The sequence below is a fragment of the Dama dama genome, chromosome 12, assembly GCF_033118175.1.
Source record: "Dama dama isolate Ldn47 chromosome 12, ASM3311817v1, whole genome shotgun sequence".
NCBI lineage: Eukaryota > Metazoa > Chordata > Mammalia > Artiodactyla > Cervidae > Dama > Dama dama.
The window spans coordinates 77995776-78067864 of NC_083692.1; the positions used below are offsets into that span (position 1 = coordinate 77995776).

At 40.2% G+C, this 72089-nt stretch overlaps 5 gene segments (V, D, J or C); all 5 read left to right on the top strand.

Moving 5' to 3' along the window:
- Positions 1 to 845: 845 nt before the first annotated feature.
- LOC133067384 (T cell receptor alpha variable 26-1-like) lies at positions 846 to 2450 on the top strand. The segment is given in 2 exon segments: positions 846 to 983; positions 1758 to 2450. Coding segments are annotated over 2 exon segments (417 nt in total).
- Positions 2451 to 18677: 16227 nt separating this feature from the next.
- Positions 18678 to 36716, top strand: LOC133067034 (T cell receptor delta variable 1-like). The segment is given in 3 exon segments: positions 18678 to 18752; positions 18961 to 19307; positions 36507 to 36716. Coding segments are annotated over 3 exon segments (606 nt in total).
- A 9160-nt stretch (positions 36717 to 45876) lies between these two features.
- Positions 45877 to 47193, top strand: LOC133067035 (T cell receptor alpha variable 14/delta variable 4-like). The segment is given in 2 exon segments: positions 45877 to 45982; positions 46697 to 47193. Coding segments are annotated over 2 exon segments (546 nt in total).
- Positions 47194 to 54323: 7130 nt separating this feature from the next.
- On the top strand, positions 54324 to 54870 carry LOC133067036 (T cell receptor alpha variable 9-2-like). The segment is given in 2 exon segments: positions 54324 to 54412; positions 54536 to 54870. Coding segments are annotated over 2 exon segments (381 nt in total).
- Positions 54871 to 59131: 4261 nt separating this feature from the next.
- LOC133067385 (T cell receptor alpha variable 22-like) lies at positions 59132 to 60100 on the top strand. The segment is given in 2 exon segments: positions 59132 to 59268; positions 59463 to 60100. Coding segments are annotated over 2 exon segments (561 nt in total).
- The last annotated feature ends 11989 nt before the right edge of the window (positions 60101 to 72089 follow it).

A 72089-nucleotide genomic window follows, 5' to 3' on the forward strand; every position in this document is an offset into this window, starting at 1 on the left:
CTTGTTGAACGTGTGTGGTCAAGGATTCAGGTTAACCCAATAGCCTAAGCCCTTTCCAAGTACCTTCCTAACACACATTCCCATTTCCCTGCTCTGATTATCCCTTTCCTTTTCTATTCCTGATACCTCTTTTTCCCTCCTCCAACTTTTTCTACCATTCCCACCCACCTCTATGCCGCCTCCACTTTTTTCCTCATCATTTCTGTCAATTCCTCTGCCTTAGCATCCTTGCTACACAACATCCACAAGCATCGGCATAGGGAACATGAGGATTAAGGACCGCTGTTCAAGGAGGAGGCGAACACCATCTATGTCAATCAGTTAGTTTATTAAGAACAAATGCACAGAAAATGTCTACCTAGTTGGCAATAGATGCAAGATTCCAAGAACCCTTAGAAGAGTTGCTGCAAGTTCTAGGATATGTAGCTTTTTGTCTCAATGTTATTAATTTTTCCTGTCTTCCAGAGCACATCACTGCCTACTTTTGAATCTCCCATTAATTTTCTGGAATGTGGATGGAAATTTTCATCATTTTACAACACAGAGCTCAGTACATTTTTCTGGGATTAAACATTGTGTTCCTCAAGCTTCATGGAGCATCATCCAGTCTCCTAAGAAACAAATGAAAGACCAATAACTGTGCAGACACGTCATTGTGATCGGTGTTCCTTTTCCAGAGCCAGACTTTAAACTTCATAGGTGATCTCACTGTGAGCTGAGGATGTTTCACCATCTTTTAGGGACATGACTAAAACTGGGGAGGAAGACATAGATAAGGAGCTGCTTGATCATTGGCTGAAAAAGTCCTGACAACACAGCAGTATCTGCGCTGGTTGTACGTTTTTACTGACAGCTGTTGCTTCTGTTCTCTGGAACCTCTTCAAGCAAAGGATCAAACACAAGTCTGAGCTCTGAGCCCATGGTCCTAGCTTGTCCTTGAAGTATGAGATTGGAGACTGGAGTAAGCGTGTTTCTGACCTTGGGTAAGTGCTCTGTGTCTACAAGGGGTGACTTGAGGGCAAAGGGCCACAAAGAGTCACTTACTCTCCACTCCCCTCCTTGTGCTATAATCAGCATCACAGTGATGGGACTGAGAAATGATCTGTGGGTTTGCTAAAGAGGACCGTCTTCTACATGACAGGTTAAATCATAGCCACGATACCAGAAGAGTCCTTTCAGTAAGCAGGTTGTAAGGATTCTCTGGGTTTATTAAGCCAAGGATCCATGGGACAAAGCCTATGGAATCTCTGATTCTTGCCATGTATCTTTGGTCTCTATAATTTTGTTGTTGTCCAGTTGCTAAGTCATATCCAACTTTTTACGACCAAGTGGACTTCAGTATGCCAGGCTCCTCTGTCCTCTACTCTCTCGGAGTATGCTCAAATTCATGTCCATTGAGATGGTGATGCTGTTTAACCATCTCATCCTCTGATGCCCCCTTCTCCTTTTGCCTTCACTCTTTCCCAGAATCAGGGTATTTTCCAATGAGTCAGCTTTTCTCATCAGGTGGACAAAATATTGGAGCTTCAATTTCAGCATCAGTCTCTCCAGTGAATATTTAGGGTTCATTTCCTTTAGGATAACTGGTTTCATTTCCTTGCAGTCCTATAATGAACATCAACAATATTTTTACAGGACATAAGTAGAAACACTGGAGTAGGGGTTAGGGCCAAACATTTATAGGAGGCTTATCCCTTTGATCCATAGAATTACACTGATTTGTGCTCTGGAGTTAACTTGATTTCTTAACCCCCCAGGGACTGTGATTGATGCTAAGATCACTCAGCCCAGCTCCATGGATTGTCCTGAAGGAGAGGATGTGAGCCTGCCTTGTAACCACTCTACAGTTGGTGGAAATGACTATATACATTGGTATCGGCAAAATCCCAATCAGAGTCCACAGTATGTCATTCATGGCTTACGAGGCACAGGGAACAGCCTGGCCTCTCTGACCATAGCTTCAGACAGAAAGTCCAGCACCTTGGTCCTGCCCCAGGTCACCCTGAGAGACAACGCTGTGTACTACTGCATCCTGAGCGGGGCACATGGGGACAGACGGGGCTGTACCTGTGCAGTATCTCTGGTGGGAAGAAGGGGGGACACAGTGGGGGAGCAGTCACGAGAGCAAATCTAGAGTCATCTGGAAGGAGAGTCAGAGAGCAGTAAGAGATGAGCAAAATGATGGGAAGGAAACAGGGAGAAGATGCATAAAGAAAAGGACAAGGAAGAAGTGCTTCATTGATTGATGTGGCTGAGACGAATTATGGGTATACTAAGAATCCTAATTGCAACATAGAAATAAAGTGAGAAGCATTAGCAATTTTTCACGGTTCTTTCTCATGTCAATAAAACGTTAGTTCCAGTGTGTTAGTCTTAACCTAAACATGAGAAAAATACAAATAATTATTGTTCCAAAGACTTCTTTCATGTCCGACTCTTTGCCAACTCAAGAACTGTAGCCCTCCAGGCTTCTCTGTCCATGGGATTTTCTAGGCAAGAATACTGGGGTGGGTTACCATTTCCTTCTCCAGAAGATCTTCCCAATCCAGGGATCAAATCTGGTCTCCTTTGTCTCCTGCGTAAGGTGGATTCTTTACCACTGCGCCACCTGGGAAGTGGTCCAATTTATTCTTTATAACGCCTATGTAGTACTCTGAAATGTTCTATTATTAACTACTTTTCCATTAATAAGTATTTGTTTCTATTATTGTGCTATCATAAGAAGTGTTGTCTTTATACAGCTTTGGAGATTGACTTTTGTATATGTGGAGACATGTCTATTGTAATGGAATTTCTGAAACTGGAATGGCTGTTTGCAAAACAAGGTGCATTTAAAATTTTTTTGATAAAGTGACAACTTTCCATTCAAGTGGTATAAACAATTATACTTCAACCAACAGGGAGTGGGAAGGTGCAGTTTGCATCTTCTAAAAATTGAGAATTATCAGCCTCTTTCATTTTAGCAATCCAAATGTACTTTATCTATAGCATTTTACTGATCCCTAGTGCTTTTGAGCAATTTTTTTCTCTGTGTATTGGCACTCTTTCATTCAACCTTGGTCACATGCTTATTGCTATCTTTTGACCATTTTTTCCATTAGATTAGTTTTATTTTTATTTGCTAGAATTATTTTGATATCTTACTTGATAATTAAACTTTTATATTTGTTAGTATATTTTATTCTAACATACTACCATTTATTTTTTAAATGATGTTTTCTTTAGTTCTCATACTGTCAAATCTATCAAAAATTTCTTTTTGGCTTTAAAATCAGTGTCTTTTTAGAAAGGCCTAAGTGTATCTTTTAATCCTCATTACCATTTAGTGAGTTATTCTGAGACCTGTGCCACCTATTAGAAAGCTAAGCCTCAAAGAGATTTTAAAAGTTGCCTATCATCAGTTTTAATATGTCTTAGTCCAGCTGTTACATTTATTTTTAAATCTGCTAATGTCAAGCTCCAAAATCTTGGCATGTGTTGCTCAATGTGGCCTCGCTGGGAGTAATAGTAAGAAGAAAGCCCCAAAGTAATAAGTCAACTGGAAAGTCAGTAGAATGAATCACAATATCCACCGCAGAAGGTGAAACATTTCAGGGCAAAATGTCAAGTGTTAGAATAAAAATCATATGCTGTGACTTGAGAAAAGCAATAATCCTTAATCTGTAAAGAAACATGCTAGTCCTCTAAACTAGGACTATGTGTTACTGATTGTAGCAAGATTCTGAAACATCCTTAGCTCCTTATTAGCCACACGTTTTCCCCAGGTGAAAAGATTTAGAGGAAATTAGAGCACAAGGCAGGAAAATAATAGAGAGGTATTCTGGTCCTTGATGTGAGCAGCATCACTAACATAATATTCTTGGATCATCAAAAAAACAGAAATCTATCCTCCTGTGTAGATGTGTACCTAAATGTAAATTGCTGTGTTTATCAGGCTTTGGAAATTGCTTTGATTTGTGAGTTAGAGATAAAAGAACAGGTACTTGTACTGAAGTCCTGGAAAGTGCAATGAGAGGTGCTGTAGCACTTTCCAAATACCAGCATATCTCTCCAGTCACTTTTTCACTCATTTCTTCCTCTTCACAGACTTTGAGCTCACTTTCCTTTTCCTGACTTCACTATTCCTGAAGCATATCTTTTTGTTCCTTTTGCTTATTGAAGTATTCTCAGTCATCAGCCCAGTACCCAATATATAGTAGGTGTTCAATAAATATTTATTGAGTAAAGAAATATTCATGACTGATGATACTAATAATTACTAGGGGTGCAATAAAATATTGAAAGGGTGAGTTAGAGCTTCTATAAAAATAGAAGAGAGAGTCAACCTCACACAGATTTCATAATGAAGACAGGGTTACATTTGAAAAATACTTATTTATTCATAAACCCATTAATCCTTTCCTTCTATTTCCGTTTCTTTTCCTTTCTCCCTCGCTCTCTCTTTTCCTTCTTTCCTCTCTTTACTCCTTTTTCCTATCATTATTAGTGAAATAGGTCATGTGAAACTTTAGTTTATTCCAATACAAAATTCTTTCTTCCATTAAAATTCCCAGTGTGTTGTGTTTCTCATAAAGTGGTTGGCACCAGATATTTTGAAAAATTAAAATTGTGTTTAACTAGAGTCCCCTGCAAAGAGGCAGAGAATTCTCCTGATTTTAGAAAAATGGATGCAAAAAACTAGGTATTTAGCTTTCAACTGGTATTCTCATTCAATTCATCTTTCATAACTATAAGTCAACAAAGGTGTTAAAAGTCCATGTGGTATTTCAGCAAACCCATGCCCATAGGAAGCACAGTGCTTGCCAACCCAAAAGTGGTGAACAGATTTTAAAAAGCCTTTTTTGATTTCTAATTTTTCATCTCTGTTCAGAAATAATCCTTTCCAAAATAAATAAATAAATAAATAAAGTGCCATTTTAATACCAGATGTGTCCTGCTTTAAAACATTCTACTGAATTTATCTTTAGAAATTATAGAATTAATGAGTACTGTTTAATAGAACTGTCATTAGTTCTATCACTAATTCTACCAATAGAGATTCACCATGAGTATATGATCTCACAAGAAAATTAATAGGAGTTAGTAACTTGGAGCTCCATACTGTGTCTTAACTGCTTTTCCCTACAGCTAATACATCAGTAAATTGAATCAGGAAAGATTGTTGGCAGTGCACACTGAGGATTCTAATGTTTCACAAATTCTACCTGTTTGCACATCTAAGGGACTCAATCTAAAGTTAGAAGAATATCTAATTTGTTTGTTACACCAGAATTGCATAACACTGGCAACATACTAAGTGATGTCTAAATTAACAATAACAAGTGTATACACAATACAGAACATAGAGAAGAAAGTATCCTGGGCACAAAGAGGATGAGAAAACTTCAGAAAATAATTCATTTTAGTAGTTAGAATGAAAGTTTAGAAAACTACATCACCCATGCAATAAATACATGATAACTATGAAAGGTAAAGAAAAATTTTAAAAATAGAAGAAAACCTGAAATAAAGGAGAATGATATGACCAGATGGAGAGGGTGACAAAGTAAAATTTTGTGATAAAATTAATACTGGAAAGATATTACATTAAAAATTGGAAAACATTTCCACCCATGTGCCAAGGATAAAGGATTTATAAATAGCAGTCAGAATGCAGATCTGAATGTAAGAATAATGCATGAAGTTAATAGAAAAAATTCAGAACTTGTTCATTACTTTGTGTTAGATACACATTTCTTAAACAGGACACAAGAGTCACTAAGCATCAAAACTAATCTATATTCAGATATACATTCATTTTTTGTCACTTTTCTGTACAGCAAAGATGGGCACAATATTGTAAATCAACTACCCTTCATTAAAAAACTGATCTATATTAAAATTATTCCAAGAGTTAAAAGGATAACTAGAAAACCTATTAAAGGATAACTAGTAAATATATGTACAATATTAGTATCTTATCAAATGTAATATTGATTATCAAAAATAATATATTATCAAACATTATCTATCACATATATCATCAAAGGGATCATTTTGATTTAAAAATATCTCTTTCAAATCAACAAGAAAGCAAGCAAATTGATAGAAAAGACCAAAGTCTGAAGTAGGTTTTTGACAACAGAAGATATTCAGATAGTCACTAAACATGTCATTCCTATAGGATACATAAGCTGACATAGCTAATTTACACTGGCAGAAATCAGAATACTGTTATATGTGGGGCAATATCATAAAGAGAGCACTGTAGGGCTGGTAAAGCTCTGTTTCTTGATCTGAGTGCTGGTTAAAAGAGTGTTGGTTGTGTGAAAATTTACCAGGCTGTACCCTTATATTACATTTTCTTATATGACTATAATACTCCAATAAAAACTAAAATGATACATGATGACCTCCTACTAATTATAAGGTAACAATGAACTAAAACTGAAATTTCAGGTGCTTTCATTCTAGTCTTCCTTTTCTGCTCCTGAAATATTTAAGTTAGAACAGATTTGTGAAACAAGCATGACTTCTGACCAGGGTTAAGCCTTCTCTTAATAGACCATAGATGAGAAATGTGTTATTGGTCTTTTTCATCTCTCCGGGATACAAATGTGACTTTTGACCTTTGGTATGTAGTATCAGGACTCCCCTGGTGGCTCAGTGGTAAAGAATCCGCCTGCAATGCAGGAGCCGCAGGAGTCTCAGGTTCGATCCCTGGGTCGGGAAAATCCCCTGGAGAGGGCACGGCAACCCACTCCAGTATTCTTGCCTGGAGAATCCCATGGACAGAGAAGCCTGGCAGGCTACAGTCCATGGACTCAGAAAGAGTCCATAGAGTCACCTCATGACTGAAGTGACTTAGCACGCATGCACTCATGTATTAGCAAGGTACTAACCCATTGATGGGGTCGCAAAGAGTCGGAAACGACTGAGCGACTAACTGAACTGAACTGAACCCATTGACATTTGGCATTATTAGGAAAAGTAGATAAGTTTAGTGAATAGAAAAGGGTGATAAATCACTCAGGATGTTTACATCTTACTGATTAGAACAGAGTTCAAGCTGATCTCAAGCTATGAAAGTCTGGGTAAGGCATGCATTTTTGTCTTGAAACATTGCTGAAAAACAGAACATAGAGATTCTGGTAAGGATGAAGAAGTAAATCTACTTGTAGGCAATGAACAGTACCTGCCATAGTCTTTCACCTAAACATTAAGGTGAAGGTAAAAGTCCCTCAGTCATGTCCGACTCTTTGAGACCCCGTGGGCTATACAGTTCATGGAATTCTCTGGGTCAGAATACTGAAATGGGTAGTCTTTCCCTTCTCCAGAAGATCTTCCCAACCCAGGTTTCAAACTCAGGTCTCCCGCATTGCAGGAGGATTCTTTACCAGCTGAGCCACATGGAAAGCCCAAGAACACTGGAGTGGGTAGTCCGTCCCTTCGCCAGCGGATCTTCCCGACCCAGGAATTGAACTGGTGTCTCCTGCATTGCAGGTGGATTTGTTGCCAATTGAGCTACCAGGGAAGCATTTAAGGGCTCTTGAAACACTGTGGCACTCTGTGCAGTCAATGAGATTTGTTAGCCAACAACTTTATCCTTAACATTATCTCAGAATCTAGTGTGTGGTTCCCGTCTGCTGTAAAAACAGAAAATGGAGTTCATCTTATCTTTGGATTCCAAAGGCTGGTGAAATGGAAGAGAGAGGGGAACACTTATAAAGGAGCTTTGGAATGATTATCTTTACACTCCATGTTAGTTAAGGAAGCAATAGCCTCTGTGAATATTCCTTCCACATGGCCTTAACTAAAAACTGACCATTTATAATACCTTTCTCTCTCCTGAGGTTGCTCCTAATTCTTTCTCATCTAAAACACTCCCAATTTAATGATGGGAACAGCATTCTCTTCACAACAACACCTGTGCAAAAATAGACTCTTGTCTTTGCTTTCAGTCTCAAACAGAGCCCTCAATCATGGACAGTCCAGGAAGGAGTGATTTCCATTCAGAACTGTACTTATGAGAAGAGTGAATTTGACTACTTCCCATGGTATCAGCAATACCCTGGTAAAGGCCCTGCATTCTTGATAGCCATACATTTGGTTGTGAATAAAAAGGAAGACTCACAGTTTTCCTCAGTACAGTGCCGAGCAGCTCTCACTGCACATCACAGCTTCCCAGCCTGGAGACTCAGCACCTACTTCTGCAGCGAGTGCCGAGTGCTCCCCGGGCACCTGCAGCCTGGACCCAGACACACCCTGTTGTGTAGATTAAATACACACACACACACACACACACACACAATTTGTTTGTGCATAAGAAGGCTTAGTATATTTAAGAAAATTGAAATTATACAGAATGTATTATTTGATCAGTAGTGAAATTGACTTAGAAAATCAATAGCAAAAAGATATCTTTAGAAACTCCCAAATATTTGGAATTTAGGCATTAAGTTTTAATGTAACCTATAGGTTAAATAAATAATTACTTGGTTGTTTGAAAGTATTTGGAAAGAAAATATAGTGAGAACATATATATATACATATTATGAGATACAGGTAATATCTCATAATAGATTCTGGTAAAGAATCTGTCTGCAATGCGGGAGACCTGGGTTCAATCCCTAGATTGGGAAGATCCCCTGGAGAAGGGAAAGGCTACCCGTTCCAGTACTCTGTCCTCGAGAATTCCATGAACTGTATAGGCCATGGGGTCTCAAAGAGTCACACACGATTAAGCTACTTCCACTTTCAATTTCATAGGTAATATTTTACATAGGAAGAGTTCATCTTTTTAAATACTTATATTTCTAAAGAAAAATTCTGCAAAACAATTATCTAGGCTTTCAACAAAAAAAGATAGAAGAACAAATTACAGCTAATATAAACTGAAATAAGAAAATAATAAAAATGTCAAGTTGGTAAAACAGAAGGAAAATGATAGAAATACCCACGAGATACAAAGTTAAGTATGCTAAAATGATTAATAAACCATATATTCCTAGACAGAATTAGCATGGTAAAAAAAGAGAAAACACAAATTAGAAATATAAAGAATGAAAAAGTAAAATATTGTCCAGATGTTACAATGTTAAAAAGATAGAGTCCCTCTGCTGTCAACCTGAAACTATCACAGCATTGTGAATTGGCTATACTCCAATACAAGATAAAAAGTTCAATAAAAATGAATAAAAAGGGAAAATAAAAAATTATTAACAAGATAATGCTACTGACTCATCCCAAGTGGGGATTTGGGAAAGTGGAGAAATTTGATTTTTTTGGCAAGGGTGCAATGACAATTCAATGCAGTAATGATAGTCATATGAACAAATGATTTAGGGACAATTGGATATTTCTAGGCAAATTAGTGAATCTTGGCCTAAATCTCACACCTTATACAATAATTTGAGGAGAATCTCAAAATGGACTGTATATCCAAGTGTAAAATCTAAAACTCTAAATCTTTTTGAAAAAAAAAATCTTCAGGACCAAATGTTAGACAAAATGATTTTTGTCATGACGTTAAAGCACAATTAATAAAAAATAAAATATTTCATCAAAAGTAAAAATGCTTGCTCTGTGAAAGATACTATTAAGAAAATGTAAAGGACAAACCACAGAATGACAGGAAATATTTTCACAATGTATTTTCATCAAAGGATGGTATTCAGAAAACAATGAACTCTCTAATCTCAGTAGGAAGAAAACAAGTAGTCCAAATGGAAAATGGTTCATCCAAACACATTATGGAAGAGCTATGTGTTAGGGAAATAAGCATATAAACAGATGTTCAACATCATTAACCATCAAGGAAATGCAAATTAAAGCCACAATGAGATACCATTCCAAATCTTGCTTAATGGCTAAGATGAAAATTACTCAGGATAACCAAGTTCTGGCAACGATGTAGAGAAGCTGGACCACTCACACATTGCTGGTGGGTAAATGGTGCAGTCATTCTGGAAGACAGTTAGCAGTTCCACATAAACTTAAATATTCACTCACCGTACAGCTCAGCAATCACACTCTTTTATGGGCATTTGAGTTTCTTACTTAGTAATTTCCAGGTATATGAAGCTGATCAATTACCTGGTCCTGTGCTCATTTTGCAGATTTCCAAATAACCCACCAGTTTAATATCATATTGGGCTTCTGTGATGGTCAGATGGTAAAGAATCTGCCCACAATGCAGGAGAGCTGTGTCTGATTCCTGGGTCAGGAAGATCCCCTGGAGAAGGGAATGGCTACCATTCCAGTATTCTTGCCTGGATAACTCCATGGGCAGAGGAGCCTGGTGGGCTGTAGTCCATGGGATCACAAAGAGTTGGACATGACTTAGTGACTGAATAACAATAACATATATATGTATGTGTGTATATATATATACACATATGTATATATATACACATACAATTAGATTGCTTCCTGCTCATCTTTGGATAATGAGGACCCATTCGAAATTGTAAAGATAAAATTTTATATTCAGAATTACAACGCAATGTACAATTTTTCCCTGAGTTACTTCTAGTTTTCTCATCTACCCTTTTCTGCCGCATACTCTAGATGTACATCAGCCACTTTAAAATAAAACAATTTATACTGATATTAAACTCTTTCTTTAATCTGAATCTTTGCAGATGCTGTCCTCTTTGGTCAGAATGGTTTGTCCCAAGTACTTGTTCAAAACACATATATGTACTCAACCTTTACAGCCCAGTTCAAGCAACATTATTTCTTATGTGAAATCTTAGAGGATAATATTGCTAACTTTTAATTATAAATATTCTTGGATCTAGTCCCCTCTTAAGATGGTTTGACAGGAATATTTGCTACTGAGGGCAATCTTATATTTATATTCATTCAAACTGTTTCCTACGAGGCATGAAGAGATTCCTTTTAGTCCACAAACCAAAGCATGGTCAGGTTCCTTTCTTTTCATTTAGCAAATATCTCCTTCACAGCACAAGACCCGGAGATAGGCTACAGCAAATGCAATGGTGTGAGTTGGGAAAGCGAGGCCTTCTCTAGGGGGTGACTGTTCTGTCTTGGTTTACATCCTTCTGTGTAAACTGCGGCAGGGCTCCTGATCTGCATGAAGACCAGGGAACTTTTAAAGCATCCCCAAGTGCTGCTCTAGACCCCTTGCTCTTTTAGGGTGGAGGTGGAGCCTTTAGCAACATAGCATTGCTAGATTTGTCTTCATTTGGAAGTTCAAATCTAACATGCCTGAAAAGGAAAAGTTATCCCAGGGATGTGCATTTCAAAGAACTTTGTTAACTCATGGGCTTTTCCTTTTCCATTGCATCCTAAACCTGCTTCTCTTTCTGTTTCTATATATAAAGTAATTCAGATTCAGATTTACTTTTGACTTTAAAGAAGTTTTGAGATTTCTACTGTTTGTATAATTTCATGGCAACACTTCAAAGACATTAAGGATCCTATAGTGGGTTGGAGGGTGGGTCCCAAAAGATACATTCACATCCTAACCCATGGAAACTGTGAATGTGATCTTATTTAACAAAGAACCTTTTCAAATGGAATTAAGCAAAGGATATCAAAATCCAATCGTATTGGATTATCTTGGTGGGGCCTCAATCCAGTGACAAGTGTCCTTTTAAGAGACACACAGGTGAGAAGGCCTCATGAGGTCTTTTTGATGGAGGAGGAGACTGGAGGTGTACAGTCACTAGCAAAGGAGCACCTGGAACCACCAGAAGCCAGAAGAGGTGAGGAATCAGTCTTTCCTAGAACATTTGGAAGGAGTATGTTCCTGCTGACACCTTATCGTCAGACTTCTGCCCTCCAGGTTGCAGGGAACCGATTCTTGTTTTTTGGAGCCATTGAATTTGTGATGATTTGTTATGGGAGAACTAGGGCTACTGGGGCTAACACAGTTTTCAAAAGGTAGCATTTCTAAATAGCTACAAGCAACTCCTGACTGTTTACATTCATGGAAGGGCACTTTTAAATTGCTCTTTGGGACATTTGCATTCAAATTCTCACATATGCAAACATATATATTTATTTATCATTCAGCAAATATTTGAGTAACCACTGTTTACCAGGTATTACTGGATCAGCAGTTTTTGATCCAGTCACAGAGGGGCAGCATCTGCAAACATAGACATTCCATGGGGAAGATGGGTGGATAATAAGGTGGTAAATCTGATTGGCTGTCTCAAATTGCAGTCACTCCTTTCTATTTTCTTTCGAGAAGGCAGTATAGACCAGGTTTCTATAGGTCTGGAAGAAGCTGACACAAGGGAAACCCTTTCAGGAGCAGGCAGATGCAGCAACTCTTTCTGAAGAGGAAGAAAAGGGAGATGCTACTGTTAGCACCAGTGTTGATCTTATGGATGCAAACATCACCTGAGTTTGGGGTTTCCCTGATTGCTCCCAGAAAATTCAGCACAGAGGAATCTTATCTGCAGGCAACTATAGGAGGGGGGATTTTCTGACTGAGAGCAGGATGTTGAGAAAAACATAAAAACTAAAACGTGGGAGGTAGAGGGAGTTATTGAGAGAGACATGGAAAGAAGGAGAAAATACACAAGAAGAATGAGAGAGACCATGACAGCTGAGAGAATAAACATCTAATCAGACTTTCTCTGTTACTTCTCACTGCTTTTCTGAACAGAAATGAATGGACAACAGATAAAGCATTTTCCTGAATTCTTGCTTCTGCAAGAAGGAGAGAACTTCACCACATACTGCAATTCCTCAAGCACATTTTACAGTTTACAGTGGTATAAGCAGAGCCCTGGGGGAAGTCCTGTCCTCTTGATGATATTAGCTGAGGGTGGAGAAGTGAAGATGGAGCAGAGACGGACAGATCGGTATGGAGAGTCCAGACAGCACAGCTCCCTGCACCTCGCCGCTGCCCAGCTCTCAGATGTAGGAACCTACTTCTGGGCAAGGGGACAGTGCTCTGGAAGCACCTGCTGTCTGTCCCCAAACCTCACTGTGGGCTCCGGGGTCGCTCCTCCTCATCTTTCCTCAGAGCAGGGGCCAGAGAAAGCTGAAGTCATGATGTCTATGAAGAAATTGAAGTTTTAATTAAAAAAATCCCCAGAGTCAGTGTCACTGAAGAATTCTGTCAAATATTGAATTATACACAATTTCTTGCAGACAATAGAAAGAAAATAATTCTTCACTCATTTTATGAGGCTAATATTACCCTGATACCCAAATCAGACAAAGACCATTAAGAACCAAAAACTACAGGGAAATATCTTTTATCTTGAAGATAGACACAACATTTCTGAAAATATTTTAGCAAGTTAAATTCATTGATATATAAAATGAATAATATACTGAGCACAAATGTAATTTCTTTCAAGGGTGCAAGACACTTTAATATTGAAAATCAATGGATGGAATTCACCATATTAACACGATAGAAAAGAAAAATCATATCATCATATTAACCTAGTCAGAAAAAAAGGATTTGCAAAAAATCAGTAGTCAGTTATGTTGAAAACTCTGAGCAACACAAGAATAGTGGGGAATCTACTCAATAACTAATGGTATTCTTACTAGTAAAAGACTATGATTTTCTCTAATAAAGAGAACAAAACCAGACAGAGTGTCCATTCTTGTCACTCCTTCTGTACAGTGCTAGATATTGGAGCCAGTGCAATAAAGAAAGTAGATGTAACAATCTTATAGAGTTGAAAGAAAAAGTGAAACTGCCACTATTTGCTGGTAACATGATCATCTATGTAGAAAATCCAAAGAATACACCCCTAAAATTATATTAGGGAAATCCAAATTAAAATTACAAAGAGAAACCACTTCACATCTATCACAAGGGCCAAAATTAAAATTACTGACAATATCAAGTTCTGGCAAGGAAGCAGAGAAGTTGGATCACTCATTCATTGCTGGTGGGTGAATGGCCCAGTCATTCTAGAAAACAATCCACGAGTTTCACATAAACTTAAATATTCACTTACTGAACAACCCAGAAATCACACTCCTGGGTATTTCTGCTTGAGAAATGAAAACTTTATGTTCACACAAAAATATGTACATTAGTACTGGAAATTAATCAGTGATCTTCACTGAATGAACAGATAAATATCCTGTAGTGCATTCACACAATGAAATACTATTTATACATCTTTCTCAACTTCAATAGGGTTATTTTGCAATAAATCATTTTAAGTTGAAACAATAGTAAGTCAAAAGTTCATTTAATATGGGAAGGAAACCTAAAAAAGAGTGGAGATAAATGTATACATGTATAACTGATTCTCTTTGCTGTACTGCAGAAACTGGCATTGTAAAGAAACTTTACTTCAATAAAAATAAATTAAAATTAAAAAATAAAAGAAAATCCATCTAATATTTTTAACCTAGCTTCCCTTGAAAATGAAAGTCACTCAGTCGTGTCTGACTCTCTGTGACCCCATGGACTGTCCATGGAATTCTCAAGGCCAGACTACTGGAGTGGGCAGCCTTTCCCTTCTCCAGGGCATCTTCCCAATCCAGGGATCGAACACAGATCTCCTGCATTGCAGGCGGATTCTTTACCAGCTGAGTCACAAGGGAAATCCAAGAATACTGGAGTGGGTAGCCTATCCCTTCTCCAGAGGAACTTTCCAACCCAGGAATCAAACCAGGGTCTCCTGCATTGCAGCAAATTCTTTACCAACTCAGCTATCAGGGAAGCAATAGCTTCCCTTAAATGTAGCCAACAATTACATTAGCCTACAGTTGGAAAAAATTGTCTAACACAGTCTATTTTATACTAAAATTATGAAAATCTTATGAATGTGTTGAGTACTGTACTAAAAGTGAAAATCAAAATGGTTATATGGGTATGAAATGGCTGTAAATGTGTCGGTTGTTTACACTCATGATTTTGAGGCTGGCCAGGAGCTCAGCTCACTGCTGCTGCCCAGAATCACCAGGAAATATCACACTGCATGTTGCTAGCCCAGGAAAAGATAAAATTTCAGTATTCCAAGTATGGTTTCTACTGAATGCATACCACTTTTTCACTACTGTAAAGTCAAAAATCCTAAATTGAATTACCCTAATTAAGTTGGGGACAGTCTGTAGTGATTAAAAGGAAAAGATTATTGACATATGCAATAGTCTAGATGGATCTCAGGATGTTATGCTGAGTAAAAAATAATCAATCTCAGAGACTACATGGTGTATGGTTACACTTACTGGATTATTATGATTGTATAAATAGTGTGATTCTACTTACACAACATTCTCAACAGGACAAAATACAGAGATGAAAGGAGATCAGTAGTGACCTGGACTGTAAAGAATTGCAGGCCTCAGGAGTGTGTGCAAAGAGGATTTCTTTAGAGAGATGGAAAAATTCTATGTTGTAGAATGGTGGTAACAGGAGCCTATACATTTGATAAAGTTTCACAGAGCTATGCATCAAAACCAGAGTGCGTATAAAACTGAGGTATCAGATCATAATCTGTATTTTAATAAAATTTTAGCAATATCAATTTCCTGGTATGTACATGTAATTATTATATTAGCATATATATTTTAGAATATCAAGCTGCTCCCCAGGCTGTTGTGGGCCTTTGTGGTCTCTTCTGCCTAGTTACAAATAATTGGAAACCAAGGCATCAGCAGTTTTCAAGGATTGCAGCGGTGGGGATGGTTGGCAAAACAACCTAAAGTTCTTTAAGGGGATAGAATGGTTCTGTATCTTAATTTTAGTGGTAGTAATAAGAATTTACAGATGTGATCAACTTCACAACTATGCATAAGAAAGTGGATATAAAAACATGTGATAAATATAATATATTGATACATATATGTATTATCTTGGTGTTCCCCAGACTGCTCTGGGCATTTGTGGTCTCCCCTGCTTCCTTGTAAATAATTAGAAACCAGGACATCAGCTGCCTGTCACTCAGAGTTCAAATGGGACAGAAGAAGAGATGGTTCAACCTCATATAAACTCTCCTCCCTGCATCACTCATTAATGAGTTCTTGTGACCTTAAATTCTAAGAACTGGCACTGTTTTGGAGACTGTGTCTATACGTCCTTTTCTACTTGTTTGTTTGCTTTTGGTTCTTTTAAATTAATTCATCTATTAAAATGATGAAACCAAGTGGAAGATTGAGAGATACATACTTCATGATCATGCACAGTATACAAAACTTCAATCATCAAGTTCTGTGGTATTGACACATACTAAGTGTTTGAACAGGACTGGAAAAGGTCAGTTTTCATTCCAGTCCCAAGAAGGGCAATACCAAAGATTGTTCAAATTATTATGTGGTTGTGCTCATTTCACATGCTAGTAAGATTATGCTTAAAATCCTTCAACTAGCCTTCAGCAGGATGGGAACCAAGAACTTCCAGATGTACAAACTGGGTTTCAAGGAGGCAGAGGAGCCAGAGATCAAATTGCCAACATTCATGGGATCATGGAGAAAGCAAAGGAATTCCAGAACAACATCTACTTCTGCTTCATTGACTACACTAAAAACTTTGTGTGGATAACAACAAACTGGAAAATTCTTAAGGAGATGAAAATACCAACCCACCTTACTTGTCTCCTGAGAAACCTGTATGCAGGTCAAGAGTAACAGTTAGAACCAGACATGGAACAACCAACTGGTTCCAAATTGGAAAAGGAGTACTTCAAGGCTGTATTGCCAGTCCTCTTATTTAACTTATATGCAGAGTATAACATGCGAAATGCCTGGCTGGATGAATCACAAGCTGGAATCAAGATTGCTGGGAGAAATATCAAAAACCTCAGATATACAGATGATACCACTCTAATGGGAGAAAGTGAAGAGGAACTTAAGGGCCTCTTGATGAGTATGAAAGAGAAGAATGAAAAAACTGGATTGAAACTCGACATTCAAAAATCTAAGATCATGGCATCTGGTCCCATCACTTTATGGCAAATAGAAGGGGAAAAAGTAGAAGTAGTGACAGATTTAATTTTCGTGGGCTCCAAAATCCCTATGGATGGTGACTGAAGCCATGAAATTAAAAGATGCTTGCTCCTTGGGAGAGAAGATATGACAAACCTGCAGGTGAGCTAAGTTGTTTCAGTCGTGTCCGGCTCTGCATCCCTGTGAACCGTAGCCCTCCAAGTGCCTCTGTTCATGAGATTTCCCAGGGAAGAATATGGAGTGGGTTGCCATGCCCTCCTCCAGGTGATCTTCCTGACCCAGGGATCAAACCCACATCTCTTATGTCTCCTGCATTTGCAGGCAGGTTCTTAAACACCTGTGCCTCCTGGGAAGCTTAAGATGGCATATTAAAAAGCAGACACATCACTTTGCCAACAAAGGTCTGTATCATCAAAGCTATGATTTTTCCAATTGTCATGTGTGGTGTGAGAGTTGGACCATAAATAAGGTTGAATGCTGAACAAGTGATGCTTTTGAATTGTGGTGCTGGAGAAAGCTCTTGAGAGTCCCTTGGACTGCAAGGAGAACAAACCAGTCAGTCCTAATTGAAATCCATTTTGAATATTCACCTGAAGGACTGATGCTGAAGCTGAAGCTCCAATACTTTGGCCACCTGATGTGAAGATCTGACTCTTTGGAAAAACCTTGATACTGGGAAAGATTGAAGTCTAAAGGAGAAAGGAGCAGCAGAGGATGAGGTGGATAGATAGCATCAATGACTCAATGGACATGAATTAGAGCAACTTTGGGAGATATTGAAGTACAGTGTAGCCTGGGGTGCTGCAGTCCATGGGGTCACAAAGTTTGGTTGTGATTTAGTGACTGAACAACAACAAAAAAGTGTTTAAAATGTGTAGATACCAAGTTTTGTAGGAGAACATTACAGCATTATGTCACAGAAAGATCTGGTGTACTTATTTTGAATTTATTTTACAAACAGAAAAATAATGAGCCACTAACAAGGGAGACTGAACTCGTTGGACCAATGACATAGAAAATGTGACATCAGGACAATTCCAGGACACATGGTCTAATAAATGCAATTCTGCTTGGGGAGGGGACAGGACCAAATATCCTGGTCTTCCTCAAAGTCTAATAAATAAGACTCAATTCCAAATTTCAAAAGAACATTTTATTCCTGTATAATTTCATTCAAAATTTAAAACTGAATAGACTCTGAAAGTCAGATGGACTGATTATTTTTTGTCATTTTATGGTGAAGTAATTTTCTTTACTGAAAAACATAAATAGAGTCACAAAACTCAATACAAAGACAGAGATACATTAATGATTTTGAATAAAATTTCCATTCACCAAGAAGCCTAAGATCTGCAAATTTTTAAAAGAGTCATTAGGTTCTGGATGGAGAAAAGTATAGGCTAAATGAATGTCCTGTTAGTAGATTACCGAAAGTTACATAGGCTATAGTAAATTGTATCTTAAACAGGATGGCAAAACTATTTTGCTGAATAATTATCAACGTATGTCAACTTGTCTAATATTCAGTTCTCCTCAGCTCAAATTTTAATACTGATTGCTTTTTTCATGCCTTCTTTCAGGATCTGCCTAATTTAACAACCTGGAAAAGACAATCAGACAAAGTAAAGGTCTGTGGTGAGCCAGACTTTTTCCCATGCATGCACAGACCACGTGGTCTATGAACATGACAAACCTCACTTCCTGTCGGGGGGAGTCACACAGGTACCGGGTAGTATGTATATGTACTGCCAGGCACTCAAAGACACTGAACTCTCAGCTTGAGGCAGAACTGAGCACATTTGTGCAGGGGAATCCATGCCTCATGCCGCTCTCCAGTCTGCTCTGGGTGTTCCTGGCCTTCACCTTCTCTGGTAGGGATGCTTCCAAACGTGGGTGCGAGTATCCAGGGTGAAAGGACTGCACACAGGCACGTGGTGCTTCACAGGGACTTGGGGAAGAAAGGAAAGATGGAGAAAAGCAAGAACCTTATGATTGCAATTTTTAGTCTTTGGGTCCTAAATAACTCCTACACTATTTTATCCACTGCTTCATCTTTGTTTTCTTATTTTTTCCCCACAGGATCTGCTGTGGCCCAGAAAGTTACTCAATACCAGCCAGATGTATCCAGACAAGTGGGGCAGTCAGTCACCCTGAACTGTCGGTATGAAACAAGTTGGACCGCTTACTACCTTTTTTGGTACAAACAACTTCCCAGTGGACAGATGACTTACCTTCTTCATCAGTATTCAGAAAGCAGTAATGCAAGGAATGGCCGCTACTCTGTAAACTTTAAGAAAGCAGACAAATCCATCAGCCTCACCATTTCAGCCTTACAACTGGAAGACTCTGCAAAGTACTTCTGTGCTCTTTCTGAACTCACAGTGCTTGAAGTAATAGGAAAAGCTGTACAAAAACCCCAGAGCTTAGTAAGAGAGAGCCCCCCTGCTGCAAGACCCCAGCTGAAATGCACACCCACAGACCCCAGACAAGAAATGATAGTCCTGTGGTTACTTAAGTTGTGGTCTGGATCAGAAGATTTAGTTCTAGTTAAAGGCACCTTCTACGTTATTTGGAAACAGGTGTCCAGAGTAACTTTCTATTAATATATTTGCTTGAATTTTTGACTTTAAATCAACTGTACAAAACATGTGTAAAGTTGTCTAAGTTTGAAAACTTGCCCCATAATACTTTAAACTGGCAGCTTTACTTCATCACAAACCTGTGTCTAGTTGTGTGGAATCACCATCAAAACCATTTCCTTAGTCACTCCCTCTTAGACTTTGTGTCAGGGCACAATCAAAAAAGCAGACCATGGGTGATGTAGAATAAGAGATGAGTTCTAGGGATTAGAACTCAGGCAATGGCTAGAGCTGGTGGACGAGTCTGTACAAAGCTGTTATCTTCATATCTGCTGTTGAGCCTGAATTCACTTTAAGTCAGCTCAGAGTAACATTGATGCTTTTGAACTGTAGTATTGGAGAAGACTCTTGAGAGTCCCTTGGACTGCAAGGAGATTCAACCAGTCCATCCTAAAGGAAATCAGTCCTGAATATTCATTGGAAGGACTGATGCTGAAGCTGAAACTTCAATACTTTGGCCACATAATGCGAAGATCTGACTCATTGGAAAAGACCGTGAAGCTGGGAAAGGTTGAAGGTGGGAGGAGAAGGGGACGAAAGAGGATGAGATGGTTGGATGGCATCACTGACTCAATGGACATGAGTTTGAGTAAGCTCCGGGAGTTGGTGATGGACAGGAAAGCCTGGCATACTGCAGTCCATAGCGTCGAAAAGAGTCAGACACAACTGAGCAACTGAACTGAACAAAACTGAACTGAGGTTAACATTTGTAAAGCAAAGTCTGATGGGGACAAAAGCATGGACAAACTGTGACAAACAAAGTCATAGTTGAACTATGAGGACAACTGGAACCCACAAAGACTTGTCTGTCCCTCACCTCCTTCAGTCTCACAATAGTGGGTGACTTTGAAGAGAAGTGGGTATCATTTGCCATCTTGCTACATGCATACTTGGCCCAAGACAAAGAAGATGAGGAGGACATTTAACGGGAAGTGGAGGAGTTGTGAGTCAACAATAAGTTGAGCTAGTTCAGCAACAGCAATGTGTAGAAAAAGCATTTGCCAAAATCCAATAGTCAGTCTTTAGATCCATAACCTCTTTATTTATGTCCTCTCTAATTTCTTTCATTCATTTAGGTCCTCTCTAGTTTCTAACTCTAAGAAACACAGGAATAATAGAGAAGTTCCTCAATAGCTCTTAGCATGTTTACTGGTAAAGGACTATACTTTTCCCTAAGGAAGGGAACAAAGGGAGAATATCCACTTTAATCACTCTCCTTCAGCACAGTGCTGGACGTTGTAGTCAGTGCAGTAAAGCAAATAAATATATAAACAATCTTTTAAGCCAGAAAGGCAGTCAAATGACCACTATTTTCTATCTATGTAGAAAATCCCAAAGAATATACCCTCCAAAACTCCTACAACTCTTAAGTGGGTTCAGAAAGTCTCAGGATATATAAGGTAAACACACAAAATAAAAAGCATTTTTATATATTATCAGTAAACATGTGGATGCCTAAATTAAAAATATAATACTGTTTACAATGGCTCAAGAAAGGCCCTAAATCCTTAGGCATAAATCTAAGAAAATAAGTACAGAAATTATACACAGAAAGCTACAAAACACTGGTACTTCCAAAAAATAAAAATTGCCAAGTATTCTAGCTATTATCCTAGAAAGACCAACCTTCCCCCAGTGGAGCTGCATAGGCACCTTTAGAGAAAATAAATTGATGGCACATGTATTATGGCATGTCTTTTTGGACTTGATTTTGTTTATTGACTATTTTATCTTCATACCAACAGACCATTCTATCTTAATTACTTCATACACGTTTTGAAATCTGGAAATGCAAGTCATGTTTTCCATGTCTTATTCAAGGCTTATTCTGGGTCTTTGCACTTTCACGTAAATTATAGAACAGCTTCTAACACAAGAGACTGAGGTAATTTGATTGGGATTGTGTTGAATTTATGAATTCATTTAGGACAATTGACATCTTAACACATGGAGTCTTTAGATCCATAACCTCTTTATTTATGTCCTCTCTAATTTCTTTCATTCATTTAGGTCCTCTCTAGTTTCTTTCGTTAGTGTTAAGATTTTTGTAGAGGACTTGTATTGTTGCTGCTGTTTAGTCTCTGTCGTGTCCAACTCGTCGCAACCCCGTGGACTGTAGCCCGCCAGGCTCCTCTGTCCACGGGATTTCCCGGTCAGGAATACTGGAGTGGGTTGCCCCTCCCCTCTCCAGGAGATCTTCCCAATGCAGGGGTATTTTCTACATGTACAAACGTATGCTGTGTAAATAAAAATAGTCCACCTGGTTGGCAGGTGGACTGTTTACCACTGAGCCACCTGGGAAGCAAGCCTACTTATAACAATTTTATCTTTTATTTCATATAGCTTTTTTTACCTTAATTGACCTAAATGCCCAGCATCAAATCCAGAGCTAGGACTAATTGGGTTAAGAAAATGCAAATACAGGGAATTAGTTATGCCCTGAAATAGCCAGAACAGAGCTAGATACCTGTCAATATGAGAACAGATTTAGTTCAACAGCCAAATAAATGGTACCAACCTCTTGTTTGGGGTTTTGAAAACACTATTTCATTGAGCAGCCTTAGGAAATGGTGTTTCCTGACATTAGTGTCTGTAGGTGGCAAGGACTGGTCACCACTGAGTACCAGGCCATGATTTATGTTAGTTACCCCAGACCTCAGAAGTGAGGACATTTCTCATCTCCTTAAAATGCTATGTGATTTTTATCTCTCAAATCAAAATTATTCTAGAGTTACTGGAGAGGAATCAAGAAGAGGTCTTGCATACCTTATATTACACTTGTTCCCCAGCGTTTGATAAATGACATTTTAATTGCATTTTCTAATGCTTTTGCTAGAATCTAGAAATAAAATTGATTTTTGTGTTTGGTGACTGTATCAATGCACTAATAGGTTCTAGTTCTTAAACAGCTTGTTTAGAGGTACTTTGTATTTTGTACATGTATAAACTTGTAAATCTGTAAATTAAAATAGTTTTGCTTCTCCTTTTATTTTTTTTATTTTTTGCTTCTTCTTTTAAAACTTAATATATCTTATTTCCTTTCCTGTTTTGATCACAGGCCCTCCATTAGGACAGTGAATAGAAGTACATGTCTTGTTTGTGATCCTGTAGGGAATAATATTGACTTCGATATTTTCACTGATACCCTTTATTAGATTTGGGAATTACTCTTTTATTTTTGGATTGTTGGGAGTATTCATCATGCAGAGACATTAGCCTTTCATCAAGTTCTCTTGATTTTTTAAAATTAAATTAAGTACATTATTTTGGTTTTCATCAAGCAAAGAAGGATAACATCATCTCATATGGTCAAGATATAATCTTCTAATATTAAAAATTCTGAAAAGAGCCAATAGGCTAAAAATCTTATTTTTAAATTCTTCATATTTTGGTTTTCATTTTTGCAGTTTTCAGTATTATTTAAAATGCCACTTTGAAGTGTGACATCAAATCTTCTAAAAAATAAAGTTAAAGAAGCCAAAAAGCAAAAACTTTTTGTTTTCTGTCTTTTGGTTATATAATAAAATAATATACTCCTACATACTTTAAGTGAATTCATTTTTAGTTGTTCCTATATTTTCAGTAGTAGAGGGTGTTGACTTGTGTGTGTGTGATCTGCCACAGAACAGACTACCAAAGAATATTTATGAATATTTGTTAAATGTTTATATGGGAATAATATTTATACCCATATCAGTTTAATTTTCCTCCATCCTAGACTTGGGATGTTTGTTATCTGTTATTGAATTTTGTCCATGAATATAACCCTCTATTTATCCAGTTGGAGTCTTTTGTTTAACTTGACTTCCATAGTATTGGAAGATTGCTTTTAGAATAATTTCAAGAGTTGTTCAGTATAACTTCTTTCACTAAGTTCATGAATAACAACTCATCTACTCATTCAGAAAACAGATAACTCTTGAGTGCTTTACCTGTACCAACCTCTCTCTATAAACATTGAATAAACTTTAAATATGGGGAGACAAAAGACAAAAGGAAAACTACAAAGAAGCCAGCAACAGAGGATCATAATGGGGGTGTGACAAAGAAAGGAGCCAGAAAGAATGAAAACAATTTGTGGAGTGGCATAGAACTAAGAAAACACAGGTGGATACAGAGGTCATACAACTAAGATGTATGTATCTCAGTCGTGTCCAACTCCTGGAACACCATGGACTGTAGCCCACCAGGCTCTTCTGTTCATGGGTTTACCCAGGCAAGAATACTGGAGTGGGTTCAGTTCAGTTCAGTTCGGTTGCTCAGTCATGTCTGACTCTTTGTGACCCCATGAACTGCAGCACACCAGGCCGCCCTGTCGATCACCAACTACTAGAGTCTACCCAAACCCATGTCCATTGTGTCGGTGATGCCATCCAACCATCTCATCCTCTGTGGTCCCCTTCTCCTCCTTCCCTCAATTTTTCCCAGCATCAGGGTCTATTCAAATGAGTCAGCTCTTCCCATTAGGTGGCCAAATTATTGGAGTTTCAGCTTCAACATCAGTCCTTCCAATAAACACCCAGGACTGATCTCCTTTAGGATGGATTGGTTGGATCTCCTTGCAGTCCAAGGGACTCTCAAGTGTCTTCTCCAACACCACAGTTCAAAAGCATCAATTCTTTGGCACTCAGCTTTCTTTATAGTCCAACACTCATATCCATACATGACCACTGGAAAAACCATAGCCTTGACTAGACAGATCTTTGTTGGCAAAGTAATGTCTCTGCTTTTTAATATGCTGCCTAGGTTGGTAGTAACTTTCCTTCCAAGGAGTAAGCGTCTTTAATTTCATGGCGGCAATCACCATCTGCAGTGATTTTGGAGCCCAGAAAGTGAGCCACTGTTTCCACTGTTTCCCCATCTATTTGTCATGAAGTGATGGGAGCAGATTCCATGATCTTAGTTTTCTGAATGTTGAGCTTTAAGCCAACTTTTTCACTCTCCTCTTTCACTTTCATCAAGAAGTTCTTTAGTTCTTCACTTTTTGCCATAAGGTTAGTGTCATCTGCTTATCTGAGGTTATTGATATTTCTCCCAGCAATCTTGATTCCAGCTTGTGCTTCCTCCAGCCCAGCGTTTCTCATGATGTACTCTGCATATAAGTTAAATAAGCAGGGTGACAATATATAGCCTGACATACTCTTTTTCCTATTTGGGACCAGTCTGTTGTTCCATGTCCAGTTCTAACTATTGCTTCCTGACTTTCATACAGGTTTCTCAAGAGGCAGGTCAGGTGTCTGGTATTCCCATCTCTTTCAGAATTTTCCACAGTTTATTGTGATCCACAGTCAAAGGCTTTGGCATAGTCAACAAAGCAGACATAGATATTTTTCTGGAACTCTCTTGCTTTTTTGATGACCTAATCAAATCCCTTATGACTGAAAGGTTGTTGCTGAACGATAAGACGCCAGAATTCTTGGCCTCCGGAGGAGACGAATTCAATCCGGGGCCAGAGACGAGGCTGGATCACTCAGAGCTTTTGTGTAATAAAATTTTATTAAAGTATAAAAGAGATAGAGAAAGCTTCTGACATAGGCATCAGAAGGGGGCAGAAAGAGTACCCCCCTGCTAGTCTTTAGCTGTATGTTATATAGCCACTCGCAGTCTGTTAATGAAAAGAAAGGAATGTCATAAAATTTAGAATGGCACCAGATAATTCATCTCTGGCCATAAACGATTGACTTGAATCTTGTAGAAGGGCAGATTACCAAACAAATATTTTCATTTACATAGATTAGGGGAACAATATCTGAGTATAGTTTGAGCCATTTTGGCGGAACTTAGAGTCTGGGGTAAATGCATAGCACATTAACATAGCTTAAGACAAACATTTCCATAAGAAAAAAAATGTATTGGTTAACTCAAAGTTTGAGAATATTTAGCTTCAGGTGAAACCAGGCGTCATGGCAACACAGCATTTTAAGAGAAATCTCCTTTTAAAATTGTATAAAGAAGAAAAAAATATCACTGGTTTGTTTCCTCCTGCTGCTTGAGAGAGAAAAATGTCTGGCACTTGCAGCCTATTTCCTCCGTTTGGAGACCCCTGGCCTTCCTGCCTGTTACCCTCTCATTCTCCCCTTTTCTTTTAGGAAAATTATGTTGCCTAGGGAAAAGGGGCGTCGTTCCCATTCCATAACTGCTTCTGAGCTGACAAGGGGCATTGTCCCTAAATTGGTGAGGCAACATATTCTCCTAATCCTCATAGTGAGGATGTCTGATCCAGGGGCCCCAAATAGTAGTCGGAAGAAGCTGCAGTGATAGCAGGAGTTTGAGCAACCATTTGTAACTTAAAAGCTTTCATGCGACTGGAAACAAATCCAGTTACACAGTTACAGATGCAGGGAGCAAACAGCAAAAACAAAACAATCAGAATTATTGTAATTAAGATAGTTTTCCACCATGGGGAACTAGTTAACATCCCCCAAAGTGAGGCAATTGAGGCTTCAGGAGTATCCATGGCCCCAGTCATCTTGTTCATATGTTTAGTAAAATGAGTAACATTAGTGCTCATATCAGGTATATATGTGCAGCGTTGAGTATGAATGATGGCACGAGTTCCTCCTTGTGCAGCTGTCAGAATATCTAAAGCCAATCTGTTTTGTAAAACCACCTTTCTAATTTGTGCTTGTTCAGCATTAAGAGCTGAAATAGCTTTTTGAGAATCTTGTAATGCCTGTTGAGTAAAATTAGTCAAAGCACCCACTCGTATCATAACATCTGTAGTTCCCAAAGAGGGGACAAACAGTGCAGCCAAATAATCGTACCAGTGAAATACAGACCTTGCCCACCGAGTTTTAAGGTGGGGTAAATTAGCAGGCTTCTCCAGAAGCTCTGAAAATATAAAGCCAGGAGTAAAGGCTAGACCCAGGGTGCCTCTCCCTATCTAGCCAGGGGGAAGCCAAGCCCATAGGTAAGAGCCACATATCCAATAAGTCCCATTTGGAGCAAGCCAGCGTGACTGAGATATCCAGTCCCAATTAGTGTCTGGCCAGACAAAGGGAGATCCTGAACTGGGGTTGGGAAACACGGGAATGGTTACATTACATATTTCCTGAGGCAAAAAATCCCAATTGTTTCCAATCATTGTAATTAAGTTGTTGGTTAACTTTGGGGGATGGCTCTGTTTGTTCCCAGCATATAGGGGCAGTAGATATTAGATGTCCTTTTTCAGGAGTTAGCCATATAACCTCATCCCATATTTGATAAACATCAGGTAAAAAACCCTCAGACCTAGACATATTTGTCTTATATGTAGCAAAATAGTCATTAAACTGAGACAATGTATAATCAAAATAAAAAGTCACGTTATGTCCATAGTTAAAATACAAAGTGTTGCACCAGTTCATTTTAGGATTGCTGGATGTCATCAGATGAAGAAGAGGCATCACATATGATTGTTGTTGAAGATATTCACAGACTTGGAGAAAGTCTTTTTCTTGAAATGGAAATGTCCACCATGGGAAACCTTCCACTGATGAAGAGGGGAGTGCTCCGCAGACCCAGCAGTTAGACCGATTGTGGAAGATTGTGGAATGCACCGTAGGAGTGAGCCCAGGACAGGACGGCATTGTCTTGAGGATCAAACGGCAGACTCAGGATTTTTGGAGTCAGCAGAAGTAGGCTCACATAGATTATCAGGCCCATCTGAAACATACAAAGTCAGAGCATAGAAAGTAAAGCCATAAAATGACATCACTTAGTTCTGGCCAGGGTGTCACCTCTTAACTCGGTTGATTCATGTACCCATGAATCAATTCCTGGGACTTTGACAGCTGTGGGAGAAGAAAGAATAACCTGGTAAGGGCCTTCCCAGAGGGGCTCCAGGCATGGGCCCCCAGACCCCAATGTTTTTATGAGGACCTCGGTTCCTGGCTCAAGCAGAAGCTTGAGCAGGCTCAAATAGAGGCTTGTTGGATTCAGAAGCTGGGTCAGGAGTTGTCTCCAGGAGTTCTGTTAATGCCTGTTGAAAAGCTGAGAGCTGAGTTACATAATTAGTTAACTCCAAGGCTTCAGGATCTATAACAATGTCTGTGCGTCAGAAAGGCCTTCCATAAATACATTCAAAGGGGGACAGTCCCTCCTTTTTTGGGGCAGTTCGAGCCCTCGTTAAAGCTGTGGGTAGGACTTTAATCCAGTTGTCCTGTGTTTCTTGAGTTAATTTGCGCAGATGTCTTTCGATAATGTCATTAGCTTTTCCAACCTTTCCTGAGGATTGGGACCGCCACAAACAGTGTAAGTGATATTCTATTCCTAGAGCTTTAGATACCCCCTGAGTTACAGCAGCTTTAAAGGTGGAGCCACTGTCACTCTGAAGGCTCTGTGGCAGCCCAAATCTGAGGATGATTTCATGGAAAACCTTTATAACCACCTTAGCTTGTTCACTATGACAGGGGAAAGCCTCAATCCATCCAGTAAAAGTATCCACTCAAACTTGTAAGCAAGAATATCCATTAGCTATTGGCATATGAATAAAATCAATTTCCCAGTCCTCTCCAGGATACTTTCCACTTCGTTGTAATCTAGATTTTGCTAGCTTTTCAGTCTGTGGGTTATTTTTCTGACAAACCTCACACTGTTTGATAATGTTCTGTAAAGTTTTCAGTACATTTTTACCTTCAAACAAATGAGAAGCCATCTGGTAAGTACTTTCTACACCCAAATGAAAACTCTGATGCAAACCCTTAAGAATTTTCCACTGAGCATTTTCAGGAATTATTAATCGTCCATCCTCGGACTGTAACCATCCTTTATTAGTAATCTTTGCTTCTCTTTTCTCATATCTTTCTAATTCTTCCTCAGCATATTGTGGTTTTTCCTGTTCCACAGGACCTGTCTAGATCAAAGGCGTCTGTAGGGAGGGGGTTTTGTAAAATGCCACTTTTTTGGCTTGAGAGTCAGCTAACAGGTTACTGGAGGCTACTTTACTCCCATCCCTGCTGTGCCCTTTGCAATGCATAACCGCTACTTCTTTAGGACAATAGATAGCAGTTAAAAGTCTCTCGATCTCTCTGAAATGCTTAATAGGTTCTCCTGTTGCTGTTTTAAACTGTCTTTCTCTCCATATTGCAGCATGAGCATGTAAAGTCAAATAAGCATACTTAGAATCAGTGTAGATATTTACTCGCTACCCTTTGCTTAACTCTAGAGCTTGGGTCAGAGCCATAAGCTCCGCTAACTGGGCACTGGTTCCCTGGGGGAGAGATTTTGCTTCTAAAACCTGTTCAGCAGTCACCATGGGGTAACCTACTTTAAGCTTTCCGTCCCGAACCAAAGAACTGCCATCTGTAAATATTTCCATGTCAGGATTGTCTAATGGGGTATCCATTAGATCCTCCCGAGCTGCATAGTTTAAAGTTAAGAATTGGGAACAATCGTGATCAGATGTTTCATTTTCCTTTTCAGGAAGGAAAGTGGCAGGATTTAAATTTCCACAAATTTTAAGCTCAGTTACTGGTCCTTCTGACTACAATGACTGATATTTAAGAAGTCTACTGCCTGTTATCCAAATATTAACCTTAGAATTTAAGATTCCACTCACATCATGAGAAGTCAGTACAGTAAGGTTTCGTCCATTAATTATTTTTAAAGCTTCGGGTGCTAATAAAGCCGTGACCCCAATTACTCTTAGGCAGTGGGGTCATTCACGTGCAATTACACCTAATTCTCTGCTTAGATAAGCAATGGGTTGCTGGTGAGGCCCTCGGGGTTGTGTCAAAACTCCCAAGGCCATGCCTTTTCTTTCAGTGACAAACAAGTTGAATTCTGACCCTGTGGGCAAACTCAAAGCAGGAGCTTGCAGGAGAGCAGTCTGAAGAACCTTAAAAGCCTTTTGAGTATCTGGAGACCAAATCAGTTTGTCGGCTTGGGCCTGCTGAGTTTCAGCTATAAGTTTATATAAAGGCCGGGCAAGTTCCCCATAGCCCGGAATCCAAATAAGACAGTAGCCTGTGATTCCCCCAAATCCTGTCAATTGTCTTAAAGTCATAGGTAGGGGACGATTTAGTATAGGTTTAATTCTCTCAGGGCCTATGGCCCTAGTCCCTTCTGATATGATCAGGCCCAGATATCTAACACATTGTTGACAAAGCTGAGCCTTCTCTCTTGATGCCTTGTAACTGCAGCCTGCCAGAAAGTTTAAGAAATCTTCTGAAGCTCGTGAACAAGCTTCCTCTGTCTCAGCACAGAGCAAAATATCATCTACATACTGTAACACTACTGCTTCAGCGCTATTAAAGTTTTGTAGATCCCGTGCCCAAATAAGTGAGGACTGTCACGAAATCCCTGGGGCAAAACTGTCCAGGTTAACTGAGGAGCTGACTGCGTGGGGTCTTCAAAGGCAAATAAAAATTGACTTTCCTCCACCAAAGGCACTGAATAGAAGGCATCTTTTAAATCAGTTACTGAAAAATATTTGGCTCCTTCAGGAATTTCAGACAATAGAGTATAAGGATTAGGCACCACAGGGTATAAAGGAACCACAGCCTCATTTATTATTCATAAATCTTGAACTAGTCTCCATTTACCATTTGATTTCTTTATACCCAAAATAGGAGTGTTGCATGGACTGTTACAGGGAATTAATAGGCCCTGCTCCTTTAAATTCTCAATGATGGGTTTTAACCCTTCCTTAACCTCAGGTCTCAGTGGATAGTGCTTCTTATGTGGAAATAGGTGCGGGTCTTGGAGCTTGACAACTACAGGAATAGCATTTTGTGCTCGACCCACAGACTTTCTATTAGCCCATACTCTAGGATTTACATTTTGTTCAACTAAAGAGAGAGAATGGGAGGGCTCCATATTCATGAAAACAGAGGCATGGACCTTGCTCAGTATATCCCTCCCCAAAAGGGGTGAGGGTAGTTCTGGCACAATCAGAAACTCGTGGGAAAATAGCACAGAATCCCAGTTGCAAGATAGAGAATAACTGAAATAAGACCTTTTGGCTCATCCAGATAGTCCCATTATGGAAGCGGATCAGGAAAAAAGTGGGCCAGGGGATTCAGTAAGCACGGAGTAAGTTGCCCCAGTATCTAAAAGGAAGTTGACGGATTGGCCTCCCACCGTTATCAATACCCAGGGTTCCTCAGGTGTAATTAGGACGAGAGCTTGTGTGGGGACCCCCGGGCACCTTTGGTCCTGATCGTCTTGAAAGTCAGACCCCTGAGACCTACGCCTTGGGGAGGGGCAGTATCTCCTCCAATGTGGTCCCTTGCAGACCGGACATGGAGCTGGGGGCGGCTTAGATGCCTGAGGGCAATCCCGCTTGAGATGCCCCTCCTTTCCACAGCAATAGCAAGCCCATCCCTTTTCACCTGGGTCCCTCTGGGCATTTTTCTCAGGCTGTTTAAGAATGGTTTTCATAGCCATTGCGAGGGCTTCTGCCTTTTCCTTTGTCTTTCTCTGCCTTTCTTTCTTTTCCTCTTATTCCCTACCATAATAGACTGTCTGAGCCAGTTGTAACAGATTATCTAAAGACTGATTTGGTTCATACGCCCATTTTGATAACTTACAGTGAATATCTGGAGCCGACTGAGTGAGAAATCTATCCTTTAAGATCACTTTTCCCTCTTCACTTTCAGGATCAATCTCAGTGAATCTGTGAAGGGCTTCTCTCAGTCTATCTAGGAATTTACCAGGAGCTTCCTTCTCCTCCTGTTCTATGTCTGCCAGTTTGCCATAGTTTAAAGGCTTAGAATGCACCTGCCTGAGTCCTTCAAGAATACATCTGACAAAATGACTCTGATCCCATCCTCCTTTAGCAGTGTTATAGTCTCAGTCTGGTTCTGTAGCTGGGACCGCCTGACTCCCAGTGGGTATCACATAGGAAGACCAGGTGTGTCTTCTTTAAGCCCTGGGGCTCAAATCTATCCCAGTTTTTTTTAGGATACAGTTCAAAGGCGTGAGGCTGGAATTGTTAGCTCCCATCTGTAAGAGAAAAAAAGCGACCAGCGCCATTTTTTTCTACTGGAGGCGTCCCTCCTTGCTCTAGATGGGGGTGTAAACAGACTTTACACCAAAAGCTTTTCCTTCCCGGTCGGACTTAGTCTGTCTCTTACCGACGCAGGCGTCACACTCGTCCCTCCCGGTTCTACCACCGAGACGGGGTGGGGATGCACCAGGGGTAGACCTGATGGCATCCCTGACTGACGTCCGGCTCTTCACCTGGCTTGCCTCTGATGCCACCCGGGGTGCAATCAGAGTAACCTTCCAGAATGCCTCCCAAGCTAAGACCACTGGGGGTAAACTTTCGTCACCCGAGTGCCTGTGCACGACCCTGAGTGTATTCCTGACCGCAATAAGACCTGCACGAACTTTAAACTGAGATGTTCCTTCGAAGCGTCACCACACCAGTATAAGAGCCTCTTCTGGTCCACTAAGAGCCAGTGTTACCAAAAGAAAAAAACCTTTAACCTAAGAGATGCTCTTGGAGTTAGAGCTCCATCTAGCTTTCGAACTTTCGATGCCTAGCGAGGCTAGGTGCTTCCTGACTTCCAATCCAAGTTTGAGACCTAGGCCACCTAGTACACAGTAGCAACATAGATTACAAGTCCCTTGAAAACTTATGATCTGATAGGTTAGGTTAGTACTTCTAATTCCCAAAGAGTTATGAAATAGTCAGAGACCAAAAAGTTTGACCGAGAAAGGAGAGTTTGGTCCACATGCTTTGCCCATTTCTGATCGGTTCCCAAAGGAGACATTGGTTGCCTCTTGGCACTCGCAGGTCGGTATAAACCCCCGACAGGTTTCTGCCATAAGCCTTTTGAGGTCGCAGTGGAACCGCAGAGCAGGGCTCCTCACTTGCTTCGCGCAGGGCGTTTCATTCATTCACACAAGCACACCGTAGAGTTAGTAAAGTACAGCAGAATACGTGTTCGCTAGGAGAACAAAGAACTAGAGCTCCAAGCATCCTTACCTTGTCCTGAAGAATCCCGGATGAGCCCCCAAGATGAAAGGTTGTTGCTGAACGATAAGACGCCAGAATTCTTGGCCTCCAGAGGAAACGAATTCAATCCGGAACCAGAGACGAGGCTGGATCGCTCCGAGCTTTTGTGTAATAAAGTTTTATTAAAGTATAAAGGAGATAGAGAAAGCTTCTGACATAGGCATCAGAAGGGGGCGGGAAGAGTACCCCCCTCCTAGTCTTTAGCTGTAAGTTATATAGTCACTCGCAATCTGTTAATGAAAAGAAAGGAATGTCTTAGAATTTAGAATGGCACCAGATAATTCACCCCTGGCCATAAAACGATTGACTTGAATCTTGTAGAAGGGCAGATTACCAATAAATAGTTTCTTTACATAGATTAGGGGAACAATATCTGAGTAAGTAGGTTAGGCCAATTTGGAGTGGGGTAAATTAACATATTTTAAGACAAACATTTCCATAAAAAAAGAAATGTATTGGTTAACTCAAGGTTTGAGAGTAGTTAGCTTCAGGTGAAACCAGGTGTCATGGCAACACAGCATTTTAAGAGAAACCTCCTTTTAAATTTGTATAGAGAAGAAAAAAATATCACTGGTTTGTTTCCTCCTGCCCCTTAAGAGAGATAAAAATGTCTGGCACTTGCAGCCTATTTTCTCCATTTGGAGCCCCCTGGCCTTCCTGCCTGTTATCCTCTCATACATTCTTACTGGCCTTAAAATATTTTTTTTTTAAGCATGGATAACAACTTTCTGCATCCGTGCATTCTATACTTATTTTTTCAACTCAATGTCATCAAACCTGTATTGTTTCCCCCCTTTATATCAGAATAAAAGTTTTTAGCTGCTTTTCCTGAATTCCTTTCTAGCATAATTTTGAGGCGGGTTCTGACAATGCGATTTGGAAGGCGAAGGAGAAAGGAAGAAATGTGTGAGGCCAGCCAGTATCTGAGTCTGCTTTTCCTACTTAATCGGAATCTGGGAAACCAGTCACACGTTGACTTTGGACTCATGGAACTCCCTGATCTGAAACTGTGGAGAGTCAACTCTCTGAAAGAACCTGAGCTAAGCTCCCATATGTGTCTAGGGACCAATGACTCCAGGGGCTTTACTGACTGTTTCCTTCTCCAGAACTTTATCCTGAGAGCCCTCAGGATTTTTGGTTTCTTTTAATTTTTTTTTAAATAAAATTGTTAGGTAGTTAGAACAGGGAAAAAGAGTTCAAAATGGTGGTGGCTAAAAGACCTGGAAGAGGAAAGCCCACGAACATAGAACAAAGGAAGGTCTGAGGACCGGAGTGAGAACCTCAGGTAAAACAAACAACGCTCCTGCCTAAGCCCAATTTGCATAGGACAGGCTCAGGGGGAACAAAAAAACATATAAAAAGAGGAGCCAAAGCCCTCTTCTCTCTCTCTCTCTCTCCCTCTCTCTCTCCCTCTCCCACACAATGGGGTGCTCTTCTCTTCCTGTGTTTGGATCGAAGTGCCCTCATACCTCAAAGATGGATTTTCCTGCTATCATCTAAATAAATAGAGCTGTAACACTGAGCTGTAACAGTGATTTATTTAAGAGCTATAACACGGTCTGTCCTCCGAGAGCTGTGACCCGCCAAGGGGCTTTAATGTCCGTCACTCCAAATCTTTGTTGTGATGAGACAAAGAACCAAGGAGCATACACTCGCCTTTATGAACATTCATAAAAGGCCAGCTTAAAAAAAAGTAAGCTAAAGAAGACTTCTTTTTACTGCTGGTACTTGACAGAGAAGGATCCTTTAACACAACTTGTAGAGTCATGGGCTTCCCAGGTGGCACTAGTGGTAAAGAACCAACCTGCCAGTGCAGAAGACATAAGAGACGTGGATTCAATCCCTGGGTCAGGAAGATCCTCTAGAAGAGGATATGGCAATGCACTCCAATATTCTTGCCTGGAGGATCCCATGGACAGAGAAGCCTGGTGGGCTACAGTCTATAGGGTCACAAAGAGTCCGACAAAACTGAAGTGACTTAGTCATGGAAACATTTTTCCATTCTGAGCCCAGAGCTTTCTCCCTGAACCTTGGCAACTATCTTTGTCTAGACATCGATCACAAAAGAAATTTTGTTGGACGGTTTTCAAGAAAATCTCTAAAGGAGCTTTCAAAATTACAAATTCACAAGTCTCAATTCTGGAAAATATGATTCATGAAATTTGTGGTGCATCCAGAATTTGTAATTTTAAATCATGCACATATTGATTTTATCATCAGCTGTTGTATAAATATCAATTTATAAGTCTTTAATGATTTGAAAAGCTGGGAAAATCAGTCCTAACTCAAGCTCCAGGCTTTTGACAGAAATTCACATCTTTGGGGCTCCAGACACGGAGGAGGAAAATTATGTGGTTAAAGTTTGGCATCAAAATGTTGGTATAACATTTTGCTTATTACTTATTACCTTAAGTAATAAAAGGTGTATTTGAGATTAGATATCTACTGAGGGTATTGTTGGTAGGATTTAGTAAGATTAGTATTTGTTGCTCAGACAGTAAAGAATCTGCCTGCAATGTGGGAGACACAGGTTCCCTAGGTTGGGAAGATCCCCTGCAGAAGGGAATGGCAACCCACTCTGGTATTCTTGCCTGGAGAATTCCATGGACAGACGAGTCTGGCAGACTACAGTCAATGGGTTCACAAAGAATCAGATACGACTAAATGACTAATACTCAGCCAGCTTGAAACTGTGAGAGAATAAGATATTCATATCAGAACATCAAGTAGAATTTCATAAATTCAATTATGGTGTTTCTTTCTGAACTAGGATTCATATTTTCATTTTCAAATGGTTTTTATATTCAGAAATATATGACTATTAGTAAGATATGTGACTTTTCCTCCTTAAAAGCTTTTATTAAAAGATAGAATTCCTTACAATTGATATAATTTAGGACTAGTCCCTCATAGCTCAGTTGGTAAAGAATCTGCCTGTAAAGCAGGAGATCTGGGTTTGATTCCTGGGTCAGAAAGATCCCCTGGAGAAGGAAATGGCAAATCACTCCAGTATTCTTGCCTGGAGAGTCCCATGGGCATAGGAGCCTTGCAGGCTACAGTTCATGGGGTTGCAAGAGTTGGATAAGACTTAGCGACTAAACCAACCAACCAAGGAAACAGTGCATTTCAAAAAGTAGTGATTCCTCAAAGATTGTTTGTTCATCATTTTTGTTTAATTGGACAGATATTTTGTGATGTAATAATCTGAGTTTACTGCTCTACATATTAGGGTACAGTGTTGAAAAGAAGAATCAGTAATGACTTGATTTTTTATTACTTCTTCTAAGTTCAATACCAAATACTTTTCTGGTATTTGATGAATTATGGCTAGCTCACACTGAATACATGAGGATGTAAAGGACTGTTTCAACATGCTCAAGGAAATTGGTATCTTTTCAGTTACAGACATACCCTAGGGATGTTCTGTTAAAGGACTTCTGTCAGGTAGAGACCTAACAACAAAATAGACCTAAGAGGTTAGAGCAACTTGGTCAGATTTCCAAGTGCCATCCGAAGACTGGTATATGTCTCAAAAATAAAGCTGGGGATGAGAACATGTTCAGGAGACTAGGTCACAAGCATCCCATTCCTCTCTCTGTCCACAAAGGGTGCAGCTTCCTGACACCAACACATTTCCTGTGTGAAATGCAGGCTTCGACTTGTCACTTCACTGTGATTTCAACCTTTCTTCCTCTTAAAAGAAGAAGTGTCAGGTGTCACCTCTTTATTCGGGTAACACTCCAGAGATGAGCTCCTCTCCAGGTTTAGTGACTGTGATACTCCTAGTGCTTGGTAAGTAAAATGCCTCTTAAAACATGGATTTTTCCTTCTATTATGTCAGCAAAATCTTTAACCATAATTTTATCCCACAAAAATATGCCCCAGGTGACACAAAATTTTTATTTATAATTTGCCCAGGACAAACCCATGGAAACTCAGTGACCCAGATGGATGGCCAAGTGTCTCTTTCAGAAGGGACTTCTGTGACTATAAACTGCACTTATTCAACCTCTGGGTACCCTACTCTTTTCTGGTATGTCCAGTATCCCGGAGAAGGTCCACAGCTCCTCCTGAAAGCCACGAAGGCCAACGAAAAGGGAAGCCACAAAGGTTTTGAAGCCACATACAATACAGAAACCACCTCCTTTCACTTGGAGAAAGCCTCAGTCCAAGAGTCAGACTCGGCTGTGTACTACTGTGCTCTGAGGGACACAGTGACGGAAACTGCAGGGGGAGCTGAGCACAAACTCTGAGCAGCAGCGGGGCCTGGATGCTGAGTGTCTCTGACCCCCTCTGGTCCCAGCAGAGTTTATGGTGGTTTGTCGCTCAGTCTCTGGTTGATACAAACATCATACCAACGTCTAGAGCATAAGAATAAGAAGTAAACACTCCCCTGTGTGAGCGCTGAGTCACTTCAGTCATATCCGACTCTTTGGGACCCCATGGGCTGTAGCCCGCCGGGCTCCTCTGTCTGTGGAATTCTTCAGGCAAGAATACTGGAGTGGGTTGCCATACCCTCCTCCAGGGCATCTTCCCGACCCAAGGATTGAACCTGGGTCTGCTGCATTGCAGGCGGATTCTTTACCACTGCATCACTGGGAAACGTTCCCTTTACCCAACCTCTTATTAGTGAAGTTAAAAACTGTCTGACACCAAAGGCTCCCTATCAAAGACCAAAGTAATTTCAAGGTTAAACCACATAAACAATGCAACAGTCCCTTGCTCATCCTTGCAGTCAAATCCATGCCCCGCAGGTTGTTCCAGGCCAACTTGATGGGTTTTGCTTTACTGAGTTTTATCATACTTTTAGTATACAATATACTTTTAGAGAGCCAGAGTGCACCAGAGAAGGTGTCATTTGCATAGTGTCTTCCTGACAGAGCATGCAGGAGAAGTAATAGGAGAGCTACAGCCTCCAAAAACCATGACTCTGTAAAAACCTTTATATTTAGATTGAAGTAGAGCTGACACACAGCGTTGTGCAGTGTCAGGTGCACAGCAGAGTCACCGTCCTGTGCACGAGTGTAGTGTGTGACACACGAGGTGTGTGGGTTCTTTCCAGATTCTCCCTTATAGGTTACTGCAAAATATTGAGTATTTTGTCATAATCTTGAAACTGTGAGATATAAGGAAGTAAGAGAAGGTGGTGTATTGAAAAGAATAATAGAGCAATCAATCTCTGTATTGCCCTGCAAATATACTGCTGGTCTTTGCAAATATTGGTGCAATCCTGTTTAATTAACACCTATTTATTGGCAAACCAGGAGTACTTTTGCTGTTTGGGAGAAAGTTTTAAGCACAGAAGTGAACAACATATGTTTTCTGGTTCTGCAGTGGCTATTATGATAAGAATGACTAAAATATTATTGCCCTTGAAATGCCTGCTGCTTCTAAAATATTTTTCTTGGCTTCATTCTTCCACCTTCATGAAAATTTTCTTGTACTTTTTTCAAAGGCTGTATTTGTAGGCTTTGTGAATGAGCTATAGTCATAACATTAATATATTTTTGTTATGCACTGTTGATTTAAGTGTAGTATATATCAGCTATGCATCATTGGTTTGAATCTAGTTAATTTTTTATTAAATTGGTTTAAATACAAATTTTATTTTTAAAGTTCTATAAATAAAATGCATGTCAAAGTATACTTCAAACAATACAAAATGCTGTGCAATAAAATGTTTTCTCTGAAACTTGTATAAACATAGTAGATTAATAATACTCATTTATCTCTAAGATAGTAAAGAAATCAGAAAGGGTAGAAACCTGCAAACAGAAAAAGAATAGATAAGGAGATCACAGCACATAGTGATGTCAACGAAATGTCAGAAGGTGAGCAGTGTAAGGAAGAATTAAAGCTTGTGTTACAGACTAGACGAAGGAGAAACCTAAGTTCAGTGTGAGAGGTGTCACAATGTGAGCTGTGCAAGAGTTTAAAAGAGAAGGACCAGTTACATTTGAATAGTTGAGAAAGATGGTGTTGCTCTCGCGAGTGCCTGGGTATGTGTGGGTTGAAGGTTTGTGGCGGGTGCTAAAATAGGAGGCCTGAGTGAGATTACTTATAAGTAAAGAACACCAGTGCTCTCCACAGTTCTTTATAGTAGTGTTAGTTGCTCAGTCATGTCTGACTCTTTGCGACCCCAGGACTGTAGCCTGCCAGGTTCCTCTGTCCATGGGATTTTTCCAGGCAAGAATACAGGAGTGGGTTGCCATTCCCTTCTCTAGGGGATCTTCCTGACCCAGGGATCAAACCTGGGTCTGCTGCATTGCAGGCAGATTCTTTACTATTTGAGCCACTTGGGAATTTATCACAAGCAATAATTGCTTTCTAAATCCAGAAGAAAAGTGGAAGTTAGTCTTTGATGAATTAAGATCGTCACATACAAAATTGTTCCAAACTTTTGTATTACCTGGGCTTCCCTGGTGGCTCAGATGGTAAATAATCTGCCTGCAATGCAAGAAGTTTAACACCCATACACTGAAATGTTGTAAAGTAATTAGCCTCCAACTAATAAAAAATAAAAATAAAAAAAAAGAAGTTTAACACACATAAAACCAGCACATTTTAATAAATATACATATTTATATATTGAGTAGATATTCTTCACCACAGCTGTTTAAAATTTTAAAGATATGAGATATGGAACAGAGGTTAAATTTATTCTTTGTAATCCACAGGGCCAGAGAATCCGAATCACATGAGAGGGGCTTCTACCTCTGGAAATGAAGTAGTCTTGGTTGCCCAGGGACCATTTCTTACAACAGGTTCTTTAGGGTCAATCTTCTATTTGCACTATTTCTCTAGAAGACACAGGCAATATTGAGGCTTCCTTAGGTTTATTCTCACAGAGGTAACCAGAAAATTCTAAGTAATTAAAGTGGTTTTGGCAGAGGAAGATAATTCTGGAAACTCACGGAAGTTAAGGGGAAGTGTCTTGGGTAAAGAACATTTTATTGGGGAAATGTCAATGTCATTGTCTTGGGGAAAGAACATTGTAGTGGAGTTTGGAAGAAAAATAATCAAATATAGACTCTGAGCCAGCGATGGCCAAGGCAGCAGAAGCATGCCAGTAGAACTGACTCATCCTCTGGAGGAAATTCCACTAAGGCTCTGAGTCGTTCACTGCTTTTAAGATATGTGTGAGTTTAAGGTGTCTAATATAATGATTTGATATATGTATTTGATATATATATTTTGAGGTGATAACACTGATAAAGTTAGTGAACACATCTTTCACTGCACATAATTACCAGGGTTTTTGTTTTGTTATTATGGTGAGTATATTTAAAGTCTGTACTCCTCGCCACTCTCAAATGAAAAGTACAGTGTTGTTAACTATAGTCACAGTTAACAGGCAAGACCAGCTTAGAGGAACACAATCTAAGATCATAGGCATTTGGGGTATCAAATGATCTTTTTTCTCTTATGCTCTTCTTTGGCTTCCATGTTCCTTTTAGAAAGATTTTCTCCCCATAGTAGACAAAAGAGCATGGTATACAGCCTGAAAAGGAAGGTTTTATATTTTTATGTTTAAGAGTGAATCATGGTGCTTTTCTAATTTCAAAACTAATATCAGGCCCATCATTGGATAAAGAGCAACAGCATCTACCTCCTTCTAACTTACTAAAAATGACTCAGTTGTGTGCAGAGGTGTAAATCTTGATCTCTACATCCTTACTGCGCATTTAAATTTACAACCTAAGATGTAATTTGCTTGATCTTTGCTGTTTTTATGCATCAGAGTCCCTCATAGGCACAGGTATGAGAAGGACATTTAACAGAGAGTTCAGTAGTTAGAGATGTAACCACCAGAGGGTGGTGCACCTCTGCTGATCAGAACATGAGGAGGATTCCTTTGAGTGGATTCTGAATGGATAGGTAGGCTTGGGGCAGAAGCAGAGCCTTTTCCTTATTGGCTGGGTAGACAATGAAAGAAACCAGTAGAGAAAAGAAGGGATCACTTGGTAACAGAAGCAGCTCTCCTGGCCTGAGACTGCCAGTCCACAATTGATCCTAAATGGGAAAAACAATGAAGACACCCATTGGAGCTTTAATCACATTCTTGTGGCTGCAGTTGGACTGTGAGTTGAGGGTTTAAGGGAAATAGAGTGTATTAGTAGATATTCTTTAGATGCCAAGACTGGCTTTATTCAGGTTTCTTCTAGTTATTGTAGAAAAGGAAAAGTAAACTCTAGAGCTAAATAATCTGACAACCCTTTTCCTTTCTCTGACTTCTGCTTTCTCCATAGGTGTCAGCCTGGGAAACAGGGTGGAGCAGAGTCCTTCTACCCTGAGTGTCCAGGAGGGAAACACCGCTGTTATCACCTGCACTTATACAGATGGTAACTCAGAGTATTTCCCTTGGTATAAGCAGGAACCTGGGAAAGGTCCCCAGCTCCTTATAGCTATTCTTTCAAATAAGGACAAAAAGGAAGACCAGAGACTGACTGTTTTGTTGAATAAGACGGCCAAACATCTCTCCCTGCACATCGCAACCACTGAAGCTGGAGACTCAGCTGTCTACTTCTGTGCAGCAAGCACACAGTGCTTCCCAGGCATCTTCTATCTGTACTCAAACCTGTGACTGGGGCAGCCCCATTCCTTTGGTGCAACCTTCAAATATGACAAATGTTATATTGTTTGTCTGCAGGTGGAAACTGATGTGCTAGTCGTAAAAAACATGTGAAAGAAGGTGAAAGTCACGTGCCCAACTCTTTGCTACACTATAGACTACACAGTCCATGGGATTCTCCAGGCCAGAATACTGGAATGGGTAGCCTTTCCCTTCTCCAAGTGATCTTCCAGACCCAGGAATCGAACCCAGGTCTCCCGCATTGCGGGCAGATTCTTTACCAGCTGAGTCATAGGGGAAGCCCAAGAATACTCGAATAGGTAGCCTATCCCTTCTCCAGGGGATCTTCCAGACCCAGGAATCGAACCGGGGTCTCCAGCATTGCAGGTGATTCTTTACCAACTGAGCTATCAGGGAAGCCATAAAAAGTATTGGATAAGAATATTAGGCTCAAGCGTAGCTAGAAAGGGTTAGAACATGTTGTTGGATACCTGTTGCTTACTGAATTCTTGAAGAGAGTTAGTAATTTACTGATTTATTTTGAAATTGTAAGACCAACTTTACATTTTGCCATTCAGACTTCTGTTCTATAAATACACCCCCTGTTATCCATATCACAATCCTTATTATGAATGAGTTTTTAAAATATTGTGCTTTGAAAACAGCATATTTTTCTGACTATACAAATTACATGTCAAATATAACAAAATGCTTTATATAATTAATATGGTATTGACAATTCTATGATCGCACAATGTCACTAATATTGTTTACTCTTTTTATAAATTCCTATCTTAATTAATATCTTTTTCCACTTAATATTAAATATTGAACTGAGCATTACTCATTTCATTGTCTTGTTCCCAAACATCAGCTTTGAAATATCTCTATGAGAAATATTAATAAATATCAATTTACATTGGCTGACATCCCTTTTATGTGCATTGACCACTTTCTTATTGAGAAAATGTGATGTGTGTTTTCCTTTAGTGCCCAGTAACAGTGTATATTTTTTGTGTTTGAGGAAAAGTAAGATAGAAAGTGATTTGAAAATGTCATGTTCAAATGATTGCAAATCAAATGGTGTATTTGCCTTCTCCTGTCTTTGGACAATTTACTGCAAACTTCATGGCCTTCTCTTGCTGTTAGGAGGCCAGTCTGGGTGTTGATAGCCCCCATGTTTCTTCCTTTCCTTAGGGGGAGGCTGACTGCTCACATCTGTCTTGTTTCCTCCAGGCCAGCAGGGTGGGGCTGCCACTGCCCATGCTCACGAGGCATCTGCAGAGCCTCACTCTGGCTGCTCTTTGCGTCCTGGCAGCAGTGACAGGGTGGGGTGGTGTTTGAGTCGGACGTTGTGTGATGGCTGGTACCCCTGTGCCACTTTTGATGATTGGCAGGCAAGGCATCCCTGGTGACTGGTGGGCAGTCCTGAGGGAGCCAGTGCCCTGGTAGTAGGAAACTTGTCCACTTTACTGCCCTCCTGGAGACCTGGCTGCCGTTCCCAGGGGCTCCCCACTCCCCAGCTGAGCAGCACACCTAAGTGTTCTGGGTGAGGAGAGAAAGGGGCGAGTCTTCTCTGTAGGTTCTCCCAAAGCTGGAGAGCAGATGCTCACTCACAGGCTCTCACTTTCCTCTGGGGAGAAATCGCAGGTCACGAATGTTTCTCCTGGAGCCCAGCTGTGTGCTGTGAGGGAGGGGTGAGGAAGGTAATGGGAAATTGTTCCCCTAACCCTCGGCAGTGTGTCTGACGTCAGACGGTGTGCTGGAACTTCTCTGCTGGATTTCTGGACTTCTCAAAGCTCCCTTAGAATATGACTGTGAAAATTGGTTTTTGGCAGGGTGAAAAGATCAGTATTTGAAATCTTAATTCCTAAGTAATTACATAGAAAAATGGACTATTTTTTATTTATATTTCTGTTTATTTTGAATTTTAATCCATTGTGGAGTTCACGTAGCCATCACAAGATCCTGACACAGAACAGCCTCACTGCTCCCCAGAACGCCCCGTGCTCCCCTTTTGTGAAGACAAACTGCCCGATTCCTGTGCTGTGCTGTGCTTAGTCGCTCAGCTGTGTCCGACTCTTCTCGACCCCACGGACAGTAGGCCGCCCAGGCTCCTCTGTGGACGGGGATTCTCCAGGCAAGAACATTGGAGAGGGTTGTCATGCCCTCCAAGAGGGGATCTTTCCAACCTAGGGATCGAACCCAGATTTCCTGCATTGGAGGAAGATTCTTTATTGACTGAACCACCAGGGAAGCCCATGAATACTGGAGTGGGTAGCCTATCCCTTCTCCAGGGCATCTTCCCAACCCAGGAATTGAACTGTGGTCTCCTGCATTGCAGGCGGATTCTTCACCAGCTGAGCTACCAGGGAAGCACCCCCTGCCCATACCTAACTCCTATCAAAAATTTTAAAAAGTATAAATTCAGAGTTTGATATGAGACTGTCCAAAGAATTGTTCTGGGTATGAATGTATTTTGAGTAACAGAATACAATCATGAGATCCTTTAATTGAGAAGTTTAAAAGACTTAAATAATATGAAGAGAAAATGATATTTCATATTTTGTCAACGAGTTGTTAGAAAAAAGTTGGGTGTTTTTAAATTTAGAGAATAATTCCTACTGTATGTGGTTCCATTAAACTTAACGGAGATTCTACTGCAAGATCTAAAGATGCTTCAAACAATTTTGCTGAGGCTGTCATTACTGTGACAGGAAGATGTGAAGTGAACAGTGTAGTGAAAGTCACTCAGTCATGTCTGACTCTTTGTGACCCCATGGACTATACTGTCCATGGATTTCTCTAGGCCAGAATACTGGAGTGGGTAACCTTTCCCTTCTCCAGGGGATCTTCCCAACCCAGGGATCGAACCCAAGTCTCCAGCATTGTAGGTGGATTCTTTACCAGCTGAGCCACAGGGGAAGCCCAAGAATACTGGAGTGGGTAGTCTATCCCTTCTATAGCGGATCTTCCCAACCCAGGAATCTAACTGGGGTCTCCTGCATTGCAGGTGGATTCTTTACCAACTGAGCTATCAGGGGAAGATAAGTTTTGGCTAATGTATCAAGAAATAGGCTGTGATAGGCAGTGGGTCTTTGTTGTTTGCCATGGTGTTGAGTCATATCCCTAGGCATGGCTTTCCTGTTATATTCATACACAAAGATTTATTACAGACAGGAAGTGGTTAGGGCTGTGTAGGGTTGGGGGTGGAATCAGTGGTGATCTTATGATTAGCTGTCTTATGGAGGTGTATGAGACCACCTGCTATGTATTTCCTTTAGAGATGGGCATATAGGATATATAACAATTTGGTATGGCTTGTTTATGGTCCCAGTTGAGTCAATGGGATGAATATAAGTTCAAAGGCTTGATAACCTAATGACAAAACTAAGGTATCTAATCTGACTTTCATGAACAGAGCTGGACTGTCAAAATTAGTAGAGAATGAAAGGGGATTTCTGTGACAGGAGTCAGTCTCTGCAACCTCAGCCTAAACTCTTTAGCAAAGGGTGATTAGATTTTCCTGCTTTGGCCCCAAGATGGGCAACTGAAAACATTGATAGTGAGGAGAAGCATTATTGTAACAATAGGCAGAAAGTGAAGAGGAACTAAAAAGCCTCTTGATGAAAGTGAAAGAGGAGAGTGAAAAAGTTGGCTTAAAGCTCAACATTCAGAAAACTAAGATCACGGCACCTGGTCCCATCATTTCATGGGAAATACATGGGGAAACAGTGGAAACAGTGGCTGGCTTTATTTTTTTGGGCTCCAAAATCACTGCAGATGGTGACTGCAGTCATGAAATTAAAAGACGCTTACTGCTTGGAAGGAAAGTTATGACCAACCTAGATAGCATTTTATAAAGCAGAGACATTACTTTGTCAACAAAGGTCTGTCTAGTCAAGACTATGATTTTTCCAGTGGTCAGGTATGGATGTGAGAGTTGGACTGTGAAGAAAGCTGAGCGCTGAAGAATTGATGTTTTTGAACTGTGGTGTTGAAGAAGACTCTTGAGGTCCCTTGGACTGCAAGGAGATCCAACCAGTCCACCCTAAAGGAGATCAATCCTGGGTGTTCATTGGAAGGGCTGATGTTGAATCTGAAACTCCAATACCTTGGCCACCTGATGTGAAGAACTGACTCATTGGAAAAGACCTTGATGCTGGGAGGGATTGGGGGCAGGAGGAGAAGGGGACGACAGAGGATGAGATGGCTGGATGGCATCACCGACTCGATGGACATGAGTTTGAGTAGACTCCAGGAGTTGGTGATGGACAGGGAGGCCTGGCATGCTATAGTTCATGGGGTGACAAAGAGTCGGACATGACTGAGCAACTAAACTGAACTGAAGGGAGATACAACAGAAGAGCTAAAGTGCTTTGTCTTCTTACCATAAAGCAATTTATTTCTACCTTAGGTGGAAGAACAGAACACAGATGTGAGGATGCATGGTTAGTGTGTCTTATATTATTTCCATAATACATTACAGATAATAGTTTTAAATAAGAGCTGCTCACTCATTTCCTTCACAGAAGCAATGACCCAACACAGCATTGTGTGTGTGTGTGGTGGGGGAGGGTCTGCATTGAAATATCAAATTTAACTTGTGTTTATTTTAAGATGTAATTGCTACCAGTTGAACAGCTGGTTAGTACAAAAGGAAGTTTGGGGTGAGTAGGACTCTCACCTGGTTTATAGAGAAGTTGATGTAACCCACATCAACTTGCTACTCAACTAACTACATCAACTTGCTACTCAACTTGCTGCATCAACTAACCCCTGTTTCCTGTTGTGGGGCAGCAACAGCACATACCCAGCAATTCTTCTCTCACCCTGTCAGACTCATCTCACCTTGCACATTGAAGAAGATATTTTCCTTCTAGTGGAAGAGCTGAAACATGCTTCTCTCCAGCCTTCTGAAGGTGGTCATGGCTTCACTGTGTTTAGGTAAGGATGGTCCCAGTGGGATTGTGCCTCCTCTGTGACCTAAGGACCAAGGGAACAGGCAGTCTTAAGGGTACCCTGGGAAGGAAGCCTAGCAGAGTGTAAAGTAGAATTTCTTTATTCTACACCACCTATTCCTAAATCTCTGTTGTTTTTGTTTAGTAGCTAAGTTGTGTTTGACTCTTTGCAACCCCATGGACTGCAGAACGCCAGGTTCCCCTGTTTCTCTCTATCTCCTGGAGTTTGCTCAAATTCACGTCCATTGAGTCAGTGATACTATCTAATCATCCCATCTTCTGCTGCACTCTTCTTGTTTCGTCTTCAGTCTTTCCCCGCATCAGGGTCTTTTCCTCAGGTGGCCAAAGTGTTGGAGCTTCAGCTTGAGCATCAGTCCTTTCAATGAATATTCAAGGTTAATTTCCTTTAGGATTGACTAGTTTGATCTCCTTGCAGTCCAAGGGACTCTCAAGCATCTGCTCCAGCACCACAATTTGAAAGCATCAGTTCTTCAGCACTCAGCCTCCTTTCTGGTCCAACTCTCACATCCATACATGACTACTGGAAAACCCATAGCTTTGACTATACAGATCTTTACTGGCAAAGTGATATCTCTGCTTTTTAATACACTTTCTAGGTTTTTCATAACTTTCCTTCCAAGGAGCAAGTGCTTTTTAGTTTCATGGCTGCAGTCTACTTTTATCTGTTTTTTTCCTCCAGGATCCAGCATTCCTCAGAAAGTAACTCAAGACCAACCACCAATGTCAGTGCAGGAGAAGGAAACTGTGACCCTGGGTTGCACATGCAACACCAGTGGCACAGCTCACAGTCTGTTCTGGTCCGAGAAGCTGAGCAGTGGGGCGATGACCTTCCTCATTCACCAGGACTCTCATAACAAGCAAAATGCCACAGAAGGCCGCTACTCATTGAATCTCCAGGAGGCAAGCAAATTCATCAAACTTACCATCTCAGCTTCACAACTGGAGGACTCTGCAGTGTATTTCTGTGCACTGAGGGAGCCCACAGTGAGAGGCTTGCAGGAGGGACCTGCACCAAAACCCAGAGTTCTAATGATACACCCACCTGCGGTAGGACCAGGGTGGGGAATTGCCTTCACAGACAGGAAGTGGTTAGCACTGCGGCAGCACAGGTGTAGGTTTAGAGGGGAAACACTCACTCTAAGAAAGTATTTCTCTAGGTTCATAGACCATGTCTAGAGCTATCACTCATCAAAAACATTCTTATCCCTGAAAATTTGGATTTAAATTTCTTATCAAAGACAAATATAACCACCAAAATCTTTACCGTATGGCGATTAGATAAAACTAGAAGAATTGACTAAGGATATTAAAAAATGTCAGAATTAAAAATCAGTTAAAAATATGTGTGAATTATTGGTCTTTCAGATCAGTTCAGTTCAAGTTGCTCACCCGTGTCCGACTCTTTGCGACTCCACAGACTGCAGCACACCAGGCCTCGCTGTCTATCACCAACTCCCGGAGTCTACTCAAACTCGTGTCCATTGAGTCGGTGATGCCATCCAGCCATCTCATCTTCTGTTGTCCCCTTCTTCTCCAACCTTCTGTCTTTCCCAGAATCAGGGTCTTTTCCAGTGAGTCAATTCTTCACATCAGGTGGCCAAAGTATTAGAGTTTCAGCTTCAACATCAGTCCTTCCAGTGAATATTCAGGACTGATTTCCTTTAGGATGGACTGGTTGGATCTCTTTGCAGTCCAAGAGACCCTCAAGACTCTTCTCCAAAACCACTGTTCAAAAGCATCAATTCTTCGGCACTCAGCTTTCTTTATAATCCAACCCTCACATCCATACATGACTGCTGGAAAAACCATAGCCTTGACTAGATGGACCTTTGTTGGCAGAGTAATGTCTCTGCTTTTTAATATGCTGTCTAGGTTGGTAGTAACTTTTCTTCCAAGGAGTAAGTGTCCTTTAATTTCATGGCTGCAGTCACCATCTGTAGTGGTTTTGGAGCCCCCCAAAATGAAGTCTGTCACTGTTTCCACTGTTCCCCCATCTATTTGCCATGAAGTAATGGGACCAGATGCCATGATCTTAGTTTTCTGAATGTTGAGCTTAAAGCCAACTTTTTCACTCTCTTCTTTCACTTTCTTCAAGAGGCTCTTTAGTTCTTCACTTTCTGCCATAAGGGTGGTATCATCTGGGTATCTGAGGTTATTGATATTTCTCCCAGCAATCTTGATTCCAGCTTGTGCTTCATCCAGCCCAGCGTTTCTCATGATGTACTCTGCATATAAGTTAAATAAGCAGGGTGACAATATATAGCCTTGATGTACTCCTTTCCCGATTTGGAACCAGTCTGTTGTTCCATGTCCAGCTCTAACTGCTGCTTCCTGAGCTGCAAACAGATTTCTCAAGAGGTGGGTCAGGTGGTCTGGTATTCCCATCTCTTTAAGAATTTTCCACAGATCAATTTGCTCAATAAATATTTATTGTATTTATATTATATTACCAACGTTACTTGGAAAGAGGAAGGTGGTGAAATCTCTCTGTGGTAGTCCTCTTTTTGAATATCTGTTTGAACACAGTTTTATACCATTTAATGAATAAATTTATTTTATATTTATTAATGGAATCAATGTACTCTCATTTACTTTCTAAAATGTTTAGTATGTCACAAACTTTGTGCTAATACTCATTCTGCATTATTAACACCTCTAGCATGAAATAGCTCAATTTCTATATTATAGTTTAACTGCCTCCCATCAATCTTATTCACAAAGTGATTAATAATTAAGTGCTCTTAGAAGGACATTGTGAAGGAGAAGAGTATGAATTGTCTTCTTTCTCTGCTCTTGCTCTTTGCTGTACCACTCTTCAAAAAGCATTTTTACCATCATGTGACTGATTTTGCAACCCTCTAGGCCCTGTTTTTCAATCAGCGTTAACCCAGTCCAAAATACTCCTTGTCTCCAATTTCCTCCTACCTCTAACCTCATTTTCTCAGCGCCTTAAAATCTGAAGGGTAATGGATGATTGATAAGTGGTCTTGTATTATAACTCCCTCTTATATTTTCATTTAGAAGCAGATGTGTAAAGTAGAAATCTCAAAATACTCCCTTAATTTTTTTTAAATTAAATTTTTATCATTTTGACATTCATTTTTACTATTTTAAGAGTTCAATCCAGTGATACTAAGTACACTTGCATTGTTGTTCAGCAAACACCATCCATATCTAGTACTCTTTGCATCTTGAAATATTGAAAATTTATACTTATTAAAGACACTCCTCAGGACTTCCCTAGTAGTCCAGTGATTAAGACTCCATGCTTACAATGCAGGGGACACAGGTTTGATCCCTAGTCAGGGAACTGATATTCCCCATGCCTCAATGTGCAGCCAAAAATGTAAATTAAAAAAAAAAAAAAAAAGACTAACTCCTCTTTCCTTTGTTCCTCCAACCATGGCCACTGCTGTTCTACTTTCTCTTTCTATGAGTTTGACTACTTTAGATAACTCATATAAGTCAAATTACAAATATTGGTCATTTTGTGACATTTCTTTTATTATAATGTCCTCAAATTTCATTCATGTTGTAGATTTTTTTTATACCTTTCTAAGGTTGAGTAATATTCCATTGTACTCACATACTTTTTGTCTACTCATTCATCTGTTGATGAACATTTGGGTTCCTTCCATCTTTTGGTAGAAACATGGATATATGAATATCTCAGTATTTGGGGTATATATCCAAATTCTTTCAAGTGTTTTGAATGTAATATAATCAGAAGTAGAATTGCTGGATCACATGGCAGTACAGTTTTTAAATTTTTGAGAAACATTTATCCTGGTTAGTCTGAAAAACTATGGTCTAGACTACTTTATCACATGCCAATTTAAAGGGAAAGAGAAATAAGAGTGACCAGTAGTCATGAATGAGGTTTCAGAATTCTAGCGGTTTATGGAAACCTAGAAGAGTTTGGTGCACTGGTATGGAGCATTGCTCCTCAGGTGCCTAGTAAGTAGCAGTCTGAATGGGATGGTCAAGGCACTACCTGGTGGCCATCTCCTGAATTGCAGCTTGAATTTTTTTTTTAAATTTTATATTATATTGGAGTATAGCTGATTAACAATGTTGTGATAGTTTCAGGGGGACAGCAAAGGAATTCAGCCATACAGGTACTTGTATCCATTCTCCCCCAAGCTCCCATCCCATCCAAGCTGCCACGTGACATTAGGCAGAGTTTCTTGTGCTATACATTAGGTCCTTGTTGGTTATCCATTTTAAATAGAGCAGTGTGTACATGTCCATCCCAAACTTCATAACTATTTCTCCCCCCATCCTTCCCCTTTGACAACCATTAGTTCGTTCTCCACGGCTGTGAGTCTGTTTCTGTTTTGTAAACAAGTTCATGAGTATTCTTTATGTTTCTTTCCTCTTTTGGCGAAAGGGCCAAATTTATAATTATTTAATTAGTTCAGTTTGCATAAGTAAAGAACCTATTAAAAGACTGTCTTAAAATATTTCAAAGATTCGAGAAGTAATTTTGCTGCCCTCTCTCTCTCAAAATTTCTCTGAAAAGTATCTATAGGGGAAAAAAGGAAAGAGATTTTTGCTATTAGACAGGTCTGTGTTCAAAACTTTTAACTCTAAAATTAAGTTTCTAGATAGCTTTGTTTTACTATTTTTAAAGTGATAGAGTGATATCTTCTTTAATATTTTGTTGTGACAATTTATCAGTAATGTATCCACAGAGATTAACAAGTCACAGATGATTACTGACAGCAACCTCTATAGGTACAGAAAAAGCATTGGACAAAACTCAGTATCTATTCTTGATTAAAAACTCCCAGCAAATTAGGACTTAAGGGAATTCATTAACTTAATAAAGGTCCTCTACCAAAAAATCTACATCAAATACACTTGGTGGCGAAAGACTGAATGCTTTCCTTCAAATTTCAGGAATAAGGGAACAATTTTGACTGGCATCACTTGTACTGAATATTGGACTAAGGGTCTTAGCCAGTGCAATAAGGCAGGAGAAAGAAATCATACAGTTTGGAAAAGAAGTGAATCTACCTTTCTTCACAGACAGCGTAATTATCTGAGTGTCAAATCCAAGGGAATTTGCAAAAATGTTACTAGAAAAAAACGAAAGTTAAACAAAGTCAAATATATACCTAACATAGGCTCCAGTCATTCCACTCCTGGATATTGACCCAAGAGAAATGAAAGTATGACTATAAAAAATCTTATTCGCACATGTTCACAGCAGCTCTATTTGTAACAATCGCAAACTAGGGTGAACCTAAATGTCCATCAGTAGGTGAATAGATAAACATATCTATAGATAAATCATATCCATATAATGGAATACTATTCAGCAATACAAAGGAATGAAACATGATTATAATAGCCATGGAAGAATCTGAAAATAATTATGCTGAATGAAAGAATCTATCAAAGGCACATATCATACCATTTATTTGAAATTACTGAATATGCAAACTATTTTATGAGAGAAATGTTGCTTGAAAATGGGAGTAGGAAGTGAAGAGAGGGCTGAGAGGACTAAAAAGAGACAAGAGGAAACTTTTGAGGTGATGCATTGTTCATTATCTTGATTGTGGTGATGATTTCACAAGTATATACAAGTGTCAATCTTATTAAGTTAAGGAGGTACAATTTATTTCAAAGAGAACTATGCATTAATAAAACCATTAAAATCCAAATACAGCAAATACTTTTCTTCAGTGTTGTACAAGTCTTCTTTTATGACCCCGAAATGCAAAAGTACTTCTCCTATATGTACTTATTGGCCTTAAACTGTGTTTTTTTAAAGTAGAGAGAACAACTATCTGCCTCCATATGCTATACATTTATTTTCAGTCCTACATCATTGCAACCTATTTCGCATTCTTTCTATATGCCAGAATTGCCAGCAGATTCTTTACCATCTGAGTCACCAGGGAAACCCACCTACCAGAACAGAAGTTTGTAACTCATTTTCCAGAATTTCTTTCTGGCATATTTTTGAGGCAGTTTCTCCCTATGTGATTTGGAAGGTGGAGAAGAAAGGAAGGAATATGTGAATTCAAGCAGTATCTGAGCCTGGTTTTTTAACTTCAAGTCTGGATTTGGGAAATGATTCATGTGCTGACTCTGACTCATGAAATTCCTTGATGTGAATCTGAGAAGAGTGAACTCCCAGAAACAGAATGGGCTAAGCTTCCATCTGTGTATTTAGGGATCTATGGTTACAGGCCTTTACAGAAGATGAATGCCTCTTAGAACATCATCTTGATACTCCTTAGAGGTTTTGTTTTATAAAATGAATGGTCATAAAAAGAGAGCTAAAGAAGTGCTTGTTTTTGCTGCTGGTACTCAAAAAGAAAAGTTTTGAGTATGAATGTAGTCCTGGAAACATCCTGTTGCTCCCTGATCTTTGACAACTACCTTGATCTAGGACATCTGTCCCAAATGAAAACTTGTAAACCAACATCAGACTGGCTGCGACCCAACCTCTTGGGGAGCTTTCAAAACTTACAAATTCATGGGTCTCAACTCTGGATAATATGATTCATGAAGTTATTGGTGGGCCCAGAATGTGTAATTTTAAGTCATTCACTCATTAATTCTACTTTCAGCTGTCATGTGAATATTGGCTGAAAGGTCTTTAACAATTTGAAAAGCTAGGAAAGAAGAGCGTCCTAACTCATGCTCTGAGCTTTTGACACAAATCCACATCTTCAGGGTTTCAAACACTGGGGGAAAATTATTTGGTTAAAGTTTGGCAACAAAATGTGGCAGATAGAATAGAAAGTATCTTTGAGGCTAGATTTCAACTAAGAATATACAGTAGGATTAGTACTTGTCTGATTTACATAGGCCAACCCTCTTAACTTAGAGTCAAGGAAGAAGTAGGAGAATAAGATATTGATCTTAGATAATTCTACTAGGATTTGATAATTTCAATTATGATATTTCTTTTGTTTTCACATTTTAATGATTCTGAAATTCAGGATTATTTGACTATTGATAAGACAATGTGACTTTTTCCCTTGAAAAAAATTTATTAGAAAGATAACATTTCTTACAAATGATATTATTTTAGGACTGAGAAAATATTTTATTTCAAGTAGTAGTGATTCCACAATAAAAGACCCTTTATTCATTACTTTTTTTGTGGTAGAGCAAATATTTAGTGAGCATATAATAAACATCAGTCAGGGCTTCCCTGGTGACTCAGTGGTAAAGAATCTGCCTGCCAATGCAGGAGACTCAGGTTCGATCCCTGAGTTGGGAAGATCCCCTGGGGAAGAAATGGCAACTCCAGTATTCTTGACTGGGAAATCCCATGGACAAAGGAGCCTAGCAGGCCACACTCCTTAGGGTTGCAAAAGAATCAGACATGACTGATTCAGTGACTAAACAACAAATAATTGTCAGTCACTCTTCTATAAATTGGGGTACAATGCTGAAAAACAGATTCACTCAGTAATGACCTAGCTTCTTATTACTTCTTCTGTGAAAGTGAAGTCACTCAGTCATGTCCCACTCTTTGCAACCCCGTGGACTGTAGCCCACCAGGCTCCTCAGTTCACGGGATTCTCCAGGCAAGAATACTGGAGTGGGTTGCCAATTTCTTTCTCCAGGGGATCTTCCCAACCCAGGGATCGAACCCAGATCTCCCGCATTGCAGGCAGACGCTTTAACCTCTGAGTCACCAGGGAAGGCCTATAATCAGCCACAAACTCTTCTGACAGTCAGTGAATTATAGGTTGGCCCACAATGGATACATGAGAATATAAAATACTATATTACAGTGCTTAAGAAAATTGATATCTTCTCAGCTACAAAAATACCTGGGATGCTTTGTTAAAGAACTTCCATGTCAGGTAGTATCCTAAGAACAAAACAGACTTGAGAAATGTTGACAGCTGACAGATTTCCAAGCTCCACCTAAAGACTGACATGTGCTTCGTGGATAAAGTCAAGGGTAACATTTTTCTAATTTAGGGAGGAGACCAGGATACTTGGGCTTCCCTGGTGGCTCAGTCAGTAAAGAGTCTGCCTGCAGTGTGGGAAACCCAAGTTCGATCCCTGGGTCGGGAAGATCCCCTGGAGAAGGAAATGGCAACCCACTCCAGTATTCTTGCCTGGAGAATCCCATGGACAGAGGAGCCTGGCAGGCTACAGTTCACGGGGTCGCAAAGAGTTGGACACGACTTCACTTTCACTTTCTTTCATACATGCATCGCATTTCTGTCCCTGTCCACCAGAGGGTGCAGTTTCCTAACACAGACACGTTTCCTGTGTGTCTAAACTTCACTGAAACTAAACCTCACTGTGACTTCAACATTTCTTCACGTTACGAGTCAAGAACGTTCTTCAGGAGACACTCTAGAGATGATTTCTTCTCCAGGATTAGTGACTGTGATACTCTTCCTGCTGGGTAAGCAAAACGCCTCTAAAAATTTGGATCCTTTCTTCTGTTATGTCAACAAAACCTTTAAGCATAATTTTATCCCAGAGTTTTATGCCCAAGATCACAGAGAACTCTCTTGTTTTCCCCTAGGACAAAGCCGTGGAGCTTCAGTGAGCCAGATGGACGGTCAACTGACCCTTTTGGAAGGGGCTACCTTGACTGTGAACTGTACTTATTCAGACACCGGGTACCCCACTCTTTTCTGGTATGTCCAGTATCCTGGAGAAGGTCCAGAACTCTTCCTGAAAGCCATGAAGGCTAATGACAAGGAAACCAGCAAAGGTTTTGAAGCCACATACAACGCAAAAACCACCTCCTTCCACTTGGAGAAAGCCTCAGTCCAGGAGTCAGACTCGGCTGTGTACTACTGTGCTCTGGGTGACACAGTGACGGGAACTGCAGGGGGAGCTGAGTGCAAACTCTGAGCAGCGACGGGGCCTGGATGCACTGTGGTTCCCACAGAGCCTGTGGTTGTCTGTCTCTTAGTCTCTGGTTGATACAAAAAATGTACAAACGGCTAAAGCATAAGAATAAGAAGAGAATATTTCCCCATACCCAACTCTTTACTAGTAAAACTGAAAACTCTCTGACACCAGTAGTTCCTTTTCCAGGGTCAAAGTAATTTCAAGGTAAAATCACATAAGCAATGAAGTGGTGTTTTGCATAATTTTGCAAAATCCTGCTTCCACAAGTTGTTCCAAGTCACCCAGGTGGGTGTTACTATGCCTCACTATACTTTCATAGAACCAAAGTGTGCCAGATGGGGTGTGGTCTGCACAATGTCTTCCTGACAGAGCAGGGCATGAGAGGTGATAGGAGAGCCACAGCCTCCAGAAATTATCGTTCTTAATAGAGAAAAAGGGATGAAAGGAGGAGGAACAGAATCTCATACATAATGAAACAGTGGAAGGAGAGGAAAGGATTTTATTCACATTTATCTCTTTATCCCCCTGGAAGTCTAAGAAATTAGAAAGGGTATACGCCTGAAAATACAGAGAGAACAGAAAAGGAGTTAGCAGTGCAGAGTGCTATCAACAGATTTCAGAGGATGAGAAGTATAAGGAAGAACGAAGACTAGTCTCATAGAAAAGTTGAAGGAGGAACCTAGCCCTCGTGTAAGACGCATCACAAGTGTGCTGAGCACCTGTGCAAAGGTTAAGAAAACACGGCACCAATCATCTTTGAATAATTGAGAAAGATGGTGTTGCCCCGATAAGTGCACATGTGTGAGTGTTGAGGGTTTTGGGGAGCACTAAATCAGGAGGCCTGAGTGAGGTCACTTGTAAGGAAAGAATAGCCATGCTCTCCACAATTCTTTACGACAAGCAATGATGACTTTCTAAACAGCATACAGAGAAGGCAATGGCAACCCACTCCAGTCCTCTTGCCTGGAGACCCCCATGGATGGAAGAGCCTGGTAGACTGCAGTCCACTGGGTCTCGAAGAATCGGACACGACTGAGCGACTTCACTTTCACTTTTCACTTTCATGCCTTGGAGAAGGAAATGGCAACCCACTCCAGCATTCTTGCCTGGAGAATCCCAGGGATGGAGGAGCCTGGTAGGCTGCCATCTATGGGGTCGCACAGAGTTGGACACGACTGAAGTGACTTAGCAGCAGCAGCAACAAACTCAGCATAAAAGTGGAAGTTAGTCTTTAATGAACTGAGAACAACACAAAAAATTCCCCCAAACTTTGTATGTGCCGTGCTGGGCTTCGTCACTTCAGCTGTGTCCGACTCTTTGCAACCCCATGGACTCCTCTGTCCACGGCTCCTCTGTCTCAGGCTCTGTCCCTCTGTCCATGGGATTCTCCAGGCAAGAATACTGGAGTGGGTTCCATTTCCTTCTCCAGGGGACCTTCCCAACCCAGGAATCGAACCCAGGTCAGGTAGACTCTTTACTGTATGAGCCACAGGGAAGACCAATAATACTGGAGAGGGTAGCCTGTCCCTTCTCGAGCGGAACTTTCTGACTGAGGAATCAAACGGGGGTCTCTTGCATTGCAGGGGGATTCTTGTTTGTATACTATTAAACGTTTTGACTTTTACTCATTGGTTAGCCTTTCTTTTCTTAAAAATGTCCTGTAAATGTTTTTTCCCTTCTTCCCTGTAACCCCTTGCAAACACTGAACTTTTTACTGTCTCCATAGTTTTGCTTCGTCCAGAATATTATATAGTTGGAATCATATGGTGTGTAGCTTTTTCACATTGGTTTCTTTCACTTGTGTATGTGTGTGCTCAGTCGCTTCAGTCCTGTCTGACTCTTTGTGACCCTATGGAATGTAGCCATAACAATGGCTATGTAACAATTTTAAAGGTTACTTTCCATTTGCAGTTATTACAAAATATTGTCTATATTCTCCATGTTATAACAATACATCCTTAAGCCTACCTTATACCCAATTGTTTGTATCTCCCACACCCACACCCCTCTACTGGCCCTGCCCCCACTAAAAACCACCAGTTTGTTCTCTATGTCTATGAGTCTGCTTTTATTGTTATATTCACTAGTTTATTGTGTTTGTTAGATTAGTGGAAACAGTGTCAGACTTTATTTTTTGGGGCTCCAAAATCACTGCGGATGGTGATTGCAGCCATGAAATTAAAAGATGCTTACTCCTTGGAAGGAAAGTTATGGCCAACCTAGATAGCATATTAAAAAGCAGAGATATTACTTTACCAACAAAGGTCTGTCTGGTCAAGGCTATGGTTTTTCCATTGGTCATGTATGGATGTGAGAGTTGGACTGTGAAGAAAGCTGAGCACCGAAAAATAGATGCTTTTGAACTGTGGTGTTGGAGAAGACTGTTGAGAGTCCCTTGGACTGCAAGGAGATCCAACCAGCCCATGCTAAAGGAGATCAGTCCTGGGTGTTCATTGGAAGGACTGATGCTGAAGCTGAAACTCCAATACTCTGGCCACCTCATGCGAAGAGTTGACTCGTTGGAAAAGACCCTGATGCTGGGAGGGATTGGGGGCAGGAGGAGAAGGGGACGACAGAGGATGAGATGGCTGGATGGCATCACCGACTCGATGGGCATGAGTTTGAGTAAACTTCGGGAGTTGGTGATGGACAGGGAGGCCTGGTGTGCTGTGATTCATGGGGTCGCAAAGAGTCGGACAGGACTGAGCGACTCAACTGAACTGAACTGAACTGATACACAGATGATATCATACAGTATTTGTCTTTCTCTGACATATTTCACTAGCATAATGCCCTCCAAGTCCATTCCTGTTGCTGCAAATGGCAAAATTTTGTTCTTTTTAATAAATTACCATATTTACAGCACATTCTATAAATAAGGGTTTATTTTGAACTAAAGTAAAGAAATAAAAAAAAAAAGCACAAGATCAAATTTATGAAATTTTTAAGGCATAAATTTCCATGAAATGACATTTTAAGAGTAAGAATTTATTTTTAGTCTCCATTCAATCTAGGCAGTGACTTTTTTTCTGACTACTTTCTTCATCAGGAAGCATGCAGTGAATGGGACTGGGGTTCTGTGATGCTGCAGTTGTTGGGCTGAAGGGGTCTTTGTTGATGGTTTCAGCCCACTAGGGGGCACTGTAGGCTTTAAAGACATGAAGACCTTTTCTGATGATTCCAAAGATGGAACAGTTAAGAGAGGAGCCCAGAGAGCATGGGGAACCGTCAAATTATAGACAGCAAAGGTGGGGAGAGGGGAACAGTGTTTGTGTAAAGTTCATATCAGATTTCAGTTTTGTCATTCTATATAAGGTTTGGAAAGCTGTAGCCCTTACCTCTGTAAATCCATGGTGAGGATGATTCTCTGAGCAGAGGTAGAGAAATAGGGATACTACTGAGCTCTGAGTGCACGGAAGCTCAACAGAAAACACCTGCGTTACCTGTATTCATTTTTAAAATTTTTATGACTGAATTCCCCAAACCCATTGACCCAGAAATTATTCCAATACCCCAGACCTCCTACCTTTTCATATATTTCCTCGAGAGTAGAAAGAACAAGAATAAAAAGAGGAAAATACAAGGAACAAAAATAGAAGGAAAGGAGAAAGACAATATTGGATTTGAGCAAAAGAGTGTGACCAGATCAGAATTAGCTGTGGGTCAACAGGGTGTTCAAGAGTTGGACAGTAGGAAGGGAGAGGTGGAAATTAAGGCAGAGTGAACATTATACGCATGTCCTGTTTTTCAACAACCAAATTCTTATTGGAATCATTTCTGTGCAGAGGCTGACTATATATCTTGGTTTCCAAATGATTTCAAAAAATTGTATTTACTTCTGCAATAAACAATGCATGTATCAGATAGTTTTCCTTGATAAGAATTTTCACATAACTGAATTATCAAAATCTCTGCCAAACTATGCAATTTGAAAAATGGGTCCTCCTTCCCTATAATTCCTCAAGGTTCTACATAATCCATCAAGACACAATTCTTCTAGAAATATCATCTACCTTTCCTCACACACTATCCCACAATCTTCTCTTATATACAGTCTTTTAAGAAAAAAAAAATCTTTACGACTTCACATATTGGAAATATTGCTTTTACCTCTCTGCACTGTCCCCCCAAACCTCAATTTTGGAGAAATTGCTGACCTTACTGCAGTCTCACTAGGCCACTGTGGGTGGAGTTTCCTGTTAAGTGAGCTGACACACCTCAGATGTGATTGGTACTCAGTGATTCTGGTGGAACACACTGACAGTAAGAACAACATTTCTCTGGCCCCAGGACTCTATATCCTTCAGAGTAGGGGCGAAGGCACCTCAGTACCTGGGCAAGGGATCATGAAGAGACAATGGGGAGCCCTGCTGGGGCTTCTGTGGGTCCAGATCTGCTGTGAGTCGGGGTCCTCCCAGAGAGGGGGCTGGGGAGTGTCCACAGCCATCAGTGGGCGGGAGGGGGAGAGCTGGCTGGGGCTCCTAGATGGTCCTTCATCCTCAGGTGCTTCCTGAGAGAGTTTCCTGGTCTGGAAACCCCATCCGTGACCCCTCAGTGACATCACATGTGTTTGTTTTTCTCTTTCCGAGCAGGGGTGAGAGGAGTGAAGGTGGAGCAGAGTCCTTCAGTCTTGAAGCTCCAGGAAGGAGCCAACTCTACTCTGAGGTGCAATTTTTCTGACACAGTGAGCAGTGTGCAGTGGTTCCAGCAGAATCCCGGAGGCAGCCTCACCACGCTGTTTTTCATAACTTCAGGGACGAAGCAGAAAGAAAGGCTGAGTTCCACAGTGAATTCTAAGGAACGGTATAGCACCCTACACATCGCAGCCTCCCAGCTGGAAGACGCAGCCACCTACCTCTGTGCGGTGGAGGCACAGTGCTCCCTGGTGATCTGCAGCCTGTGCCCAAACTGCAGCTGCCTCAGCCCCGCCCCTCCGCAGGGCTACACCATGCAAGTACCTTGTTACCTCTTTGGGATTCCAGATTCACACTTCAGCACTTTTTTCTTCCGAAGATCAGATCCTTTAGGACTGTCATTTCACTATTTGTCTTTTTTTTTTTTTTTTGCCCTTCTTCGTCCCAGAAATCTCTCGTGTATATAAAGCTCTAATATGGAACCACTGTCATAACTGATGTAGATGCCAATATTCAATGTCCTGTTAAAACAGTCTAGTGCTCCTGACAGATAAAATATAAGCTACATATAAATTTCTCTGATGGAAAATGCTTGAAAAAATATATGGTGATCAACAAACAGAAAGAGATGACTCAATGTTTTGGTTAACTGCACATGTGTGTTCCTTCAAAGTGAAAAGGGAATTAAATGTGTGTAATGTTTTTAAAGTTTGTATTCAGATTTTTGAGTCCTGGTAATAACAAATATAAGAAAAATAATTTTTTCTGTGACGACAAGGCAGAGACTGGAGCGCTGTGTCTGAAAGCCAAGGAGCACCAAACACTGAGGGCGGCTGCCACAGGCTGAGAGAAAGGCACGGGTCTACAGCGGCTTATCCACAGGTACCGACATTTGAGACTAACCAAGAGGTCCTTCAACAAGTGGATGGATAAGTAAATTGTGGTACCTCCAAACAATGGAATATTATTCAGTGTTAAAAAGAAATGGGCTGCCAAGCCTTAAAAATACAGAGGAAACTTAAATGCATGATACTAAGTGAAAGAAGTCAATCTCAAAGGCCGCCTACTATATGATTCCAGCTATATGACATCCTGGGAAAGGCAAAATTATAAAGAGAGTAAAAACCAGTGATTGCAAGGATTGAGGGGAGTGGAAAGATGAATGGGGCAGAGCACAAAGGATGTTTAGGGGTGAAACTACTCTCTGTGATACTATGATGATGAAAACATGCCACTGTACATTTGTGTAAACCCATAGAATGTACAACATCAAGAGTGAATCCTAGTAAACTATAAACTTTGGGCGATTATAATGTGTTAATATGGGCTCATCAGTTGTGAGAAATAGACTAGTCTTGTGTGGAAGTTGATAAGAAGAGAGGTTATGCAAGTGTGGGAGTGGGAGGTATATTGGAAACCTCTGCATCTTCTCTTTAATGTTCCTGTGAACCTAAAATGATCAAAAGTCTCAAAAAATTAGATTCAGATACATGAAACTAATTTGTATGAAGAGTTAAAGCATTTTAGAAAAATGGTGCCACTAGAAATGTTGAAAGTGAAAGTGTTACTCGCTCTGTCCTGTCCTATCCTACTCTATGTGACCCCATGGACTACAGCCTGCCAGGCTCCTCGTTCCACGGAATTCTCCGGGCAAGAATACTGGAGTGGGTTGCCATTTCCTACTCCAAGGGATCTTCCCGACCCAGGGATCGGACCCAGGGATCGAAATCAGGTCTCCCGCATTGTAGCCAAGTTCTTTACCATTTGAACCACCAGGGAAGCCACTAGAAACATTATCTAATGAGACTTTACCCTGCTTCTTGCAAAGAAGATTCCAGACTTTCATTTTTCACTGGTTCTAAAAATGATATAGGTGTTCCCCACCTACACTTACACGGAGAGACAGAAGCCAGAAAGCAATTTGGTTGCTTTAGAAAGAGCCTCTTGCTTTACCTGTTGGCAACTCATCGACTTCCTCCGGGTCCTCCAGTCGGGCAGATGTTTTTTCTTTTATTCCTACAAGATGAAATAAGACTTACAGAATGAATCACCACAAGAACATCTTCTTACCAATTCAGTCACAAAGCCCCTTTGATCTCACTGTCTGTGATGACACTTACATTCAGGGAGCCCCATCCCATTTTATGCCATTTTACTGTGGATTTATATTCTCCTTGATCTTATAGGAGAAATGAAATCACAGTTAAGGGTTCATTCCAAGGACCCTGCCTCTGCTTCAGAAGAGGACCTAGGGTTAATTAGTGGCAACCACAGCCCCCGAAGACTGCATGAAATGTGAAAATGGTGTTGGGGTTCCAGAGTGCAAGGGGTTTCTCCCACTCTCTCTCATCACTCTACATTGTATATGAGCAGGCCTCAATAAAGATTTGTTCTGCTAAATAGTATAAAAGAATGTAGAGCTAGATGAGCCCTTAGATAGGGTTTAGTTCACCTCATTTTACAAAACAGAAACTAGATCCAAGATGCCAGAATGAAAAATTATATAATTAAAAAGTAGATCAAATGAGCTTGCAGTAGAAAGTAGAGGATAAACTGGATATCCTCCCTTCCCCCTTAATGTTCTTTTCCTATCTCCTTCTTCCAGACCCTTGTTGCTGAGCAAAGGAAAGCTGTCTAATGCAAACTGCAACACTTAGATCTCTGCCATTTAGTAATATCATTTCAGGATACATTTCAACTGTTTTTACTGTCAATTCTCTGAGAAAGCAAGGGCCCACTGAAAACCAGCTTAGAGGAGACAGTCTGAGATAACAGGCAGTTGAAATGTCAAATGATCTTCTCTCTGTTATTCTGATTTTTGGCTTACAAGTTTCTTTTACAGAGAGTTTTCCCCATAACAGGCAAATGAAAATGGTATATTGGCTGAACTTGATAGTTTCATATATATATATATATATATATATATATATATATATATATTACATACATTGGTTTGTTTGTTTAGGAGAGTGAATCATGGTGCTTTTATAATCTAAAAACTATATATCAGGCCGATCATTGAATAAAGAGCAACAGCATCTACCTCTTTTCAGCTTATAAACAGTCAAATTCTCTATCTCTACATTCTTACTGTGCATTAGATTACTTCAATCTGAGACATAATTTGTTTGACCTTTGCTGCTTTTATGCATGTCCCTCATAGGCACAGCCATGAAAAGGACATTTAACCAGAGTTCAGTAGTTAGGGATGTGGCCACCAGATGGTGGTGCACCTCTGCTGATCAGAACATGTGGAGGGTTCCTTTGAGTGGATTCTGAATGAATAGGCTTAGGGCAGAAGCAGAGCCTTTTTCTTATTGACTGGGTAGACAATGAAAGAAACCACTAGAGAAAAGAAGGGGACACTTGGTAACAGAAGCCGCTCTCCTGGCCGGAGACTACAGGTCCACAATTGATCCTAAATGGGAAAAACAATGAAGACACCCATTGGAGCTTTAATCACGTTCTTATGGCTACAGCTGGACTGTGAGTTGAGGGTTTAAGGGAAACAGTAAAATAAATAAATTAATTTAAAAAAAGGGGAGGGGGACAGAGTGTATTAGTAGATATTCATTAGACACCGAGACTGACTTTGTTCAGGTTTCTTCTAGTTATTGTAGAAAAAGGAAAGTAAACTGTGGAACTTAATAATCTGACAACCTTCTCCTTTCTCTGACTTCTACTTTCTCCATAGGTGTCAGTCTTGGAAATGAGGTGGAGCAGAGTCCTTCTACCCTGAGTGTCCAGGAGGGAAGCACCCCTGTTATCACCTGCACTTATACAGACACAGCTTCAGAGTATTTCTCTTGGTATTAGCAAGAACCTGGAATAGGTCCCTAGCTCCTTGCAGCTACTCGTTCAAATATGGGTGAAAAAAAGACCAGAGACTGACTGTTTTATTGAATAAGACCGCCAAACATCTCTCCCTGCACATTGCAACCATCCAGCCTGGAGACTCAGCTGTCTGCTTCTGTGCAGCAAGGACACAGCGCTTCCCAGGCAGCTGCTACCTGTACTCATACTTGTGACGGGCAGCCCCCTTCTCTGGTGCAACCTTCAAAGTAGCATTTGTCATATTGTTTGCCTGCAACTAGAAACTGACGTGTTAGAAAAGCATAGAATAAGAAGGTTAGGTTCAAGATGACCCAAAAAGTATGACACAGTTTATGGATAATTGCTGCTTACTGATTTCTTGAAAGGAGTTAGCATTGTTTTGTTTTGAAATTGTAAGATTGTCTTTACATTTGCCACTCAGACTCCTTTTCTATAAATAACCTCTTGGTATCAATTGATAATCCTTATTATGAATTTTTTTTAATGCTGTGTTTTGAAAACAGCATTTATTATTTTTCTGATTATATATTGCATGCTAATTATAGGGAAATGTGTGATATACAATAAATATATTGATAATTCTGCAATCACATAATATTGTGAATATTCAGCTTACCTTTTCAATAAATTATTGTTACAATAGGCTTATAAAGTTTTTCACTTACTATTATATATTGAATTGAGCATTCCCCATTGACATAGTTGATTATCAGTAGATGTTTGTTAAAGAAATAAGAAAAGGTGAATCCTGCAATGCAGGAGACCCTGGTTCAATCCCTGGGTTGGGAATATCTGCTGCAGAAGGGGTAACCTACCCACTCCAGTATTCTTGGGCTTTGCTTGTGGCTCAGCTGGTAATCTGCCTGCAATGTGGGAGAGCTGGGTTCAATCCCCGGGTTAAGAAGATCCCCTGGAGAAGGGAAAGGCTACCCACTCCAGTATTGTGGCCTGGAGAATTCCATGGGCTGTATAGTCCATGGGGTCACACAGAGTCAGACATGACGAGCGACTTTCACTTTCTCTTTAACAGGCATACATGATATGTGAACTGTGTTAAAAACCTAAAACTTCCACTGAATATATACTTTTTGCAATTTAATGTATCCAAGATAGATCCACAAGTTCAGCTACTTAAATTTTGATTTTGCTAATGATTGGTTTAAAAAGGAGTTTAGCATAGTTATTGCATAGACAGCCTGGTATTGTTTCTTTTCAATATTTAAGATAAGATTATTTTAAAACACATTAATTCACATTTGGCATGAGAGTGTTAAAAAAATCTGTTCTGGACATGAATGCATTTTGAACAGCACAGGTACTATCAGGAGAACTTTTCACTGAGAAGGGTAACAAAGTTGAATAACCTGAGGGGAAATTAATATTTTATATTAGTCAACTGATTGGTAGAAAAAAGTTGGGTGTTTTAGGTTGGAGAACAATTTGTGCTATGTGTGGTACCATCAGATTTAATGGAGATTCCAGGGCAGGATCTGAAAAAACTTCACCCAGTTGAGCTGAGGCTGTAATTACTTTGAGATAGGAAGATAATTTCTGTTCAACTTTAACGGGTAGGCCCCTATAGGTAACAGCTCTCTGCTGTTTGCCATTGTTGACTAAAAAGATGCACAATGTGAGAGTTGTGAGCTAAATTTTACTTGGAGCAAAATGAGGACTGCAGCCGGGGAGACCGAAGTTCAGATAGCTCTGAGAGACTGCTCCAAAGAGGTAGTGGGGGAACGTCAACATATAAGATTTTGGTGAAGGGGGAATTCAACGCAATCAAGTGTTTATTTTACAGAAGATTTTCTGCTAGTCCCAAGGAGCTGATGTCACCATGAAAGGGTTTAGTGCTTTTCTAGATATGAAGAGATGCAGGGATTGGGATCATGAAATCAGTTCCTGAAATTATCTAACTATGTAAAGACCTGTTTCACCAGTTTCCCTGGAGCAGAGAGTGCCTCACTGTCCACCCTGCATTACCCTCAGAGGGTTTTGAAAGTCAGCAGCTGCAGGAGCACAGGATTCAATCTCTGTAGAGGTAGAAAACAAATGCCCTTCCTGTTGTTCGGTTGCTGGCAAATACTCTTGGCAAGTGCCTATTTGTATTTGACACCGTGTTGTTTAGTAATATCCTTAGGCATGGCTTTCCTTTTACATTCTTACACAAATATTATCATCAGTAGTGGTCTTATGATCAACTGTCTTATGGAGGTCTCTTGTGATATATTCCCTTAGAACTATGTGCACAGAATATAGAGGCTTTTTGAGGCTCTTTTGGGCTTCCCTGGTGGCTCAGACGGTCAAGAATCTGCCTACAATGCAGGAGACCTGGGTTCAATCCTGGGGTTGGAAAGATCCACTGGAGGAGGGAATGGCTACCCACTCCAGTATTCTTGCCTGCAGAATGCCATGGTCAGAGGAGCCTGGCAGGTCTGGGGTTGCAGAGAGTCGGACCTGACTGAGAGGGTTCCAACTGAATTAATGGGAACAATATAAATTCAAAGGTTTGATAACCTGACGACCAATATGTAGCATCTATTTGCCCTCTCTGAACAGACCTAGGCTGTCAGAACAAATAGAGAGGAGAAAGGGACCACTGTGACAGGACTCCGTGTCTGCAGATCCATTCTAGCCTTCTGCAAAGGGAGAGTATCTTTCCTCCTACTATTAGGTCCCAAGTCAGGTAACTGAGCAGATGTTGTGATGAAGAATTATAGTGATTGCTATATTGATATGTAGGTTGAGAAAGCTGCAGTAATTAACACAAACAGATTTGTCTTCTTTTCTATCTTAAGTGAAAGAAAGCATATATAGGTATGAGGATAAATGATCACTACATCTTATGTTGTTTCCATAATCCATCACACGCAGTATCTTGAAACAAGTTCCATCATAGATGCAACAGCTGAACACAGTAGTTAGTCAAATTATCACTCTTCCTTTCAATATCAAATTTGACTTGTATTTTCAGATGTAATTAGTATCAACTGAAAATGGGTTTGGGTGGACTCCGGAAGTTGGTGATGGACAGGGAGGCCTGGCGTGCTGCAGTTCATGGGGTCGCAAAGAATCGGACACAACTGAGCGACTGAACTGAACTGAACTGAACTGAAGAGCTGGTTAATGCAAAAGGAAGTTTGGGGTGAGTGAGACACTCACCTGGTTCACAGAGAAGTTGACATAGCCACATCAACTTGTTACTCCAGGAAACCCCTGTTTCCTGTTGTGGGGCAGCAGCAGCACATACCCAGCAATCCTTCCCTCACCTTGACAGGCTCACCTTGCAAAGCCTTGACATTGAAGAAGAAGATATTTTCCATCTAGTGGAGAGCTGAAACATGCTTCTCTCCAGCCTTCTGAAGGTGGTTGTGGCTTCACTGTGTTTAGGTAAGGATGGTCCCAATGGAACTGTGCCTCCTCTGTGACCTAAGGACTGGGGGAACAGGCAGTCTTATGGGAACCCTGGGAAGAAGGGGTAGTAGGGTCTAAAATAGGATTTCTTTATTCCACACCACTTATTCCTAAAGTTATGATTCTATTTTTTTTTTTCTTTAGGATCCATTATTGCCCAGAAGGTAACTCAAGACCAACCACAAGTATTAGTGCAGGAGAAGGAAGCTGTGACCCTGGACTGCAAGTATGACACCAGGGAATCACAGTATAGTTTATCCTGGTACAAGCAGCCCAGCAGAGGGGGGATGATTCTCCTTATTCGTCAGGATTCTCATAACCAGCAAAATGTCACAGAAGGTCGCTACTCATTGAATTTCCAGAAAGCAAGAAAATCTATCACACTTGTCATCTCAGCTTCACAGCTGGAGGACTCTGCAGTGTATTTCTGTGCACTGAGAGAGCCCACAGTGAGACGTGTGGAGGAGGGACCTGCACCAAAACCCAGGGCCCTGCTCCACCTGCCGTAGGGACCAGGACAGGGAGTTGCCAGCACAGACAGGAAGTGATTACAGTTGCACAGGCATAGGGTTAGAGAGAAGATACTCATTCTAAGAAAATAGTTCTCTAGGTTCAGAGGCCATATTCAGAGCTATCATTCATTAAAAAAATCCTTATCCCTAAAAATTTAGGTTTAAATTATTTATTTATTAAAAATGTAAAATTGTGTATTGAGGACAAAAATTAGCCACATAAAATCCTTGCCATGTAGTGACATAAGCTAGAAGAATTGACTAAGGAAATTCAGGAATGTCTGAATTATATCAGTAAAAATATGTGTGAATTGTTGGATTTTTCATTTCAATGTACTCATGTTTTACCAAAAGTTTTCCCTTTTGTCTCAGGTTCAAAGGATTTGTTAACAAAATAAGCCACTTGTTATATACAAATAAATAATATAGATGTTTATTGGAGAATTATCTAGTTTACTTTCAACATATTAGCATTAAACACACTAACATTAAAAGAAAATAGAAAGAGCAGATGATACATCACCAAATTGGATTTTGACCAACATCAGACTTGGATGGAGGTCAACATCCAGACTTGAGAGTTTCCAGCACTGGGAAGTCCCAGGTCACAGCACATCTGGAACCCCAAGTATGAAAAGAGTCCTCTCCGTGGGTAAGACTTCAAAGATTACAGTTCAGGGCTCCCATTTACAATCCCAGGGCAGTTGCAAACTGATATCATCATAGATCTGTGACCAAATTGCAGCTCCGGTTTCATGTTAATGCTGTTCGTTTAGTCATGTAAAACTTGGAATGTTGCTAAGGCTGGGGGACCCCTCTAGGAGCTCAACAATCTCAAGATTCCTTCCCCATCTTATCCATGGTGCTGGAAGTCTTGCACTCACAGCAGGCAGTTACTCACAGTCAACTCACAGTCAGGGCAGTATCCAGGAAGGTTAGAAGCAAGGTCAGAGGCCTGTTCTGCTTTGTCTCTGAAGCCTAAACAAGACTATTTATTTAATTTTCCTAGCAATTCATTAAATATTAATTGACTATATGTTATGTTACAGGCGTTGTTTTGTCATGAAATCTCTGTGTGATTTTCCTTCTTTTGAATATCATGTTGTTTTACACCATTTAATAAATTCATTCATTTTAGTTTCATTAGCTGAGTTAATAGTACCTTTATTTACATTCTAAGGTGCCTACTTTGTGCTAATACTCATTGCTTCTTATTAACACCTCTATCACTGAATGGCTCAATTTCCATAATGTAAGTTTTTCCTGCCTCTCTTCAGTCTTATCTACAAAAAGATCAATAATTAGTGGCCCTTAGAAGGACATTTTGCGAAGTACTGTATGAATTATGTTCTGTCTCTGGTCTTGCCTTTCACTGCACACTCCTCCAAAAGCATTATTTCCATCATGTGGCTGATTTTGCACCCCTCTAGGCCCTCTCGTTCAATCACTGTTACACAATCCCAAATATTCCTTCTCTGTAATTTCTTCCTTCTACCTTGAATCCATTTTTGCCAGTGTTTTAAAAGTTGAATGGTAATGCGTGGTTGCTACGTGATCTTGTATAGTAGCTGCCTCTTTTATTTGTATTTGGAAAGCAATTGTGTAGAGTAGAAATCTTAAAAAGAATAACTTACATTCTTTACAATAAGTGAGGCTGGAAAAACTGGACAGCTAAATGTAAAAGAATGAAATCAGAACACTCTCCAACATCACACACACAAAAAAACTCAAAATGGATTAAAGGCCTAAATGTAAGACTGGGTGCTATAAAACTCTTAGAGGAAAACATAGGCAGAACACTCTTTGACATAAATCACACTAGAAACTTTTCTTGGTCTACCTCCTAGAGTAATGAAAATAAAAACAAAAATAAACAAATGGAACCTAACTAAACTCAAAAGCTTTTGCATAGCAAAGGAAATCATAAACAAAACAGAAAGAAAATTCACAGAATGAGAGAAAATATTTGCAACAAAATTGACAAGGGATTAGTCTCCAAAATATACAAACAGCTCATGCAGATCCATATTTAAAAAAAAAAAAAACAAACAATTCAAATTAAAAATGAGGGGTCGATCCAATAGACATTTCTCCAAAGAACATTTAGAGGTGACCAAGAGGCACATGAAAAGATTCTCAACACCACTAATTACTAGAGAAATGCAAATCAAAACTACAATGAGGTATCACTTCACACTGATCTTTGGGCTTCCCTGGTGGCTTAGTTGGTAAAAAATCTTGGGCTTCCCTGGTGGCTCAGCTGGCAAAAAAAAATCTACTTGCAATGTGGGAAACCTGGGTTTGATCCCTGGGTTGGGAAGATCCCCTGGAGAAGTGAAAGGCTACCCACCCCAGTATTCTGGCCTGGAGAATTCTGTGGGGTCACATGGGGTCACAAAGAGTCGGACACGACTGAGTGACTTTCACTTTCACTCACACTGATCAGAATGGCCATCATCAAAGAATCTACAAGCAATAAATGCTGGAGAAGGTGTGGAGAAAAGAAGAAAAGGTAACCCTCCTACACTATTGGTGGAAATGTAAGTTGGTATAGCCACTATGCAGAACAGTATGGAAGTTCCTTAAAAAACTAAAATGAGTGCTACCATATGACCCAGCAATTCCACTCCTGGGCATAAATCTGGAGAAAACCATAATTTGAAAGAATACATGTACCCTAATGTTCACTGCAGCAGTATTTAAAATACCAAGGACATGGAAGCAACCTATATGTCTATGGAAAGAATGGGTAAAGAAGATGTGGTACATGTATACTATGCAACATTACTCAGCCATAAAACACAATGAGGTAATGCCATTGCAGCAACATGGATGGACCTGGAGATTGTCACACTGACTGAAGTCAAACAAAGACAAGTATCATATATTACTTATATGTGGAATCTTAAAAATGGTACAAATGAACCTATTTCCAAAACAGAAGTAGAGTCACAGATATAGGAAACATATTTATGGTTACTGAGGAGGATGTAGGGGAGAGATAAATTAGGAGGCTGGGATTGTCACATATCCACTACTGCACATATAATATAGACAGATAACTAATAAGAAACCTACTGTAGGGCACAGGGAACTCTGCTCAATACTTTGTAAGGATCTACATGGGAATATAATTCTAAACAGAGTGAAGGTGCTGTCTGTGTACAACTGATTCACTTTGCTGTACAGCGGAAACTGACACAGTAAATCAACTATACTCCAGTAAAACTTAATTTTAAAAAGTCTTAAATTTGTTTAACTCAAAAAATCATGCCATCCTAACAGATATTTTTTTTACCATATTAATAATTTTAAGTGTATAATACAGTGATCATTCCAGTGGTCATATATGGATGTGAGAGTTGGACTGTGAAGAAAGCTGAGCGCCGAAGAATTGATGCTTTTGAACTGTGGTGTTGGAGAAGACTGTTGAGAGTCCCTTGGACTGCAAGGAGTTCCAACCAGTCTATCCTAAAGATCAGTCCTGGGTGTTCATTGGAAGGACTGATGCTGAAGCTGAAACTCCAATACTTTGGCCACCTCATGTGAAGAGTTGACTCACTGAAAAAGACTCTGATGCTGGGAGGGATCGGGGGCAGGAGGAGAAGGGGACGACAGACGATGAGATGGCTGGATGGCATCACTGACTCGATGGACATGAGTTTGAGTAAACTCCGGGAATTGGTGATAGACAGGGAGGCCTGGTGTGCTGTGATTCATGGGGTCGCAAAGAGTCGGACACGACTGAGGACTGAACTGAACTGAACTGAACTGAACTGAATACAGTGATATTAAATACATTTACATTATTATTAAGCAGCAACATTATCCATCTCTAGAACTCTTTTCATGTTGAAAAACTGAAAATTTGTACTCATTAAAGAGTAACTCCCCATCCCCCTGTTCCTCTAGCTCCTGACCATTACTATTCTACTCTCTCTGAGTTTGACTACTTTAGACATCCTGTAGAAGTGGAATCATGCAACACATGTCATTTTTGTGTCTTATTTCATTTATCATGATGTACTCAAGTTTTATCTATGTTGTCACATGTTTTAGAATTTCTTTCCTTTTTAAGGTTGAATAATATTCCAAGGCAAGTATAGACCACATTTCATCTATCCATTCATTTGTTGATATTTGGGTTGCTTCACCCTTTTGATGGAAACATAGATATAAATATCTCAGTATTTTGGGCATATACCAAAATTTCAATTTTTTGACATAATTAGAAGTGGAATTCTTGAATCATATGACACTTCTGTTTTTAAATTTTTGAGAAATATTTATCCTAGTTAATTTGAACAGCTATCCTCTAGACTACTTTATCACAAGCCAGTTTCAAGGACTAGAGAAAGTGAGTGATCAGGAGCTGTGAAGGAAGTTTTGGTACTCTTGGTGGTTCACCTAAACCTAGAAAAAAATGTCATCTTTGTTATAGTGCATTGTTCCTCAGGTGCCTAACAATTGATCTGAAAGGAGTGGCCAAGCCAGTACCTGGTGGTCAGCTCCTGAACTGCAGCTTGGACATTCTTTCCAATGTGGTGCAGTCCTCTTTTGGAGAAAGGGTCAAATCTGTGATTATTTAGTCACTTTTATTGTTCAATGTGCAGAAATAAAGAAGAAAGTAGTTAACAGACTGTACTGTGTGCGTGTGTGCTCTGTTTCTTCATGTCCAGCCCTCTGTGACCCCGTGGACTGTAGCCTGCCAGACTCCTCTGTCCAGGGGATTATCCTGGCAAGAATACTGCAGTGGGTTGCCATTTCCTTCTCCGGGGGATCTTCCCACCTAAAGGATCCAACCTGCAGCTTCTGCATTGCAGGTGGG